Source organism: Gossypium hirsutum, chromosome D08, assembly GCF_007990345.1.
Source record: "Gossypium hirsutum isolate 1008001.06 chromosome D08, Gossypium_hirsutum_v2.1, whole genome shotgun sequence".
NCBI classification, from domain to species: domain Eukaryota; kingdom Viridiplantae; phylum Streptophyta; class Magnoliopsida; order Malvales; family Malvaceae; genus Gossypium; species Gossypium hirsutum.
In genome coordinates, this window is record NC_053444.1 from 38,748,734 (window position 1) to 38,820,822 (window position 72,089).

The following is a 72,089-nucleotide window of genomic DNA, read 5'->3' on the forward strand; positions in this document are numbered from 1 at the left end:
TAATCTCTATAAGCTTATTAATTTTTGTGGATGGTTTTGTAGATCATTGTTGCTAACACGTTGGACGGATCAAATCTTCAGCTTATACTATCCACCAACTTTGGTAGTTTTTGTATCTCCTAGGGTAGTGGCATGTATAAACTTAAATAGTTAAATTTAGGTTGAAACGTATTTAGGATATTATAAAATGGTATTTGATTAATAAGTAAATAATCACTAAATTTGTTTGTGTTTTGATTCCATATATGCATAATAGGTTATGATGCTTACTTTAGAAGGTACTTTTGGTCACTTTTGATAATGAATGAGAATGGTTTATTGGTATCAATTGATGGTTTGATTCATGGAGCTACTATAGGTTATATGTTTAGTATGTTTTTGGAATTTGTAGTTGATGAATGTATTTGGTAAAGTTTGCATGATTTGGTAGGTTTTGGTTGTTGATATTGAGGTGCCTTGTATGGCATATTGGTTGAATGATCTTGGACTATTGATTTGGTCATTTTGTATAGGTTTTGGGTCATGTTTTAATGCCTTAGTATGGTGTACTAAAAACCTTTAGGTGGTTGCATGGTTTGGTGTTGGAAATGGCTTGTTTTTGGGCAAATTCATGTCCACGCGGCCTGAGACACAAGCGTGTGACTCAGCCGTGTGTGACACATAGCCAGGCAATATGGCCATGTGTTCCTTGTAGGTTTTATGGCATGCAAGTCAGGTACACGGTCTAGCACACAGCTTGGCACACGAGCTTGTGTGGCTGTTTTGAGAGTTACACAACCTAACACACAAACATCTGGCTTGGCCATGTAACCCAACTCAAAAAGTTACACAAGTAAGGTCACAGGCGGGGACATGGCCATGTGTCCCTATTTCGATTGTTACACGGCTTGAGACACGGGTAGAGGTGTGCATAGGTCGGGCCGGGCTCAACTAAAAATTTATTCTCGTTTGCTAGGCCCAATCCCAGCCCGACCCAAAAAATAGGCCTAAAATTTTGCCCAAGCCCGAACCGGATAAAAATGTTAAAACCCGAGCCCTACCCGGCCAGACCATATTAATTTTTATATTATTTTTTATATAATTTTAAAATGTATGTTACATCAAAAATACTAAAAACATCAAAATAAATATTTCCCAACAAATTGAAAATAAATTTTAAAAAATATGTATACTTACATAACACTAAGATAGATGCAAATTAACAAGCAAATGCCTCTAAAATAATAACAAAATTAACAAATATCTTTAAAAAAATAACAAAATTAAAAATAAAATAAGTTTTATACAATATCCAAACAATAACAACAAAACAATAGCAACATAATAGTAAAATGGTGGCAAAATAGGGAGAAAACAATAAGAAAATAATATTAAAAAACAAAAAAAATAGATTTTTTTGTCCTTTAGTGAATTCAGGCCGGGCCGGGCCAAAAATGCCTTAACCGAGGCCTAACCCATTTTAAGCATGCCTCATTTTTTTGTCCAAGCCCATTTTTCAAGACTATATTTTTGCCCAAACCCTCTCACATTTCGGGTGGGCCTTCGGTCTGGGCCGGGTGGCCCGACCCATGAACAGGTCTAGACTATATTTTTCTAACTTTTTCCTGAAATTTCCAATTGCTTCCAATTTGGTCCCAAATTGATTCTAATGTATTTTTAGGACCTCGAGGGCTCGATTAAGGGATGTTATGTATGTGATTGAATGTAGTTATAATATGTTTGAAATGATGTATGAAATGAATGTTTTAATGTTCCGTTTGTATGGTAATACTCCGTAACCCTATTCTGGCAACATATACAGGTTAGGGGTGTTACAGCCTCGAAGGCTCGATTTAGGGACAAAATGTAAGAGAATGAATGATTTATAATATATTTAGGTTATTGAATGTTATGATGTTTAAATGTTTCGATTGTATGGTAATGCTTCGTAACCTTAATCCAGCGACGGAGACGGGTTAGGGGTGTTACACAGGGCCCCACATGAGCTTACGAAAGCTCTTTTGCTAACCCGAGCATGAATAAGGACCAAATTGTGAAGTTTTCAAAATTTTGGATCAACATCACGACATCATGAGGTCCATGTCCTGACACTGTTAAACAAAGAGTCACATCACTAATTTAGACATCTCGACGTCTGAATGTCACTTACTGCCGACCCATGTTGCGACATCGGAGTCTAGAGGTTGCAACATTGCCCCTATTTTGGTAACTTAACACTTTAATATCTATTCGTTTGGTTCACACCAACATAAAAATGGTTTCATTCAACCCTTCACAAGTATAATGCTACTAACCCATGCCAATTTAAACCAATTCAAGCAGGAAATCATACAATTCAACCATTCAACATTGTAAACTTCAACCATCCAACATTTGCCATATGCAATCCCATATCAACTATCCATTTCCAAAACACATCATTTACCAATTCAAACATGTTTCATTTTGCAAATTTAGGAGCAAAGCAACCCAATGAACTTGGCTTAAACTATTCATACATACACTAAGCTAGGTATCAAGTTTAACATTCAACTTTTCTTTCTAATTCATTAACCAATCTAATTATTTCAATTAGTCCAATTGCAAACCTTAACATGACAAACCATTCAAAAGCAAGATTATCATTCTCATAGTATCAACATGACCAAAATATGCATCATTAAGTTATATACCATGCTAAGCATTCAAAATCAATCATCACCACATTTACCATTTAACTATCAACTCCAGAATGAAAAATTGCACACTGAAGAGCCCTTATATACATGCCACAATGTCTAGATCCAAATTGAACTTATATTTACTGTCTCGTTGATAGTGTGTTCTTTGCATGATTTGGCTCGGCAATTTTCGCAAGGTGACAATCTATGAGGAAATGAAGCAACTAGAGTAAGAATTGAAAATGCTTAGTAAGCTCAAATGGAATTACTATACTTACCTTGATCATTTAAAGTATAATTGGAACGATAGACATGTGCAAGTGTACACAATCGCAACAAGTAATAAAGTGACAAGTAAATGTCAAGTTATAAAACCTACAGGGACCGTGAAAAGAATTATTTATGAATGCAATTTTAAAAACACTTTGGTGAAGCAAAATATTTTGATTTGAAGAGGTGATTAAAAACTAGGATTTTAACGAAGTAGAATAAATAAAAATAAAATAAAAGTTCTAATAAAGGATTTCAAAAGATGATTTTAATCAAGATGACATAATTGTGTTAGATTAATTACATTTCTTAACATAGAATTATTAAACTCATGCTCATGTTGTTACCAAAAAAATTCACGGCAACTCGGTAATTTGCTAACTTATGAACATATTTACCTACCAAAATCCATTTATCTCTTGACTATATCTCTACGTCAATTCAACCGATTAAACAAATTTTAATAAGCAAATGTGTTAATGCACATACATACTTATGAAATTAAAATAATCTCTTGTACATATCACTATGCCAATTCAAACAATTAATTCAATCTCATAAGCACATAAAAGATTACGTGAAGTAACAATGTATTTCTACCTTGAAATAGTTTAATCACAATAATCTTGCAAGTTATGCAAGACTAATGTATCGTTAGATACCGTTGCTAATTTAACTCTCAGCTACCTTAGATGATTAAACATGCACTAATTAAGTATCGTGTCAAATAATTACAATTTCAATCCGTTTAAATAATGTATTCATTAGTTACCTTACAATTGTAATGCAAGAATAACTTAGTCAAGGTTTTACTTAATCAAACATCTTACTGAGATCTATAACAACACAAAAACAATTTTAATAACTCAAGCAGATGAAATGAAATTAACCTAGCACGAATTAAATTTAAGCTATATTAATTAAATTAAACATATCAACATCAAAAATATTCATAGACATGTTCATCATAACAACAACAAAATTAAAAGGATAGGGAACAAGAATTAAATCTGGTGTTTCTCCGAGGCTTGACTAGTTTGCTTCGCTCCTCCTTCTTCGCTTGTCTTGTTGAATCGAGGCTTCTACGAACACTTGAATGCTACTCCAAATGGTGGTTGAATTACTCTTTTTCGATAGGTGAAATCAACAAAGGAATAGGGAAGGAAATGAAGAACAATAGAAAGGAATGAAGAGAGAAAAGTGAAGAAATGAATGAGTTTGAGATGTGTTTGAAGTGAGCAGCCAAGGGGGGTATTTATAGGTTGATAAGGCTGCTGAAATTAGCAAAAATCAGCCGGCCACATATGTGGCAAGTTTGAAGGTTTCAAACTTGCTATTTTAAGGTAAGGGAAAATCTAGAAAGGCATAAATAGTGGAGGGGTTTGAATGCAATTTGAAGGAGTCTTCAATGGATATTTTGCAAGCCAAATAATCAGCCAAACAAGCTGATTGGGTCAGCATGTCACTTTTCATAATTAATTAATAATAATTTATTTAACCCAAATTAAATTGGATTAAAATTAAAATTAATTATATTATGAATTAATACACATTATTTGGACCATCTTAGGCTAAAAAATTAATTTTCCTTGATGCTTCAAAATTGTTTCTCAGTTTTGCGCTTCTAGCAGTGTTTGCCGAGCCGTTTTTCGCCCTTTGTGCAAATCTGTCGAAAATAATAAAAAATAATCAAAATTTGATATAAAATTAATTAAAATTCAACATGTTCATAATTTGAGTGCAATTTAATTATTTTATGATTATTATATATTTTTGACAAGAATTTTACCGAAACTGCATGAATTTGAGTTAAAAAGGGCATGAAAAAGTGTGTATATTTCCATGTTTCCAATAATAACAACCAATCATTTTGGCATTCAAAATGTCTATTATTGACACATATTGGCACAACTAGATACATATCAACATTAACAACTAAATAGGTTAGCCATACTTATATATCATGAGTAATATCACTAACATTAAGGAAATCACATGTCACATATTGAGTTATAATCATATATCATTTATTTCCAATTCACTTTCAAGTTTTCCATTTCAATTAAATTGAATACCGCTCGATCGAACTATAGTAAAACGGGCTCAGATTCACGGGTGACTAAGTTGCTCACGCAAGCTGACATTATATCAAGGTTGCTCACACAAATGTCGAGAATCTACAACAAATGCTAGACCTTGTTATAACCTGTAAAATCTCTGATCAAGCACGCGTATAACCCTATTGGCATGCCAAACATATCTTAACCTTTTACTAAGTTCACACAAGCATAATTTCCATATATATATATATATGTCATTATCAATCCCTGTAGATGATCACATAATTCATTTACATGTCCTGTAATCAATCAACTTCCACATTTATACCCTGTACTATTACATATTAACCAATAATCACATGTCATTTCAAGTCAATTCATAATTAGCCATACATGCCGAATTCACTAGAATTTTAATTATATCTGGACATATATATATGAAATCAAACACAAAATCACACACAACATAAAATAAGCTAGTAAGTTCCATATGAACTTAGCTATTCAAAATGTGAAAAGAGGATACTTTACGGACTAATATGCAATTTTAACTTTTCCTCGATTAACTTTACTTCGATCTAATTATTGATCTATACAATTATTTTATATCACCAATCTTCATACTATACCATAATATGCATGATTTCATATAATTCTATTTTTCGATTCCCTTATATTTTATATTTTATTCAATTTAGTCCATGAACTCGAGATAAGCATTACTTTTGATTCATATATTCTCATTAAAATTTGATTCATATATTCTCATTAGGGACCTTATATTTTCTATTCTAACGTAATTTCATGAAAATTTTTACATTTATTCAATTTGGTCCTTAATATAACAAAGTTAACAATAAGTTAAATTAGTTTTACAATCTAGTCCTTTCATATTCTAAGCTTAAAATCTATCAATTACAAGCCTAATTCTTCAAGAAATCAACAATAACAATTTTCTAATACTTTGACAATTTTACAAATTGATGCATGTGCTAGCTAAATAAAGCTCCCATGACCTCAAATCTATAAAATTACAAGAAAGTGACTTGAATTTACCTTCCAATTACTGGACGAATGTTTAAAAGGTATGGAAGCTTTTCTCTTTTGTTTTTCTTTCATTTTGGATGACACACACATGAAATGGAGAACTCTCCACTTACTTATATTATATACTTGATTAAAATTTAATTAATTTGGTTTAATTAAACTTAATCAAGTTTAATTCCACTAATCCTAATGTTAATTAATACTAATGGTTTCTCACATCATCATCCACTAAGATTCAATTATAAATGGTTTAATAACCATTTTGGACCTTTGGCTAATTATTATTTAGGTCCACAAACCTTTGGAAAATTACAACTCTATAACAATTAAACTTTACAATTTAGTCCCTAAGACTTGATTAACTATTAATTCAAAAAAAAAATATTTAATATATTTTCATATTAAATTCGTAAATATTATTATTTAATATTTATGGACTTGATTTACAAAAATAAGATTTCAAAACTGCATTTTTTGGTACCAATGAAATTCGGGTTGTTATAGGTTTACCCTAATTTTGCTCAATTTGGCCTGAACAAACCCTAAACAACCTCCGATTGCAACCAAATTTTAGAGAAATCTTAAAAATGGTCTGATAAGCCTTAAATAACCATTTAAAGACCTAAAAGATGAATAGAACTTTAATGTACAATTTAGAACTAAAGTGAAGAGATTGATTTGTAAATGTATCATTCCTTGCTTGAGTTTAGGTGTGAGCTCGAGTAAGTTTCAAAGATATATGTCAAAATGGGTGTCACGTTGAAACAAAAAATGAGGAAGATGCAGAATATCTTTATATTATCTTTACAGTTTCACACTAGAAGTTCGTATTAGAGAAACTTTCAAATTTCTCATCTGGGTTATATTTTTCACAAAGATAAGAATGGTTGAATCAAATTTTATGTAGTGAAAGTACTCAGATCCTAAAAATTTTATGATTTGGCATGATTGACTTGATCATCCAGGTTTAACCATGATGCGACGTATTATTGAAAATACACGTGGACACCTATTAAAAGATAAGAAAATTCTTTGGCATAATGATTGCTTTTGTACTTCTTGTGCTTAAGGTAAATTGATTGTTAAGCCTTCTAAGTTATCTTTAGAATCTCTCACTTTTCTATGAAGAATACAATGAGATATTTGTGGCCCTATTCATCCACCATGTGGATTATTTCGATATTTTATGGTTTTAATTGATGCTTCTCCACAATGGTCACATGTTTGTTTACTTTCATCTCGTAATATTATTTTTGCTAAATTTTTTGTTCAAATTATAAATCTAAGGTCAAGTTTTTTTTTACCATCCTATCAAGTCAGTACATTTAAAGAATGCAGGGGGAGTTTACTTCTAAAGCTTTTTAAGATTATTGCTTGTTAGCTGAAATCTATGTTGAACATCCCATTTCTTATAATCATACTCAAAATGGTTTGGCAAAATCATTTGTTAAATGTTTATAACTTATTGGTAAACCTATACTTATGAAAACCATTTATAAATTATATATTGAAATTAATTAAAAATTAAAAATATTGATTTTTATTTTATTGTGGGACCTGAAAGGGATTTTCAAAAATCGCTCTTTAGGTAGAATTTAAATACAGAATTTAAGTTGCTCAAAACATTTTTTGAAATTTCTTAAAAAGTTTAAATTTCTTTATTGTGTTTACCCAAACAAGTTATTTTTAGAATTTTAAAAATCTTGTGAAAGTCTTCCTCCAAAACTTTTACCCAAACACACTTTTAATATCAACTATAATGTAAATCTAATAATATTAAAAAGAGATAAATATCGAAATTACACATAAACTTTGATTCAATATGCAATTATACATGAACTTTGTTTGATGCAATTATACACATGAAACTTTTTTTTTTTGTGAATATTAGAATATAGGAAGTTGTTAATTAGTTATGAGTCTGGTAAGGTTGTTGAGAAGTTTAGACTAGTCAACAAAGTCTATAAATACTGTAAGTTGAGAATTCAGAAGTAAGCAATTTTGAATACAAGAGAAAGAAATTCATTTTATCCTCTCGTTTATTTCTGTTTGGCTAGTTCTTTCATGGCATCAATCGCCATTTCTGTTTGGCTAGTTCTTTCATGGCATCAATCGCCATTTGATTCTGGATCTTGTCTATCATGGCTTCCGCTGATTTCGTAACTGGTGAGTCTAGCTCTGCAGTGTTCTCCGGCGATCGTGTCACAACCGGTCTTCCTCGGCATGAAGTGGTTAAGCTTGATGAAGGCACCTATATTCAATGGCGCAAACAGATCAAATTAATAGTGGATGGATATGGACTTACAGGATTCTTAGATGGCACCGTTGTTCCACCGTCGCGGTTTATGCCTTTGCCCGATGGTTCGCGTGCTCCAAATCCGGTAGCACAAGTGTTCCTACAGCAAGATAGGCTTCTGACTTCATGGCTGTTATCAACTGTAAGTACATCTCTTCAATCGTCATTTGATGATGCATCCACGGCGTGTGATATGTGGAACATGGCGATAAATTTGTTTGTGGCTGACACTGGTGCAAAGCAGTCACGCATTCGGCATGAGCTTCATTCTTTGAAGAAAGGTAACCTTTCCATTAAAGCTTATGTTGCTAAAATTAAAGATCTGTGTGCTATGTTAGATGCCTCTGGTTCTCGTCTCTCTGATGAAGAGAAGATTGAGGTGATGCTCGCGGGATTACCGTCAGAGTTTGAGGCGGTTATCTCCTCCGCTAGGCTGTCGACGGGTGTTCTGTCGTTACAACGTGTGGTCGATGCTCTAGTTGATTGTGAGAGCCGTCAAGCTCAGGTGTTGCAGGAGGTAAGTTTGAATGCAAATCTGGTTGAGGATGCGCCGTCGGTTGAAGGAGGAAATCGTGGCGGCCGTACGTCTGTTCGTGGCCGTGGCAGGACCTTCCGATCTCGCATTCAATGCCAGATCTGCAGTCGTTTTGGTCATGCAGCTCAGAAGTGCTACTATCGTTATCATAGAGAGTCGAATAATCAAGGGGATCCGTCGGGTGTTGAGAGAGCCGCATTTGGACCATGTGCGCAAGAAGAAGATGAGCAGTATGTGGCTCCTTATCTCAAAAGCCAAAGAACAATTTATGGAGAAGGGAACTATGCAAGTCAAAATAGGAATGGTGGTCAAAATTGGAGTGCTAGCATGCAGAGTGAAAATTTAGCACGTGGGCCACAGGTGTCATATCCAAATGAGTATGGCCGGCCATATGGAAATCATTTTAAGCCAAATTTGCGTCAGTTTGGACATGATAATGGGCCTGGTTTTAATGGCGATGGGACTAATGGAAATGCCTCATTGAATTTTATTGCTGGAAATGGACGGTGTGGGTTGCAAGGGCCGAATGTGGTAAATTCCACTCATGGGCCGAATATTGACCCAAATGCAAATGGGGTTCCATCGTCTAATTTTGTTCAAGTTGATCAAAGTGATCCCGGCTCACCTGAACCGTTTGGCGTTGATAGAGTTTTACGATTTACCAAACTGCGTGCTCGGGTTTGTACTGGGTTCGAACCATGTATTGGGCTTCCTCGGCTAGGGGACTTACATGCATCTGATTATTCTGATCCTTCAGAATCTGGCTCTCATGTCCATACTGTAACAGCCCAAAATTGACCCTAGTCGGGAAGTGGTTTCGGGACCACAAAACCGAGTCATAAAAATAATTAATTTCCATATTCTATGCTTATTATGTGTGTACATGAGTATGTGGAAGTTTCATTCTCCAATTTTGCCAATTGCATGAGAAATTATTAAATAGGGATCGATATGAGACATGGTGAAAATATGATAGGCTAATTTAAAATGGTCTATTAATGCATGTTGTGAAAATGATGGGTTTGCATGTCAAATTACCCAAAATTTGAGCTAGTGGTTGGCCATGCTATGGGTGGAAACATGTTGGGAACATGTTGGCCTAGTGAGGTATGTAGGAAAAAAATAAAATAAGGAGTATGGGTAATAAAGAAAGGAAAAACAAAAAAATGAGTGGTTGTTTCCCCCCCCCATTGCCGTGAGCTAAAGAAAGGAAAAGAAAAACTTGTTCATCCTTTTTCATCCTCTTTTGACCGAAAATTCTAAGGGAGGAGGAAGGAGTTCTTGCTTCATGTTTGGTTTGGAAGAGAATTAGGAGGAAGTTTGGCCATGCATGTAACTAGATTGAGGTATGTTTGATATTATTCTTTGAGATTCATGTATATTTTAAGTTGTAAGTTTGAAATCTACCTAGCCATGGTTCAAACTTTGTTAAATGATGGAGATGATATTCGGCCATGCATGTTACATTCTTGGTTGGTATTTTGATGTTTGATGTTGTGGTGATGAGGCATGAAGATGAGTTAAGATTCGGCCTAGGTGGAGTTTGTGTTAATGCCATTGCATGCTAAATATGAAGCTTGTTAATGATGCATGTGATGGTGGATTGATGATTCTTGAATCTCTTTTTTTTTTAGCATTTTTGAGTGAGCACATATGTGCATTGGTTGCTAGATGGGGAAGAATCGAATAGCAAGTTGTGTGCTAAGGCCGAATATAATTTTTGTAGGTTAATGAGTAATACATGTGCTAAATTGATGGAAAGGGAGAGGATGCTTTACTAGTGTATAAATGATATAAAGATTTTAGAAATTATTTTTGGTTAGGTGTATGTATGATTAGGTATATTCGGCCATATGAGTATATATATAGATGATGTTAAATTTGATTATGTATAATGGGCCATATAGGGTACACATTGTGATATTAACTTTGATTCTCTATAATTGATCAAGTGGGTGATTAGTAAGGGTGATTGCCGAATATACTAACATACATATGCATGTGTAATTGGATTGTAAATATTTAGCAAGGCGGTTAAACTAGTTGATTTATTGATTAAGCTCAAGGAGTTAAAGGAGGAGAATCGAGCAAAGGCAAAGAAAAGATCATCGAGTAGCCGAGTTGGAACCATCTTACCCAACACAAGTAAGTCATTAAGCATATCTTTGGTATTGATTTAAAGGATCGTAATACCTATACCATTGTGTTTAATGAGATGAAATGTATACAAATGTATATGTAAGTAGAGATGAAATTTGTCGAATGTAAAAAGGAAGTGAAGCCTATTGAGTGGCTGGTTTTCGGCACTAAGTGTGCGGGCAATAAGTGTTCACGGTCATGAGATTGGCACTAAGTGTGCGGGTTTAAATTGTACAGCACTAAGTGTGCGAGTTTAAAGTACATGGCACTAAGTGTGCGTGGTTGATTATTAAGCACTATGTGTGCGAACCCAATATATATTTTCTATAAATTATTTACATGAAGGGTGCGACTTTACCGAGTCGATTTTGGACAGCGGAAAAGGTAAGTGTGCGAACTTGAAATGCATGGCACTAAGTGTGTGAGTTTAAAGTACATGGCACTAAGTGTGCGTGGTTGATTATTAAGCACTATGTGTGCGAACCCAATATATATTTTCTATAAATTATTTACATTAAGGGTGCGACTTTACCGAGTCGATTTTGGACAGCGGAAAAGGTAAGTGTGCGAACTTGAAATGCATGGCACTAAGTGTGTGAGTTTAAAGTACATGGCACTAAGTGTGCGCGGTTGATTATTAAGCACTATGTGTGCGAACCCAATATATATTTTCTATAAATTATTTACATGAAGGGTGCGACTTTACCGAGTCAATTTTGGACAGCGGAAAAGGTAAGTACCTTGAGTTCATGGCTAATAGGCGCTATGTTTATATTTGGAGTTGAGCTTGGTAAGTTTTGAACCTATGTGACGATTATAGTTGAAGTCACGTACATAAGGTTCATTGTGGAATAGGTGAAAGTTCGTTTAATTGTATGATTATAACGAAAATAAAATGATGTATGAAAGGCCAATGTAGGACTTAGTATGAGATTGAACCATAGGGTTTAAGGAACTATGGTATAGTTTGGTATGGATGGAGTACTTAACCTCATTTCATTGTTTCCTGTTGTGATAATTTTATTAATGGATGGTTGTGGAATGCTTATGGCTTACTGAGTTATATACTCATTCGGTGTTTGCTTGTCACCTATTCTAGGTTTCTTGGACTCGTCTCTTTTTGCGTGATCGTGCCGTCGTCGAAGTCATCACACCGGCTAGCAAGTTTTGGTACTTTCTTCTTAGTCGGCTTAGGAGAACATTTCGGCATGTATAGGCTATTATGTTGTGTTTGAACTTTGGTATGTAAACTTTTAGCCATGCGAAAATGGCATAAATGTTCGGTTGGGTTTGGTTTCATAACGTTAGGTCGTAAATCTTGATAATTCGACCTTTTTATGCCATATGTCATGGTTGATTATTTTGGTGTTAAAATTCATGATATGGCAATAGTGTAGTAGGGGGATGTTTGACAATGATTAGCCTTTGGCATGGCTAGTCATGATCATAATTTGTGATATGTATGATGAATTACTAGTTAGATCAAGGAGAAATCACGATATGGGCATAGTTGCTTTCGTAACAGATGCTGGCAGCAGCAGTGACGTGAGATTGAAAAATCACTAAAAATAGTAGGAGTGGAATTAATTGATGAATAAATTATGTATTCGAAGCTCGATGAGTCTATTTTCATATAGAAGCAACGAAAAGATCATATGGACAGTATGTTAAGAGATATTCAGGTTCTCGTGAGACAGGGCTAGAACGGTTTCTGGATTCCCTGTTCCGACTTTGGAAATTCATTATAAATTAACCAGAGATAATTAGGAGTCATACCATATATGGATAGATTCCTCTCTGAGTATAGTTTCTATATAAACAAACGGCATCAGTATTGAAGCTCTGTGCAGGGAGATATCCAGGTCGTAATGCGCAAAGGTCAGTGTAGTCGATCCCTGTAACATGGGAGACTTTGACTAATAAACTGTACTAATTGGCCCGACCAAAAATTCTAGAAAAAAATGTGTAGATGGGCATATGAGTCTAGTTTCAGGGAAAATTCACGGAACTGGATTTCGAGTTCCAGAGCTCAAGATATGATTTTTAAAGCGACTAGTATGCAGATTGGCAGCTTGTCTGGAAAAAAATTTTAATAAGTGGTTTGAAGTCTGTTAACACCTCGTGTTCGACTCCGGCGACGGTCTCGGGTTCGGGGTGTTACACATACTACTCAACTTGGGTTTGGTACTAGTAAAGATGACCCATACGTTCCAGTGCAAGGTGGCACCACAACTTGGTATCCTGATTCGGGAGCTAGTCATCATGTCTGTCGTGATGTGTCAGCTTTACGTGATGTCACGCTATATTCAGGTACGTCATCTCTTTTAATGAGTGATGGTACTCCTGCGGTAATTTCGTCAATTGGTACTGCTATTTTACATATTCAACATAAGTCGTTGCGATTATCAAATGTCTTATGTGTGCCAAGTATACGGAAAAACCTCTTATCCGTCTCACAGTTTGCTCGTGATAATGGTGTGTTTTTTGAGTTTCATCCTAACCATTGTGTTATTAAGGATACGATGACTCGGGAGACATTACTGACGGGCCGCATTCATGATGGACTTTATCACTTTTCTGTGCCAGTGGGTTCTACTCCGTCTACGGTTGCTCCATTTGTTGCTCATTCGCAAGTTCCACATGTAGTTTCAAATAATAATGTGTTTGCTTTATGGCATAATCGTTTAGGCCACCCATCAACTTCTGTGGTCAAAACAGTTTTAAATAAATGTAATGTTGCTTTAAGTAAAAATAGTTTGGATGGTATATGTACTGCATGTCAAAAAGGCAGGTCACATAAGTTGCCCTTCTCCCCTTCGACTACTAGCTACCGTCCTTTTGAGTTGGTTGTTTCTGATCTTTGGGGTCCTGCACCTGTTGCATGTGGTGATAAAAGATATTATGTTTCGTTTATTGATATGTGTACTCGGTTTACTTGGGTTTAACTTTTACGTCAAAAAGCTCAAGCACTAGAATGCTTTACTCAGTTTCAACAGTTAATTAAGACATAGTTTGGCAAGTCTATTAAGCAGTTCCAGAGCAATTGGGGAGGCGAATACCGTGGTTTTACGTCTGTCTTAGAATCTCAAAGAATCATACATCGACTAACGAGTCCGTATACTTCAGAACAAAATGGAGTGGCTGAGCGTAAGCATCGCCACATTGTTGAAGTGGGTATTACATTGTTGGCTCACGCAAGTTTGCCTCTGGAATACTGGGGGTATGCGTTTTGCTGTGCAATTCATATTATAAATCGACTTCCTACTGTTGTACTTCAAGACAGTTCTCCGTTTAAGGCACTATATGGACATGATACGACCTATGATCATCTTCGAGTGTTTGGCTGCTGTTGTTATCCTTACTTACGTCCGTTTGTAAGGAATAAATTGGACTTTCGGTCTCAGCCGTCTACATTGTTGGGATACAGTCCTCGTCACAAGGGGTATCAATGTCTTTTACCAGATGGTAAGGTTATAATATCAAGGCATGTGGTATTTGATGAACAGAGATTTCTGTTTGCTGAGACTATTCCAGACAAGTCTATGTTGACGACCACTCAGACTAGTTCGACTGCTGTTCCTCTCGTGTGGCTGTCTTATTCCTCAACTCTTGAGCCTTGCATGATGACACAGTCTTTACAAGGGTTACAATCTCTGTCTGCTGATCCTGCATTAGGTGTTAATTTAGAGCAGTCTCAGTCTCGTGATTCTTCAGCTGATGTCGGGACTGGGTCGGGTAATCTCCCAGTTCATGGTTCGTCAGCTAATGATGGGACTGAATTGAGTGATCCTCCAGCAGTGCATGGCTCGGGATCATCAAGTGATAATTCTCATTCTACTATGAGAATGTCTGCAGGTGTTTCATCGGCATCTGATAGTCAGATTAGTAGGCCACCTATGGGTAATACTCACCCAATGGTCACTCGAGCTAAAGCGGGGGTTTACAAGCCTAAGGTTTTAAATGTTGAAGCTGTTGAACCGACTACGATTGAAGAAACTCTAGCTACTGTTGAGTGGCGCGATGCTGCGCAAGCTGAGTATGATGCTCTTATGCGTAATTCCACATGGGAGCTTGTTCCCACTCCGTCTAATCGTAAGATCATTGGGTGCAAATGGTTGTTCAGAATCAAGAAGAATTCTGATGGTACTATTTCTTGACATAAGGCTCGTTTAGTCGCGAAAGGATGCTCCCAAGTTCCAGGTTGTGACTTTAAGGAAACGTTTAGTCCAGTGGTCAAACCGGCTACTATCAGAGTTATTTTCTCTATTGCTGTGTCTAAGGGGTGGTTGCTTCGGCAAGTTGATGTGAATAATGCGTTTCTAAATGGCGATCTGGACACTGAAGTTTTTATGCATCAACCTCCTGGTTATGTTCAATATGACTCACATGGTAGACCTTTGGTGTGTCGTCTGAAGAAAGCGTTGTATGGTCTTCGTCAGGCTCCTCGTGCCTGGTTTGAAAAGTTAAAAGGATTTCTACTCTCTGTGGGGTTTGTGGTATCCAAGTCTGATGCTTCTTTGTTTGTTCAAGTGGTATCAGCTTCAACATTGTATGTTCTGGTATACGTTGATGATATCATTATTACTGGTGATGTGCCTTTTGTTATAGAGTGGTTTGTTAAGTTGCTGAATAATAAGTTCTCACTTAAGGACATGGGTGATCTCCATTATTTTCTTGGGATAGAGGTTACTTGTTCTTCCTCCAGTTGTCTTCATCTATGTCAGAAGAAGTATATTCGTGATATTCTCATGAGGTGCTCGATGGAAAATGCGAAGAGTGTTCACACTCCGATGATTAGTTCCTCTATCTTAACTAGAGATGGTGGGGAACGTTTGGAGGATCCAACTGAATATAGGAGTCTTGCAGGAGCATTACAGTATGTTACTCTTACGCGGCCTGATGTTGCGTATGCTGTAAATCGAATATGCCAGTTTATGCATTGTCCCACTTCCATACATATGACCGCTCTGAAGCGGATTTTGAGGTATCTAGGTGGAACGATTGATTTTGGGATTGTATTTCGTCCGTCTACCTGTTTGTCATTAGTTGGGTATGCTGATGCAAACTGGGGTTTAGATTTTGATGACCGGAGATCTACTACTGGATACTGTGTGTATTTTGGACATTCTCCTGTCTCATGGTGTACGAAAAAACAGCAGGTTGTTGCTCGGTCTACTACTGAGGCAGAGTACCGAAGTCTTGCTGCAGTTACTAGTGAGGTTACGTGGCTTTTATCGTTACTTCAAGAGTTGCATGTTCAGTCTACTAGCATTCCTGATATTTGGTGTGATAGTTCTGGGGCGGTTGCAGTTGCTGCTAATCCTGTCCTTCATTCCAAGTTTAAGCATGTTGAGTTAGATTTATTTTTCGTTCGTGAAAAAGTAGCTAATGGTATTATTGCTGTTGGCGAGGTTCCAGCTTGTGATCAAGTTGCTGATGTTCTTACTAAACCGCTTTCACTTTCGAATTTTACTCGATTTCGGAGTTTTCTACAGGTGTTAATTAGTTATGAGTCTGGTAAGGTTGTTGAGAAGTTTAGACTAGTCAACAAAGTCTATAAATACTGTAAGTTGAGAATTCAGAAGTAAGCAATTTTGAATACAAGAGAAAGAAATTCATTTTATCCTCTCGTTTATTTCTGTTTGGCTAGTTCTTTTAGTGAAAAAACACCTAGCTATAATAAATAAACATACTAATACTACTCCTAAGAATTGCTCAAACTCTACATATGAATCTTTAGACGAATCCCACGCATGGATGGCATTGTACTGTCTTACCCAACATACTGATACCTTAATGGTCTCCATTAGACTCCATGATAAACCTTGAAAGACAAATAAGTTCCTATTTTCCCATAAGCCCTTCTATCAAACCAAAAAGGGTAGCCCAGGAACCTTAGCCCATGGCAGGCATCCATAGTTTCTTAAATTTATCCCAATCCAATCTAAAATATTACTTGAAACTTTGATTGTGGTTTAAATGTATTCATATTTTTTTTTTATTTTGATTCAATTATACACATTTAAAGAAATAATATATCAAGTTATTTTTATATTAGATAAATATAATTATTTGTTTATGCAAGATATAATTTTAAAATAATACTATATTGATAATTATGTTTTTTTTTGGTACAAAGTCAAGTTAAAAATTCGGAGAAGGGAAATTACATCAATAGAATTTGAATCCTGACTGTGGGTGTCAATAAAGGGCTTTAACCACCGCTATTAATGCTTCATGTATAAAATTGGATAAAATAAATTTTATGTATAAATTTGTACATTAAACCAAAGTTTATATATATATTTAATATTTATTCAATATCTTTATAAACAGATCGGTGGTTGAACCGGTCAGATCACCAATTTCTATTCTATTGATTCGCCTAGTTTGATCTATCCATCCGAATCCATCCATCTTGCATTTATCCTGAATAAATTATAAAAGTACAAAATGATTAAGGGGATGTATAAAAGCATCATAGCAACTGAATTTAAGGGTTCAATTTTATTTAATTATTTGTTTTTCATTTTAGTAAATTTGAAGTTTGCAAAATATGGGGGAAATTACGTTAGGATGTCTATTAGTGAACATGGATGTTTCTTACAGGAAATTAGTAAGAAGAAAACAACAGAACAACCATTCTTATCTCAACAAAATATAATAAAACTAGTAAAGAAAAAGGGAAAAGGAAAGCTGCGTTGTAGTTTGGGCTTAAAGAAAAATGGGCAAAGCCCGACCCATTGAATGTTTGTCGGAGAATGGACGAAGACTCTCAGAGTTGCAGAGGAAAAAGAAAAAGATTATGATTTTCCAATTCAAACCAAGGTTTTACTAGGGTTTTACCACTCTCTCTCTTGAACGGGAAAACGGAAAATCAATCAGTCCTTGAAAAACCGAAATGAGTAAGATGTTGAGAGTGGGTTCCCTGAAAAACGCCGTAACAACTCTTAGATATCTCCAGGAATCCTCCTTCTCAACTGCCGTTATCCGCCAGCATTCTTCTTCAGCTCCGCCTTTCGCAACCACCGTTCGCCATCTTCGTACCGGCCGCGACCCTAGCTTCAGGTAGTTTGATATTTGTACATTTATTTTTTACTTTATTCTACAACCCCAAGAAATGATTTCAAATCTCATTTCTAACCTTTTTTTGGGGGGTTCAATTTGTAGGTACGAGACTTCTCCTCCTGTAAACTGGGGCATCCGCATCGTACCGGAGAAGAAAGCCTACGTGATAGAAAGATTCGGAAAATACTTGAAAACGCTGCCGTCTGGGATACATTTCCTAATCCCATTGGTGGATCGAATTGCCTATGTTCACTCCCTCAAGGAAGAAGCCATTCCTATCCCGGACCAATCCGCTATTACCAAAGACAATGTCAGCATTCTCATCGATGGCGTTCTTTATGTCAAGGTCTTTCACTTCAGTCTCTTCTTTTCCCATTTGCTCAATTTTGAAATCTTTGCTCTAAAACTTGTTTTGGAACCTTGCAGATTGTGGACCCCAAACTTGCCTCCTATGGCGTGGAGAACCCAATCTATGCTGTCATTCAGCTTGCTCAAACTACCATGCGTAGCGAGCTTGGTAAAATTACTCTCGACAAGACCTTCGAAGAGAGGGACACTCTCAACGAAAAGATTGTGGTTCGTTTTCTTTGTTTGATTCTCCCGTATGTATTTTTTTCTCATCACATGAATAAACCCATCATTCAAAAATTTGAGTTTATGGCGTATTTCTGATTCCAGATCAATTATGTGATAAGTAGAAATTGGTTGAGGCTCTCCACATATCTTTAATCTTTTTAGATGAACTATAAATATGACTGATTTTGTGCAACAGTGTGGAAGTAGGCATTGTGAATAACTAGTCTATTTTCCAATTGTTTGCTTTTATTTGGAAATCCGAGTGATGTTTACTCTTTTTGTGATATATGTATATACTATTCCTCTGATGGCCCCAAACAATGGGTTAAGGTCAATGAGTTTATATGATTAACCTCTGTGTCAAAGCTTGTTGTGCCTGTTATTGACTAGTGTACTCTTGATGTGTTGTATTTCTTTTAGCTAGTTTATTAATTATCTAATAATTTTCAGCCAACAAGTGATTCTGGTGGTGCCCAAAAAAGTTTGAAAGAGCCAATATTATTCTTGTACTAATATTGCATCATAAAAATCTCAAATGCGCCATGCACTTTTCTACCCCTCTTAAGGTAAAAAAGATGATTCTTTTGAAATTATATGAGTGTTACAGGAGGCCATCAATGTGGCCGCAAAAGACTGGGGCCTGCAATGTCTCCGTTATGAGATAAGTGAGTATGGTTTAGCAATGTTTGGATTTTGGTATTCTCTTTGTTACCAATACATCCTTTGTATATAATTCGCTTCTTTGTCATCGCAGGGGATATATCTCCACCCCGTGGAGTAAGGGCAGCTATGGAGATGCAAGCAGAAGCAGAGCGTAAAAAGAGAGCTCAAGTTCTTGAATCTGAAGGTAATATTTCTTTTCCTTTTTAAGCTAAGGTAGTGTCTATTGCCTACTGGCACAATACCATCTTATTTAATAGTACTTAGACAGTATGATTTATGCATGTATGTTAATTCTAACAGGAGAACGACAGTCCAATATAAATATTGCTGATGGTAGGAAAAGTGCTGTGATCTTAGCATCTGAAGCTGCAAGAATGGATCAGGTTAACCGAGCACAAGGTTAGTGATCATCAGCCTGTAAACATCATTAAGTAAAAAATTTATGGGGCTTTTCATGGATTGTAATATTAGTGGATGTGGGTGATGAATTTTGATTATTTATGTATTTGAATTATCATGATTTCTCCTCATGGGCAACCCAAACTGATTGGGCAACCATCTGGGTTTGTTATTGTTCCTGCACTCCTGTTTACTGGCTTTGTTGCATCTTCCCTTGATGTCTTCAAAATTTCCTTCTTGACAAACTCATTTATCAGGTGAGGCAGAAGCAATCCTTGCTAGAGCACAAGCTACTGCTAAAGGAATTGCCTTGGTGTCTCAGTCATTGAAGGAAAATGGGGGAGTGGAGGTGAGTTTCCATCTTGTCATTGGATGTCTACTTAATAAGTGCTAAATTTATACCCATTTATGCTACCTAACCTCAAACTATTAGAGGAGGAATTTAACAAGATTTACCTTACTACTTCTATGGTATGATGAATTTCCATGATATAGAAGTTTGTAGACATATTGACCCCATCGGGATACTTATCAATGTCAAAAAGGGTTAAATTCTGTTATTAGTCCCTGTATTTTACGAAAGTTGTGGATTTAATTCTTATACTGTAATTTGTCACTTTTAGTCCTTGCACTTTTCAAATTTGAAAATTTCAATCCTCACCAAACAATAACTATTAAATTCATTAAATTAAGTTGTGCTATTTCTAGAATCTGATGCGCCAAACATATTATCATGTGTAATGCCATGTCAGTTTGTTATTTTCACATTACTCACTAAAATTCCAATGAATACATTAATGACTGTCATTTGCATCAAGATTGTAATTTAAAAATTCAAAAACTATGGGGGCTTAGTATGATCCAATTGGAGGATATGGACTAAATTACCACCGTATGGATAGTAGAGGACTCGTAATTGAATTGAACTAAGATGAACTTAACTGCTACTGTTTAGGCCAAAACTAAAACTTCAAAATTTGAAAAGTACAGGAACTAAAATTTGCCAATTCGAACAGTATAGGGATTAAATCCACAACTTTTGCAAAGTATAGGGACTAATAGCAGAATTTAACCTAAACAAAGCGATGTTGCCTGTTCTTACTTTGTCATTTCCAGTTTGGTTCAATTGTTTGTACAACGATAGCTAGATCTTAGGAGATATTCAATGTATTCCCTGTATGCACTTGGGGAGAATGATTACTCTCAGAGGGAGAGAGAGAACCCTTAAATGAACCTGCAGTGCTGCTCAAAAGGATTTGTTATTTGAAGGAGAATTTTTTGCTCATATATAACGTTTCTGATTTGTTAGTGCTATATGAATCATAATTTGTTAAGCTGAAGTTATTTGTGGATGAGAGGTACCCTTTCATTCCCACCCTAAGTAAAAATGGGACTCAACATTATGGTCTCTCTCACAGGCTGCAAGTTTGAGGATTGCAGAGCAGTACATTCAAGCCTTCAGCAATATTGCCAAGGAGGTAAAAGGGAGATCTCAGACTTGTTATTGCAAGTGGTAATGTTGTCAAAGTTTATTCATTCTATCATCCTGCTTGAACTTGGCCTTTTTGTTCATTTGTTAGGGTACAACAATGTTACTTCCTAGTTCAGCTGCAAACCCTGCCAACATGATTGCCCAAGCTCTCACCATGTACAAAAACCTGGTGAGCAATTCTTCTACTGGTGATTCTCATGTAAACAATTCTCTTGAGCTATCCAGAAGCACAAAGCATGCTCCTCCTGGAGAGACTGAAGGCGAAATCCCTAACCCCAGAGCTGTGGAAGCAAGGGACACAAATCATGTTGGTGAAGTAGGATTTTCACTTCAGAGCTCCAAGAAGAAAGAATAGAAGTGATTTTACCCAAATTCCCATTGCCTGAAAACCAGATTTTGTTTCTGGGGTTCTTGTACGGGCACGTCTTTGGTAGTAGTTAAAAGGTTCTGAAAATTACCAAAAGGAAGTCAAGGATTTAAGGGATTTTTAGAATTTGATGAAAGGATGCTCATTCATTTGCCAAGTGTTTAGAACTGCCATGTCATGTAGGACGGATATAGTTATCTTTGATTGTCTCAAGAATCCAACTAAAGGTTAAAAAGTTTTCAGGAACGGAACACCTGTGTTGCCCAAGTGAAGAAACTTCATCCTACACTCTACCTATACCCTAAATAAAGTAAAACTTCTTTTTTTCTTTATTTTTCTCTTATTTTTGTTTTTCCTAATGTTACTATAACGGTTTCAAGTGCAAAGCTTCACATGCAAGATCTAGGAACGTTGTCTAATCCCTTGTCTTGGTAATCATTCATACATATATTTTTAACCATTCAAAATCTTTTATCAACCATTTAATGCGACAGTTTTTAAATTTAATATAATAATAAATTTAGTAATCAATGTTTACTCATTATACTAATTTAGTCCTTTTTAAATTTAACCCTCATTGTTTGCAATTATCAAATTGTCTTATTTTTACATGAAAATATCATTCAATATAAAATGTGTAAATTAGAAATCAAAACAAAAATATTATAGAAAATTATGTTTATAATTAAATTAGATAATTCCTAAATATATTTGTTTCCTTGTACTTCAAATGGCAAAGAACTAGGTATCTTTCAATGACGGTTAATTCATTTTTTTGTTAGTTTGAGTTGGCTGTAAAGCAAATTAAAATTTTATTTATTTTTTAAACTGTTAGACTTGAATTTAGTGTGTGTATTTTTTTCAAGTAATTGAATTGATTAGTTTTCAAAATTTGAGCGGTTAAATGATTAAAGCGTGAATTTTATGAAATGTTATCAAATTACATAATATTTAAATGTTAATGGTTAATATTTTTAGATTCAAGACTAAATTGACATGCTATATAAATATTAAGGGTTAAATTTTTTAGATTCAAAATCAAATTGACACTATACATAAATGTTGAAGTTATTATACCATTTTTAAAAACAGCTCATCTTTCCATTGACGATAGTGATTAAAATAGAATAAGTTATTGACTTTATTCCGTTTTAAATCATATACGAGAATACGAGAATTTAGTGAATATTAATTATGTAAAATTTCTCAATTCCTGAAGCATAGGTGTATAATTGCCACAACTTTCCTCCGGGTGCTCTTGTGAAATTCTAAGGTTTTTCAGTTGAATCGAATAGCATTTTGAGCACAAAGTTGTGACGTCTCAGGCATGAAATGCGGGCGAGAAAAGTAAGCGGCACCGTCTATACGCCAACTGACAATGTCAAAAATAGATGGGGCTACAATATTTCCTAAATATTCGAAGCTCCTTTTACTATATTAATGGATTGGCTTCCGTTCCTTCCTTGCCTCACCTTCGATTCCATCTCCGCATCTAAAAGCATCCCCAACCAACTACAATCCGACGACCTCCAGAAACTCGCGCACCCTTTAATCCCCAAACTCCAAACCTACCATGGGAGGCTGTGCGAGCAAACCTAAGGAGTTCGACGGCCCTGCCGACGCTCCTATAAGCTCTGACACCACTGCTCAGGTACATAAATTACACTAAGTACCTTCAAGTTGTATGATGTTAATTCATTATAAACTATTTGTCATCCATATCTCTAACTAAATGCAGAGCAACACTAACGGAGGTGAGAGTCAGATTGAGAAACCTGCGGTAGATGGTTCTGAACCGGAAAAGGAGGCTCAAACGGCTGTTTCTGCAGAAACAGACGCTGGTAAGAGCGTGAAACCAGCGGAGGATGACGCTAAAGCCGACGACAAGAATGCTGAAGATAAGGTGGAGGCTACCCCAAAACAGGAGGCTGAGCATAAATCAAATGATGCCCCAAGCAAGGAAGAAGTTAAAAGTGAGGCCCCTCTTGCCCCGCTTTGATCATGGATCAACAATTCAAGCCTAGAGGGTTTGATCACGTTTCCATAATTTGAGAGGCTTGAATTTTATGTTATAGTAATATTTATCACTTTGATCAGATCAGCTTTATATTTATTTGTGGTAATTAATAAATAGCATTACCTGGTAATTAATAAATTATTATATCCCTATTAGAACCATTTTCTTATAAACCTACTGTTTGATCATCGAATTTAAAATATAAAATTTGTTGAAAAGTCAATTGAAAATTAAGTATTGAATTTAAAATATAAAATATGTTTAATATATTTATAATTTATAGTTTAATAAATATAATTTTTAAATTATGAAATATTTAAATTATATATTTTTATCCTTATATATATATTATTACAAAGTTTTTAAGTTTTTAATATATTCACATCACAAAAATTTGTACATAGCAAGAAAAGAAAAAAGTATTCGTGGAATTAAACTTCTTCACATTTTTTATATAAAATTTAATGGTGTTTTACAAGTTATATTTTGTAATTTAGAAATTTAATTTTGCTATAATTTTTATATAACAATCATGAATTAAATATAAAAAAATTATTTTCAGTAGGAAATTAAATATTTCTCTCTATAGAAATCGGTAGAATTGTTATTCCTAAAAAATATAATTTATAATATCTCAAAGTGGGGAGAGATGGTTGAACTAGTAGAATACAAATGATACTTATCCGATAGAAAAACAAGTCCCCTATTTCTACTAGGAGAGAGGGACGGCTAATCGTATTAATTATACTAGGGTTGCCGCCCCCCATACACATTATGAGGGGTTTTGGGCCTCTCCTGTATTAGTCCAATTATACATGCTTTTAAGACTTTTAACCTAACACTTTATAATTTAATCAAACTAAATACATGTTTTTCTATTTCCCAAAATAAATATTATTTAATAATTTAAATTAATTAGTTTTCCAATTAAATAATTTTCTCAAACCAATTTTAATTTCGTTAAAGTCATGACAACTTTATTGCAAAAGAATCTATGAGAAAAATATATTTAATTTTCATTTTCAACGAATTCCCAATGACCAATTAATTTAATTCTATTTTTGAACTTCAATAATTTAATTAAATAATAATTTAAAAAAATTAAATTAATTCTCAGGTAATTTTCGTACTTAGTGAGAAACCACATTCATTTCCGAATGTAACTCATTTCTCTAACTTTATCATTTCTATCAATTCCTGTTCATTTTATTCTAAATGCAATTCAGTTATGATTTCAACGAGCTAACAGAGGGATCGGTTGGGCATATGTAATTAGGACTCAAATGATTTATAATTAAGTTCCAACTTTTCGCGTATTAATTACAAACTCATTTAGTCATGAAGTCATTCAACTATAGTATCATATCTAAACTCTCCCCAATTACATACCATTACGGAAGCTACTCAATCAGTGCTCGTTCAATGACATTGTCATAAGTGTATTACCTTCATAGGATATCCATAATCTCTTTGGGATAAATCCTCTCCCAGCATGATTCTATTTTATCTCATGATAACCATTACATCTTCTTTCATGAAAAGTCAATTACTATCGAATAGTAATTAAGTTATTCATCACAAAGACAAACGACCTGTGACCACGTTTACTTTTCATCTATCATGTAATGCGAATGAGAGAATATCATTTACCCATTTATTTGGCTTTGAATTCCACTATTGTGAATGGTGTTACATACAACAAAAGTTGTATACCCAACACACTAGCTTTTGGTTCCTTATATATTTGAACTCAAGCTTTTACTTGCATCAAAGTATACGACTCATGCATACATAGTCCATCATCTACTCAGAATTAAGTTATGCCACACTATGAATGCCATAAGTGAATAAATCCATAAATGAATTCAAAATCTATTCTACTTGAGTCTTATCCGATGTACTGCCATTCTAGTCAGTTACATCTATGTCTCTAACTTCTAAGAGTTATCCGCTCTAATGCTCAAGACAACGAATCTCCCCAATTGGACTTGATAGACAAAATATTATCCTTTCAATTTGTTTTCTCATTTTCGATTAGACTAAGATTATGTTTAGGTTCATCTACTAATACAAGTCTTTTTGTATTACGATCCGACCACGTAATATTGCTTAGTATTAGTTAAACATTAGATAACCAGTGAGTTAATATTTTCTTCCATTTCGCTTTGTGTGCAAAAACTATTGAGGACAATATACAAAGGGTATTAATGTAATTCATGAATAATTTTATTAAACCAATTTGTTCGAAAAAATACAGGTATACAAACGAATATACTACAGTTATGGAACCAATTCCAATAGCCTCTCACTAGCCCTAGTGAAGTAGATGAGTCATATTTTGCATTCTCAAGGTCTCTTTGCGTTTCTCAAAACTCCTAGCTAGTAGATGTTGGATCTAGTGTCGTGTGGTATTTTCGTCTATGTACAATTATATTTTTTTTGAACAGATTGGTTTACTAAAATGATCCATAAATTACATTAATACCCTTTTTTTATATTGTCCTCAATGGTTTTTGCAAGAAAATCAAATATTGGCTCACTAGTTATTTAATGTTTAACTAATATTAAATGGTATTACGTTGTTGGATTATAATACGAAAATGCAACTTGTATTAGTAGATGAACCTAAACATGTCCTTAATCTAATCGAAAAAAAACAGATTACAAGACTAATATTCTGTCTATCAAGTCCAATTGGGGAGATGCTTTGTCTTGAGCATTGAGCGGATGACTTTTAGAAGATAGAGACATAGATTTGATTAACTAAACTGATAGTACACCAAATAGAACCCAAGTAGAGTAGTTCCTGAATCCTTTTATGGATTTATTCACTTGTGGCATTCATAATGTGAAATACCTTAATTCTAAGTAGATGATGGACTATGTATGGGCGACTCATATAATTTGATGTAAGTAAAAGCTTGAGTTAAAATAGATAAGGAACTGAAAGCTGGTGTGTTGGGTGTACGACTTCTATAGTATGTAATGTAATTCACAATAGTGAAATTCATAGCCCAAGAAATGGGTAAATGATATCCTTTCATTGGTATTGCATGATAGATGGAAATTAAATGTGGCCACGGGTCGTTTGTCTTTGTGATAAATGACTTAATTATCATTTGAATGTAATTGAATTTTCATGAAGAAAGATGTACTAGTTACCATGAGACAAAATAGGATCATATTGGGAGAATAAATTTATCTCAAAGAGATTAATGATATCCTATGAGGGTCACACTATATGACAATATCATTGGACAAGCAATGATCGAGTAGCTTTTGTAATGTTATTTAATTAGAGAGATCTTAGTCATGATATTATAGTGAAATGACTGCGTGACTAAATTAGTTTATAATTAATAGGCGAAAAGTTGGAACTTAATTATAAATAATTTATCCATAATTACATATGTCCAATCAGTCCTTCCACTAGCTCACTAAAACCATAAATGAATTGCATGTAGAATCGAATGAACAAAAATGGATGAAAATGATAATGTTAGAGAAATGAGTTACATTAGGAAATGAATGTGGTTCCTCACTAAGTATGGAAATGATCTGAGAATTAATTTAATTCTTTCAAATTATTATTTATTAAATAATTGAAGTTCAAAAATGGAATTAAATTAATTGGTCATTGAGAATTGGTTGAATATGAAAATTAAATATATTTTCTCATAGATTCTTTTACAGTAAAATTATCATGACTTTAGCGGAACTAGAATTGGGTTGAGAAAATTATTTAATTGGAAAATTAATTTATTTGAATTAATTAATTAATTAATATTTATTTTTGGAAATAGAAAAATATGTATTGGGTTGGATTAAATTATAAAGGGCTTGGTTAAAAGTCTATGTCATACACCATCTAAATTTAGTTACCGTTAATTCTTGAATAAGTGTGAGTTGTAGCCAAGTGGTTAAGAGTAAACTAAGTTTCCCTTGTGACCCAAGTCCAATTCCCCTTGCAAGGGAGATTCTTTCCTCCCATATTTTGCTCTACTTTCCCTTCTTACTCCTTTTTCCACTCCACATGTTCCCCCTTCTTTCCTTTACTTTACTTTCCTTTGTTTCACTCCTTACCTTTTTCCTTTCCTCTTTTGACTCCCTTGCCGTGTGATACTCCCTACCCAACCCGATCATCAAATTCAAATAGAGAGTGCCACAACTTAAATCATATGATTTTATGAACAATTTTTTTAAAAAAGTATCAAATTCTTGACGTAACCCTCAGTATAACAATACGAAACAATCAAATCAATGTTACGCCAAATAAAATATTTCTAGATAAAACATTTGGCGGAAGCCTTAAATATAAGTAAACAGATTATATAAAACGTAAGATGATTTAAATCCATACAATAGTTTCAAATGCATCATTGACGGTTAAAATGACATTCAAAATCATTTGACATATATGTCAATGAGACAATCTTATAGAACAATATATATTAAATTACATACATCAAAGGTTTACAAAGTTTCTCATAAAACGTATCTTGACAAAAATGATAGTTTGTTATACAAGTTGGTTACAAAACAAGTCTACACGCCACCCCCACAAAGATTATGCATGATAAAGAATTAAACAGATGGCTCACAATCAACAATTCTCTAGCGTAGTCCCTTCAATAGAATCACGTCCTTTAATCAGCATGCTTGAGAAGGAAAGGATAACAAAATAAGTTCAATGAACTTAGTGAGCTCCAGAAAAACTCAACTATTATATAGTGATACTACTAATAAACTAGCTTTAATATCAGAAGTACACACAACATTTCAGAGAGTTTCAAACACCATAATCATAATACGTCTAATGGTGTTCATAGAAAACAGATAGACTAAATACGCCAAATTAGCCCGACACCTGGGCGGTTACACTCCACCAACTTAAACATAACTTATACACAACCCATCCTTATGCCAGCCTCGTACCCAAAATTCACAATTAGAATCACATCGCCCAATCGTAATCATATGTACACACCCTCTTAACTCTTCATATCATATATGTTCAGTCGTATATGTTTTCTCGTGATCTACCAGTTCGGTTTGCAATATAGCTATCCTAACAAAGGCTTCATAAACATATTCCCCTTCTTCATCATCATGTCTCACATATCACATATCACATATTGGTGGTACTAGCTTGTGTAGTAACGAGGGTGTTACACATCGAAACATAACAGACCATACCCACACTGATAATATTGGTTGAACACCACAAAACTAACACCCATTTACATTGCTGAGAAGGAACAGTTGCCTTGCAGAATTTATACAACAATAGAATTTACAACACATAGAATAAGAAGGAACTCACCAGAAAGTCTAACACAATAACCTACTCAGCAAGTCCTTTACCATTGTTGCTTGGACCTTCGTTAGCTTCTTGAGATAAAAGAGAGACAAACACATTTATCAAATTATAAAACTATCTAAATTTGACATGTATGCATGAATTGGCAACATGCAACCCAATCGGTAGCATGAAACCCAGAATTAAGAGGTTTCCTCCCTCAAGAACAATTCTAAATGCTATGCGTGCATTATTGTAAACACGTAAATTTCTTTAAAAATGACCTAAGGGTTTACTAGAAATTACCAGTAATCTAATGTTTACAATGGAGTCAGCTAAGTACTAGAAACTCCTTGCTAAAGATGCGAACTTAGAATTTCTAAAGCTTCAGGAGAAATGTAAAGAAGAAGAAGAAGAAGCAAAAAAAAACATGCAAACTAGCTATTCTGATATCCTTATAGAGAGACACACAGGAAAAAAACTTAGTAGGAAGTCAGAGGATTCCACGATCGCTCTAGAAATTTGAGAATAATTAATTAAGCATCAAATCATCAATAGTATTCTAGTTCAATTCTAACTAAACTCTATCTTCACTTACCACATCATCATAACATATATTAACCATAAAAGTAAACTTATCGAGCTGTGAACTAACGAGCTCGCCCAAACATTTGGGGTTGGCAGATACTTTAAAAGGAGAGTCAGCCAAACCCTAAAGTTCACCAAAACCTAGAGTTCATCAAATGGTGAATCCTATAGAATACGCTAAACTCACAACCAAAAACAAATACTCTACCAGCTTATTCATTTTCTACTCTTAGCATAAACAATTATATGCCAAACAGTAAGTTGATATATTATCCACCGAGTGAGCTGTTACAATTCTCCCCCATTTAGAAAATTTTGTCCTCAAAATTCTTACCAGTGAATAACTAAGGATATTGTCATTTCATCGAACTCGCTTTCCTAAGTGACTTCTTATGTATTATGATTTCTCCATAGTACCTTAACTGAAGGAATTTTTTTTGCTTCTCAACTCTTTTACTTCCCTTGCTAAAATGTGAATAGGTTTCTCTTCATAGGACAAGTTTGGCTCCACTTCCAGTGCTTCAACTTAAACGAAATGATTTGGATTTGATGATATCTTCTTAACATAGATACGTGAAACACATTATGTATCTTTGATAACTCTGGTGGCAACGTCAATCAGTATGCCATTGGACCAACTTAATCCAGAATCTCATATAGTCCTATGAAACACAAACTTAATTTACCTTTATGTTCGAACCTTATGATCTTTTTCCAAGGAGAAACCTTCAGAAATACTTTGTCACCCACTTCGAAAGAGATTTATTTCCTTTTTAGGTCAGCATAAGCTTTCTAACTGTCTTGAACTACTTTTAGATTATTTCGAATGATAGGAATTTTTCCCTATGTTTCTCGTACTAAATCAGGACCAAAATTTTTTCTTAATAATGCTTGTCTTAAACCATTCCTACTAGCCATAGACAACCTTCCCATAAATTGAAGTTCGCCATATTTTTTTAGGTTAAAACTCGTTGATTCTCTAGACGATAAACGTTGCTTATATACCTCGCACTGTGTATCCTTCAACTGTTCGTCCAAGATCTAAGATAAGAAAGTAGGTCGAATAGTTAATTCTACCAAAAGTAACCCATCATTAGCCAGAAAAACATTTGCTCGAAGGGATGCTAAGGTTGCCATAGTCTTTCTACATAGAGATCAACTACCACATTAGCCTTTCCAAGATGGTACTCAATAGCCAGATCATAGTATTTCAAGAGCTCCACCTAACGTCGTTGGCTCAGATTCAAATCCTTCTGCGTCATTAGATAATTTAAACTTTTATGACCAGAAAACACACGAAAATTCTCCCCATAAAGGTAGTGCCTTTAAACCTTAAGTGTCAAAACTACTACTACCAGCTGTAAACCACGAGTCAGATAATTATTCTCATGTGGCTTAAGCTGGCGAGAAGCATATGCCACAAACTTCCCTGTCTACACTAGCACATATCCTAACCCATTAAGAGATGCGTCCGTGAACACTGTATACTCCATACTAGATTCTGGTTAGGCTAAGATAGAAGCTTTAGTTAAAATAGCTTTCAACATATCAAGACTCTTTTGACACACGTCTGTTTATTTGAACTTCTCTTTCTTTCTTAATAATCACATGAGGAGTGTTACTAACATGGCGAACCCTTTTACAAACCTTTTGTAATAACCCGCCAAACCCAAGAAGTAGCATACCTCTGTAACAGTCTTTAGCAAATTCCAATCAAGCACATCTTTGAATTTATTAGGATCTACATTAATACCTTCAGCAGAGATAACTTGACCAAGGAAATGCACTTCTCTTGACCAAAATTCACATTTGTTCAATTTGGCGTATAACCTATTCTCGCGCAAAGTCCTTAGCGCAATCCTTAAGTGCTCCTCATGATCAACCATGCTTTTGGAATAGACTATAATATCATTAATGAAAACCACAAAAAACAAATCCAAGTAAGGCTGGAACACTCTAGGATAGATTTGATCCGTGAAACCGAAGAAAAAGTTAAGGTTATATGAGATTGTTTGAAAGCTGTTTTAGACCGTCAAAAATTTCATGTTGACTTAAAAAGAAAAGATATTAAATTCTAGGTTGGTGATAAAGTGCTCCTAAAGGTATCGTCCTAGAAAAAAGTTATCTGTTTTGGCCGAAAAGGGAAAATCAGTCTGCAATTTATTGGCCCATATAAAATTCTTGAGAGAATAGGACTAGTAGCTTATAGTCTGGTTTTGCCATCAAAACTCGAAAAGATTTATAATGTCTTTCACGTATCAATGTTGAGGCCGTACAGATCTAATCCCTTTCCCCTAATCTCTTCTGTTTAATTAGAGTTACAGTTGGATATGATGTACAGTGGAGAACTAGTTAAAATTTTGACTCGGGAAATTAAAGAATTGAGAAACAAATGAATAGCTTTAGTAAAGGTTTTTTGGCAAATACATGGTATCGAGGAAGCCACCTGGGAACCGAAAGAAGCTATGAAATTGTAATACCCAAAATTTTTTCTAGTAAGATTTTCAAGGATGAAAATCTCTTTAGAGGGGAGAGTTGTAATAACCTATTTTACAGTGGTGTAGAAAATGATGGTTTCAAGACCATAATTCTAACTAGTAATGTAACACCCCAAAATAAGGCATACGAGTTTTGCGGGTAATTTAGGAATTTTAGCCTTAGAGTGTTCAAAATTTTGCGACATGAGTTATCGGTAATGTTTTTTACTATGGTTTTTAGAAAATTAAGTCAATTTTTGAAAAAGAGTTTTAAATACCATTATTTTTTAAAAAAGAACTGATTTGTAAAAGATTAAAAACTTGGAGTTTTAAGAGGAAATTAAACCAAACTTTAAAAAATAACCTATTTTCCCCTCCATCTTCATAAAACCCATGATAGTTTCTCTCACCCTTTATGCTTTATTGTCCTTTGCTCCTCTACATCATAATCCCTCAATTTTGATTCCTAAACCTTAATTCCATTGATTTTCTTCATCCTCCTAGTCATAAACCTCCAAAGAAGTTAAGAAAAACACCGAAAAGCACAATAGTTTTCTCCATTGTCAAGCTTTTGGGTTTTTCGAGTTTTTAATCAAACGCTTAGTTTTTTATCGTCTAATGTAACGATTCAACTCCTAAATAGTTTTAAATGTTATTTAGTCTTTAAAACCAAGATTTTAGGCATTAAATCACATGTTTTAAATAAAAGTTGAAACTTTGATCGTTAATGGTGAAATTTGAGATTTTGCAAAAAACGATGTTTCAAAGTGTTTTTCAATTAGTTTTGATGTGATTAGAAGGTTTCTAAACTTACTTTTAAGTTTCATTAAAGATTTCTAACATTTTAATGAATTTTTGAAAAATAGCCATAAAACATGTCGAAAAAGTTGATACTATGAATTGAGTATTTTATTGTAGTTTAAAGGTTAGGAATTAGTCGTAGAGGAATGATTAGATGAATGAAACTCGTTTTAGGAAAAAAGATTAAAGGTAGATCGAGATATCTGGATTTCAAGATGGTTATGTTAATGGTTTCAGCTACATGAGAACTTAAATTAGGCTTATGTTTTTTATTGCTTATGTTGTGTACTTAGCTGATTATTGAATGCATTGTTGTGTAAATTTTTGTGTTGAAGTTCTGGATTCGATAGGACCTTCTACGAATAGAGATAAAGGCAAGGAAAGCTAGTTTGAGCTTTCAAATTTTCGATGAAAGCGTAATTGGTAAGTGTTTGGAATAATTGCTTGTAGACATGATTCAATGCGTTATTTGGGAATTTGGTATTAGCCTAAACCCCTACTCTAAATTCTGAGTGTAAGCTTTCTCATACCTATGTTATATTGTGAACTATGTGCTTATGTACTTGTGAATATGCGAATTGAGATGAGATGTTATAACATGTGATATGTGGTTATGATAATCGTTGTGAAAGTGAAAATGTATACATGATATGTATATGTTTAATGTTAGTGACAGTGTTTTGCTAAAGATGCAAATATGCAATGATAGTACATGGATAATCGGTAACTAATATGTGTTTGATTTCAGATATTTTGTCCTTGTGATCTTGAAACCGTTGGATATAGTTGGCATGCCATAGAATTATGAGTACTCACCTATATGTACAGTGATTTTGGGCATTGAGGCCTTGGGACATGTTGGAGAGATAAAGGAATGTGAGCTAAGCTCCATTCAACGGGACATGTGAGGGGAAATAAGGGGAGTGCTAGCTTTACACTTAACTTTTGGGACATGTTTGACTCTATGAGTCTATGTTTGGTGTGTTGGAGATCCGTGTATCCAATGAATAATGGTAGAGCTCACTTTTATGCTTCATAGCTCAAGTGCCAAATTATCTTAAACTATGAATATATGTGTATTTTGATATGTGTTTATATGACATGTGACAATTATGCAATTTATCTATAAACCTGTTTTTAAGTATTGCGATATATACTTAAATGTTATGCGACTATATGAGTATTGTGATATGTACTTGAACATTATGTAATTATATGTGTAATGTGATATATGCTTAAAAGTGAATATGTTTACCATGTAAAATAACTATTAATAATGCATGAGAAAGTATAATATGACACTAGAGTTTGAACTGTTGAGATTATACTATATGGGTGTTTCGTTTATGCTTGATGAATTGTTTGCATTGTGGTTATTTTGAGCATTCACTAAGCTTGTTAAGCTTACCCACTCCTTTTAAACCCTTACAGATTAATAGGGAGTTGATGTGAGCGGTGTGGTTTCCGAGAGGTGATCCAAGCAAGACTATTTGTTATTTTGTAGGTGTTCTTTATTTATTTACATTTTGGGGAAGAGGCAATGTGATAGACTTGTTCATGAACATGTTAACTTCTAAATGTTTTGCTAGTTTTTGGTTTGGTTTATAAGGATTACATGTTATTGTTATGCTTGGGTTCATGAACATTAGGATGGATTGACGTTTCTTGCTCAAACAAGATTTTGCGATATTGAACTGTTTATTAGGCTGTTGAATATTTATTTATCGAAGTAATTGATGCATGATGTTTAGGAACTAAATTGGAATGGATTAATTACTTATGTATGGTGCATTTTTTAGGTATGGAGCAGGGGTATTGATATTCGTGTTGTAAAATCAATACCTCTGTGTTTTGAAACATGTAAGAAGTCAGAATAGAGATTTGGTATCAATATCTTTGCTCGAGTATCGAGATTCAGGGTTAAAGTATTAATATTTCATGACATGTATCTATAATTTTCGAGACTTTAAGTTTTTAATTGAGAAACAAAACGCAAATTTGGTATTGTTTTTCTAGGTGCTATCGATACCCTAGTGTCAGTATCGATACCTACGTGACAATTTTGAGATTTTGTTAAATGGACCTTTTGCATGTTTAATTATTATTTTAAGACCTTTTGATGTGTGTTCAGCATGTATAGTCAATAAATAAGAATATGTTCGGTCAAAAACCTATACGAATGATAATATGAAAGATGTTTCGTTTAGAACGAGCTTTTAGTTGCTGTGTATGACATGAGACGGTGGTGTGACATCCGGATATTCGGGCTTAGCAGCTAGGCTGGGTATAGGGTGTTACAAATAAGTTAGTAAATACTAATTATTTAATATTTACAAGGCTATTAAAGTGTTGTATTAGAGTTTGGTCCAGTAATTTTAGCGATTGAATGTTTAATTATGGTATAAGGATTAAAATGTAAAAACCATTAAAGTTAGCCAATATTATTTTTTATTAGTTAATTTGCTTATCTAGGAGATGTTAAAGGTTTAATAAAGCAAATATACCATATTTAATTATATTGGGACGGTTGGACATATGTTTAATTTTATTTTATTAGTTATTAAGTAAATAAAATATGTTAAGTAAAAGGAATAAAAAATGAAACATCATCATCCATTTGGTTTCATTTCTTCTCTACCTAAAAACACAAATAACATGAGAAGCCATAGCCATTTCTTCTTCAAGTACAATCGGCCTTGCATGTGAGTAATTTTTAAATCTGGTTTTCATGATTTTTATGTTTTTGAGATCGTTGTAGCTTAATCTAGTTAACTCAGGGAATATTTCATAAAACTACTAAAGGTTTTGAAACTTGTCACTAGTGGATTTTTTATGTTTATGAGGTTAAATGATTGATTTATGGATTTGGTTGTGAAATAGGACTATTTTGTAAAGTAATTTTAGTTAGTTTTGAGTTTAGGGACTAAGATGATAAAATATTAAATTTATAAGGAATTTTTGTGAAGTATAGTCACTTAAGGGTTATTAAGGGAATAAATAAAATTTGGAACTAAGGTTGTTGGATTAATTGTGAAAAATATGTAAGTTTCAATTTTGAGGGATTAAATTGAATAACAGGTAAAAGTTTAGGGAATAATGAAAATTATTACTTAAGGGTCATGTGCATTTATTTTGTCATTATAAGGTAACTGAAGTTGACAATTGAATTAAATTATATTATAGATCAAAAAATGGATCAACCGGTAGACAAACGCGAAAAAGGAAAAATTGATGAGTAGTCATTGGTGTCGTGGTTGTTGTTGTTTCAGTTTAGGTAAGTTCGTATAATACTTAGTGGAATTATAAATGTATTGTTTATTGGTATGATTATGTAACTTGTAGTGTAAGATTATGGAACAACAATTTTGATTACTAGATGGATTAAAGTGTGATATATAGCATAATTGATGTATGTGAATGAAATATGTAAATTATATGGTTGAATTCATGTGAATATTATAATGTCTAAATAACTGAATTATATGGATATGAATTCAGGCCCATATGAACTTAGTGAATGACTAGGATACGACTGGCATGTCATAAGGGTTATTACCGATTACCGTTCGAGTGTTGGTCTTGAATGTCTTACTGATGGCTAAGATCCCGCATTTGTTGTTGATTCTTCACAGCTTGTGTGAGCATCATCATGTAACATTATCATCTTGACCCATAGATTGTGTGGGCATGTCCATTTTCACAACTTGTGTAAGCATTATATTCACAACTCGTGTGAGCATTGTTATCTTGCATATCCAACGTTATTTTACTATAGTTCATTGGGTAAAAACATTAAATATGGAACGAAAATGATAGTATGGTTGTTAAGTGAATTGTTATATATGTACCACGAATGTTCACTAGAATACAATTTATAAGCATGGGAATTTTTAATGTTCATATTGTGAAGGAACTAACATTGTTGGTTTGTGGTTTGTATAGGCAATCAAAGAATACCATGTTTCATAATTGTATAAATTGTATGTTCAGTGCTTAATTTATTTATACTCGGGTAAGTTATGTTTAAAATGTATAAACGTTTGTTTTGTTGATTCTTTGGAAATTATCGGAAGTTTTGCAATCAATTGGAAGTCAAGTCAGAGTTCACACTATTCGTTCAATGACTTGAAAGATTTTTGACCATTTTGGGATACGTTATAAATGGCTTGTAAATAGGTGTTTTGGTTTCGTATGTAAATATGGAAATTGTGGTTTGAAATGGTTACATGAATGTTGATGTAGTATTTTGGTTAAGTTTTTAATATTATAGATGTGAATGTTTATATATTTGTAATGCTTTGATCATGCTCCATAGCTTAAGTTTTAAAGTAACATGGAAAAAGTAGATATGGCTTGTTGGTGTAATTGATGTGTGTGTTTGAACATGTACGGATTACTTTAAATGAAGTAGAATTTTGAATTGGTAAAGTTAGGTCTATTTGGTTTTTAAGGTAAGGTTAATGGAATTGCTTGAAAATGCTATGTTTGGTACATGGAATGATGGTTATATGGAAATCTTTAGGTGATAGAAATTATGGATGAAAGGTGATGGATGTGTGTTGGTAAATGGTTGAATTGAGGTGCCAATTGTGGCATATAAGCACTTAGGATGAATGAACTAAGTGTTGTTTTGGGTATGTCTTGATGATTTTTGAATAGGTTTGAATAATGATATAAGGTTTACTTGTGGCTTAAATTAGCCTAGGTATTTTACTTGTCTTGTAAGGTTCTTTTAGGTAGACATGGATTGATACATGGCCTAACACATGGTCGTGTGCCATACACGGGCATATGGCACAACCACGTGGTCTATTTGATTTAGGTGATATTTGAGATACATGGCCAAAGTTAGTTACACAGCTTGGCGACACGACCATGTGACTCAAGATTACATGACATCAGTCTATTACACAATTTGGAAACATGACCATGTCACATAGCTCCAGAGGGCCTCAGCCTATGACACGGCCGTGTGAATCTTATTTGTAACGCCCCAAAAATCTAAGTATTTAATTTTTGCCTGATTTGATACAAATTGGTTGTTTGCTTTATTGGCTAAGTGATTTGGGTGTGTATGGGAGTGTTTGAGAAGCCTACGTTCAAGTCTTGGGTTTTGCAGAATTTTTAGTTTTTCCCTTAAATGAATCTGGACACTGGCACTTAGGCCTTATATATATTAGTACCTGTTTTATGACACAAGGATCCTATTGGTCCAGTGGTAGGTGGCATGTGAAGTATTCTTGAGGTCAGAGGTTTAAGTCTTGGGTTGTGCAAGGAAGTAATTATTTTGCTGCTTGAGCTGTGTAGGTAGTGGTGTTGGACTGAAACATAGTTATGGAGAGTTTGAATGAATTTTGAATGGAGTGGTTAGGGGAGTTGAGGAGGAAGTGGTGGAGAAAATCAAGGAGGGATAAGGGGAGAGTTTTTAGGAGAAAATCAAGGAATTGGATGAGGAGGGGGGAGTGTGTGCCGTTTGGGGTAATTCAACCCTTGGGATTTTGGCTAGGGGGAAAGTTTGTCATTTTTGGCATTTGGAAGAACTTCTTTTATACCCGAATTTTGCCTAGTTTTGGGAAGTACCTCTCAGGTTTTGTCACTTTTCTTTTCTTTTCTTTTCCTCTCTTTTTCCCTCTTTGCCGAATCCTCCATTTTCTCTTTTTTACTAGCCGAACCTTCTTTCTCTTATCTTTTTCTTCTTTGGCCGAATAATCTCTTTGTTTTCATCGGTTTGCCCCTGTCAGGTTTTCTCCTTTCTTATCTTCTAGCCAAATATTACCTATTCATTGTATCATTCTCTACGTTGATTTTCTCTACTGCTTTTTTCCGTTCCTGTGCTAGAGGTTTTTTACTTTCGGTAGGTAGTTATACTTCTCACTTGAGTATATTTGTTCTCTTCTTTTCTTTTTCAAAACCGAATACTCTTCTTCCTTATCCCTTGATTGCCTTTGGTTGTTTTCTTCCTCATATGGTCTTACTCGTTGCGGTCTTAGGGTTTCCTTCGAGGAGGGGTGGTTTGCAAGTTATTTGAAATAGTCAATCTTTGGCCTCAGTGTTCAATCAAGGTAAGGAGGGTGTTTTGGGTTAAGTGCTTTTAAGAGGGCGTTTTACCCTAGCAGTAATGAACTAACTTTGGCTCATGTTTGATTCTAGGTGGGCGTTCGTGGAGATTTGCGCTATTCTCGTAAACAGGTGTGTAATCACCCATTGCAACCGTAGATCGGTGAAAAGCTGAAAAGCCGTAAACACGGCGTTTGAGACCACACGGGCATGTGATCGCTCGAGTGGTAAGCCCAAGTTGCGATTCGTGGACAAATGACCGAAATACCCTCGAAGGGTAAAATGACCGAAATACCCCAAAGGGTAAAATGACCGAAATACCCTCGAAGGTAAATGATTGAAATACCCTCGAAGGGTAAAATGACCCAAAAACCCTCGAAGGGTAAAATGATCGAAATACCCTCAAAGAGTAAAATGACCCAAATACCCTCAAAAGGTAAAACGATCAAAATACCCCCAAAGGGTAAAATGACCGAAATACCCCCATAAGGTAAAATGATTGTTATACCCCTAGGAGATGAAATGATCGTTATAGCCTTATGTTATGTATGGCTGATTTGTTCTATGATATATATATGACTGTTACTGAGTATGACATTCGACATTCACATATGATTTATGACATGACATAATGCATGGGGTTGAGATACTGATATGGGGGAAGTATACTGTACTGGTGGCTTTGCCACATATACTGTTACTGGCAGCTTCGCTGCGATTCTATTATTGGTAGCTTTGTTGCGATATTGGTGTGTTGGCTGGGTGGGTAGATTTTATCCACACATGGTGTGTTGGTGGTATGGAGTGGTGTGTTGGCTGGATTGAGATCGATTGCATTACTGCACTGTACTGTTACTGTATTGGGCTAAGGCCCACACTGGTACTGTATTGGGCTAAGGCCCACACTGATACTGCTTAGGGCTCAGGCCTAGACTGTTACTGCATGTCGTATATTGATTGACTGATACGAGATTACACACTGAGTTTCATAAACTCACCCTCTCCTTTTAACTGTGCAGGTAATCCTTAGCCTTAGGCGATTTGGTGCTGCGAGGGACTCGGAGGTGGCCACACAATTGCTGTTGTTCACATTTACTTCTATTTTAATTTAAATTATAAGTTGGGTTATGTTTTTGTAATAATGCCTTTAAGTTTGTTCAAATTTTTAATTGGGCTTTTGCTTACCTATTTTAAACTGCTAGTTAGGAGAAGACGAGTTTTAAAATAATTACTGTTTTCAAAGACACGGGTTTTTTTTAAACACTAGAATTTAAAAAGCTTCCGCGATTTAGAACTAATTTATTAAAACGAAATCTGATAACAAGACAAAGGTTTTTCTTTATTTAATAATAAAGGAGTTAATTTTAAACTTGGAAACAAATTTTTACCAACGAGTCCAATCTTTCAAAGACACTTCAATGTGACACGCCAGATCCGACCGTAACGTCTAGGCTGGGTTTGGGGTGTTACATTATTTATTGAAATTTCTTTACTTTTTGTAAAGTTTACAATTAGGTCCTTAAATGTTCTCAGGTTGGTTTTAAGGCTTTCGTAAGTCTATTTGAGACTGAGATTGAGTATGAATGCTATGAAACTTGATTTTATGAGATGCTTACATAAAAACTTGTATGTTTGAGTGCATTTATGAATGTTACAGGTTATGTTTTTTGTCGTAGCATCTTGTAGCTCGGGCGATCGATCCAGGTTAGGGGTGTTACACTTATCATATATATGCATAAACATACTTTGCAGTCAATTTAAATATTATTATGCTATCACAAAAAAGCAGAAAATTAAATGACTCTGATCAGCCAAAGTCTCCATGATTCCGTCCTATAAAATAAAAAAATTATTACCCCAAAGCATACGTTGGGTCTTCTGGGTGAAAGTCAAGTATCTTGATTTTTGGGGTTATTCCACAAAATCACAAAGGACTCAAAAAACACCGAAGGGATCTACTGACAAACACCGAAGGGATCTACTAACAGACTTCTATTGGCACCACAAACTTTTTTTCCACCACGGTTGTTGTCGCCACCACCGTCATAAGGTCGTCACCATCGACCACCACTGGCAACCACCGTTGGACTTTTTCTAGTTGGTTGGGTCGGGTTTGCTTTGTCTCAATCAATCGTGGATATGTCTCGATTCTCCAGGATTCATCAAAAAAAATTTAGTTACATAATACTTGTGTATATTTCTACCTTACATGAATTATTCTAAAATAAATAAAATAATTCTTACATGGAGATGATAGTCCACAATCTAATTACATATCTTGGAAAAATATTAAAATAATAATTACAACCACTTTAATTTCTATGAATCCCAACTTCGACAAAATTACTTTATCATTTAAATAATAAAAAAACATTCATAAACCAAAACATGCTAATAATTATAGGAATGTAACATCTTATTAAAAATTTACCAAACATTAAGAAGAGAGAAATTTTTGTATCGATTTGTGTTATAAAAATAGCACAACTTGACTCTGATACCATTTGTTGGAAAGAATTCAGTTTAAAAATGGTTTTCTGTCACAACAGAAAGTTAAAATTTTTAAAAATGAGTCGGTTTGTGACATTTATAGCAATAAAATTTTCTTGAAAAGTACTTGTGCTTTGTGCAAGATGATTCTAGACGTTCCTCGCTTTCAACCGAATGACCTTCCTAATTGTTCCTGTGCCACGAACCGCTCCAAGTGTGGGCACGAATAATCATGAATCAAACACAAAACCAGTCGCTCCAAGTATGGACTCGAATAATCACGAATCAAACACAGAACCAGAAATAATTTTCTTACTTTCAGTAGGAAAGTAAATTTCTCTCTATAAAAATCGGTAGAATAGTTATTCTCGAAAAATAGAATTTATACTTAGAAAATAAATTCTCACTATTTTCGGCAGAATAATAATATCTGAAAGTTGTGTCTAAACTAGTATATTTTTAGCCCTACCAGTGCCATCTATTTATAGGGAGAGATTGAACAATCCTGATTGAATTAATATAATACAAATAATACTTACCTGATAGAAAAAAAGTCTCCTAGTTCTACTAGGAGATTATACTAGGGTTGCCACCCTTCAAACACATTTTGAGGTCTTGGGCCTCTCTTGTATTGGGTCCAATTATACGTGTTACCTAGACTTTTAACCCAGTAATTTATAATTTAATCCAAACCAATACATATTTTGTATATTCCAAAATAAATATTATTTATTAATTTAATTGAAATTAATTAATTTTTCTATTAAATAATTTTCTCAACCAAATTCTAATTCTATCCAAGTTATGGAAACTTTATCATTACAGAATATATGAGAAAATATATTTTGTAACACCCTATACCCGACCTAATTGTCGAGTCCGAGTACTCAATGTCACAATTGAACCAAATTACTCAACAACATTTTTGACTTGACTTATCTACAACTTATTCATATCAAACTTAACCCATACTTACCTTATAACAATAATTCTAACTTTATTAAAAATTGATAAACTTCAAATAAGCTTTCTGTGTTATAAGTGTTAAGGTTCTTACAATCATTTTTCTTTGTTGAGCAGTTATATATATACATATTTATTTTTACTTCGGATTTAAACTCAATATAATTACACTTATTTGAACCCCGAGGAGTAGCCTCTAGGGGTGCCCCTAAATATGCACAATATAGCTACTATGCCATTCGTGTGGACTTGGCAGTGTCTGGCTTGGTCCCTCCATATAATCATTGAGTCATTCCTTGACCCTGCAATCAAGGTGAAATACTCATAAGTTTGAATGAACTTAGTGAGAATCTATACAACAGTAATCATAAGTGACTTTTAAGGTCTTGGGTAATAAAGAACTAATGCACATAATTAAATTCCCTGAGTTTCATACGGGGTTCTGCAGTTTAACTAGCATAGACATCGCCCATTGTCAGGTGTGAATGTGTAATGCGAATGTGCAAGTATACACGTCGAATCAAGTAATAAAGTGATGAGTGAGTATCATCTCCATAGGGATCGGAATTGATTAAAATAATTGGTTATGCTATTACTATGAAGTTGACTAATTAAAACGTGCAAAAGAAACAAGTGACTAATTGACAAAGAAATGTAATGAATGGATTACTAAAATCAAGTATGAATGAAAATATGCTAGGGCAATTAAAGTTTTGTGGAAATTCTCAAAGAATAATTGGGAAAGAGTTTGTACTGTTGAATGATAAAGGTTGGAATTACTCGGGATTATTTTTATAACATAATAATTCCATGGCAAAATTTTGACCATTCTACTACTTAGGTACTAACTACTACAGTCTTCTTATTTCGAAAGCCAGACCTTGAGCTATCATTTAGAGTTTCTGTATGTCTACAGAACAGAAGAATGATATCCAAAATTTTCTCCCTGTCCCTGTACAGATTGCAACATCTACGTCTAGAGTGCTGTAAATATTCTTTTGAATACTTGCTTATATCAACCGATTATAATCCAATCTAATTAATCTTTCTAGAATTAAAATAAATCTAATAACGTACCATACAGTTATCTATGTCTAGAGCCTGTATGCATGTATTTAAAATAATCACAAATCGAATGAAACGGTATCCTATTCAAACTCAAACCATGGTCATTAAAGATAATAAAAATTCTCTCAAATAATTCCAACCTAATGAGAACTAGCTCATTTGTTGAACATTCAAATCCATAACAAAACCATTCAACATTATTATTTATGAAAAAAAATAATTATATGTAATGAAAATTTATCGCAAAGAAAAAGAGAGAGAAAAATAAAGAACACGCAAATTTTTACGTGGAAACCCTTTTGGGAAAAATCACGGGCAAAGGAGAAGAAAATTCACTATGTCGAATTTGAATTGATTACAAGAGGAGTAGACTATGTCTATTTATAGGCTTGTAAAACCATATTCTAATAGGAGTGTAGTAAGATTGAAACACCTTATTCTAATCAATATCAAATAGATAGAGTTTAATAAGGTTTAAAAAATCTTATTCTAAAATAAAATAAAAGAAGTATAATTCTATAGGGATTTTACTTTTATTTTATTTTACCACTGTATTTTATATAAATAAGGATTTGGGTCACTTAATTCTAACAATCTCCACCTTGACACAAATTCTTAATGAACAAGTTCTTCATCACAAACTCTTGATGAACAAGTTCTCTACCTCTTTCATAAAACCCCTTAAGGGTTTAACTTCAACAATGAACACCAACCAAGTCTAAGCAATGCTCAAACTTGGTTATAAGAAGTGACTTAGTCATCATATCTGCAGGATTTTCATAAGTACTAATTTTGCTCACAACAATATCTCCACGATCAATAATATCACGAACAAAATGATACCAAACATCAATATGTTTTGTTCTCTCATGAAAAATTTGATCTTTTGTAAGGAAGATGGCACTCTAACTATTAAAAAATACTGTATTGATTTGAAGGTCTTCATTGAGTTCACTAAAGAGTCCCTTCAATCAAATAGCTTCTTTACAAGCCTTAGTAATCGCTATGTACTCAGCTTCAGTGGTAGACAAAGCAACTGTAGTTTGCAAAGTGGCTTTCCAATTGATTGCACAACCTCCGATTGTAAAGACATAACCTGTGAGAGATCTTCTTCTATCAAGGTCTCTAGCAAAATCAGCATCAACATACCCAATGAATCCATCTCTAGTTATTCCAAACTATAAGCAAACATTAGTAGTACCTTGTAAGTATCTTAAAATCCATTGAACTGCTTTCCAATGTTCTTTACTAGGATTCGCCATGTATCTGCTAACTACACTGACTGCATATGATAAATCTGGACGTGAACAAGCCATAGCATACATGAGAGATCTCACTGCAATAGAGTATGGAATGCGTGACAAGTACTCAATCTCATCATCTAATTGTGGAGACAGAGCCGATGAAAGTCTGAAATGAGCTGCTAAAGGAATACTAACAAGCTTAGCATTCTGCATATGAAATCTGCAAAGAACTTTCTCAATGTACCCCTTCTGACTTAGGTACAATTTACTTGCTTTTCTATCTTTGAGAATCTCCATACCAAGTATCTCCTTTACTGGTCCCAAATCTTTCATCTCAAATTCTTCACTTAGTTGGGCTTTAACCTTTCTTATCTCTCCTTTATCTTTTGTTGCTATTAACATGTCATCAACATAAAGGAGTAGATACACAAAAGAACCATCACTGTTTTTCTTAAAGTAAACACAACTTTCAAAGCTACTTCTTTTGAAATCATGAGAAGTCATAAAGAATCAAACCTCTTGTACCACTGTCTTGGTGACTATTTGAAACCGTAAAGAGACTTTTTCAGCAAACAAACATAGTCCTATTTTTCTGAGACTGTAAAACCCTCTGGTTGTTGCATGTAAATATCCTCCTCAAGTTCTCCATGCAAAAATGCAGTTTTTACATCTAACTGCTGAAGCTCCAAATCATGCATGGACATAATACCAAGCAAAGCTCTAATCGAACTATGCTTCACAACTGGGAGAACACATCTGTGAAGTCCACTCCTGGAATTAGACTTGTAACCCTTTGCAACAAGCCTTGCCTTTATCTGGGTTCTTCAACTCCTGGAGTCCCTTCTTTATTTTTAAATACTCATTTACAATGAACAACCTTTTTACCTTTAGGAAGTTTCAAAAGATCCCATGTTTTGCTTTTATGGAGTGATTTCATCTCCTCTTGCATAGCAAACATCCACTTTTCTGAGTCTTCACAGCTAACTGCTTCAGAATAAATAGATGGCTCTTGGTTTGCATCTATATTTCCAGCCATATTTAAAGCATAAGCAACTAGATCAGCCTCGGCATACTTCTTTAGAGGTTTAATTTCTCTTCTAGTTCTATTTTTTGTGACGGAGTATTGTGGTGAAGAAACAACTCTATTCTGAATTTTTGTGCTGGCTTGAGGAGTCGACTCTGTTGTAGATTTTGGATTAATCTGATGCTCCACCTGTTTTTGATTTTCTTTATTGAAAGAGTCTTTAAGAGAAAATTTAGGTAGCATAGCAGTTTCATCAAAAATAACATCTTTGCTAATCACAATTTTTCTATTTCCAGGACACCATAACTTATACCCTTTTACACCAGCTTTATAACCAAGAAAAACACGTTTAATGGATCTCGATTCCAATCTTCCATTATCAACATGAGCATACGTAAGACACTCAAAGATCTTTAAATCAGAATAGTCAGCAGGATTACTAGACCATACCTCTTGTGGAGTCTTTTTCTCAATGGCAACAGATGGAGAGCGGTTGATTAAAAAAATACATTAGAGGTTGCTTCGGCCCAGAATGACTTTGGTAAGTTGGTAGTTGGCAAAATAAATTGAACCTTCTCCATGATCATTCTGTTCATTCGTTCTGCAAAGCCGTTTTGCTGTGGAGTATGACGAACTATCAAGTGTCTCACGATCCCTTCTAACTTGTACAGTTTATTAAACTCATCAGAACAGAACTCTAAGCCATTGTCTATGTGGAGGTATTTTATTTTTTTTCCCGTCTATTTTTCAATCATAGTTTTCCAAGACATAAATGTGGAAAACACATCGCTTTTCTGCTTCAGGAAGAACGCCCACACTTTTCTGCAAAAATCAACAAAAGTTAGCATATAATTAGCTCCACCTCTCGAAGGTACTCTGGATGGCTCCCACGGGTTAGAATGAATATACTCCAAAGTTTAGTAATATCATCATCTGACAAGGAAGAAGATGAGACAGATGCATCACCAGTAATAGTAGAACCCTACAAAACATATAACTTGGCAGTCTTTCTCCGCCTTTCATCACAATGAGGGAACCTTTGGAAATATTCAAAACCCCACTTTCAGCTGTGTATTTGTACCTTTTTAAATTAAGATTACTCAACGAAATTAAATTTCTCTTCAATTCTGGAACATGTCGTATGTCACTAAGTGTTCTGACAACTCCATCAAACATCTTAACTTTAATTGTTCCAACACTTATAATTCTATATGAAGCATTATTTCCCATCAAAACAACACCTTCAAACACTGTTTCGTAAGTTGTAAACCAATCCCAATTGGGACTCATGTGGAAGGTGCAACCCGAATCAATGATCCACTCCTCGCTCACTTTAGAATTGTTGATAGAAGCGACTAGAAGTTCATCATCGCTGTAGTCTTCTACAACATCAGCTTTACCAGAATTTCCTCGTTGTTTTCCATTTTGATTTGAGCCTCCCTTTTGATCTTGTTCTATAGCTTATAGCACTCAGATTTAATGTGCCCTTTCTTCTTGCAGAAGTTACAAGTCTTACCTCTGTTTGAAGACTTCGATCTACCCTTAGATTTACAGTAAGTATTCTGTTCTTGTGTCCTTCCACAATCATCATTAGCATTCCGATCTTGTCTCCCACGAACAATGAGACCCTCTCACTGAGAGTCGGTTTTAACCACAAGATGCTTCATCTTATCATACGAGGTTAAAGAACCATAAACCTCATCAACTGCGAGAGACTCGCGGCTATATAAAATCGTATCTCTAAAGGTTGAATAAGACGGGGGCAACAAAAAAAGTAGAATCAACCTTAGATCTTCCTTATCATACTGAACCTCCATGACCTCCAAGTTTGAGAAAATTTCTTTAAATACTGTTAAGTGTTCGTGCATAGATGCACATTCTTCCAAACGATAAGCATAAAAAAGTTGCTTCATCATATCTTAGAGTTTTCAACATACATATTTGTTCCAACCTCTTCCATAATCCAGCGGCGGTCTTCTCCTTCATCACATCCTATAAAATTTCGTTAGACAAATGCAGATGTAACTATGTTAACGCCTTTCGATCCTTGTGCTTTTTCTATTCCTCCGTTAATGTTGAAGGCATTTTATCTACCCCTAGCAGGGCTACCTCTAAGTCCATCTATGTAAGAACTGACTGCATCTTTATTTGCCACAACGCAAATCTAGTGTTGCGATCCAATAGCGAAATTTATACTTCAATGATGCCATTACCGTGATTGAGATGAACAACCCAGAAGCTCAGATACCAATTTGAAAAAAAATAATTATATGTAATGGACAATTTATCGCAAAGAAAAAGAGAGAAAAATAAAAAAACAAACAGATTTTTACGTGGAAGCCCTTTTGGAAAAAACCACGGGTAGAGGAGAAAAAAATTCACTATGTCAAATTCGAATTGATTACGAGAGGAGTAGACTATGTCTATTTATAGGCTTGTAAAACCATATTCTAATAGGAGTGTAGTAGATTGAAACACCTTATTCTAATCAATATCAAATAGATGAAGTTTAATAAGGTTTAAAAAATCTTATTCTAAAAGAAAATAAAAGAAGTATAATTCTATAGGGATTTTACTTTTATTTTATTTTACCACTATATTTTATTTAAATAAGGATTCGGGTCACTTAATTCTAACAGTTTAAATACATGAATTACAAAGTTCAAATCAGAAAATAAAGGCAGAACTATAGGAAGCTTTCGCTACTCTAGCTTTTACTCTAATAATGAGATTTGATGCAAAATCTAGGGCAGATTTCTCTTTCCATTCCTTGCATCTGTAATTCTTCTGTTTTGTAAGCTGCTACCCTTTCCACTCTTTCTCTGAGATTTCATGAGAATCAGATGTAGAGAGAAAAAACTATTTTCTCAATATTTTCTCCTTTTTCGATTCTCTCTTTTCTCTTTCCTTCTTTATAGGGTAGGTCCCTTCCTCTTACCAGACACCTTTTGCTTCCTCTTTTTCAGGTTGGTTTATTTAGTACAAGTACAGTTGGCTGAGAGTGACGTGGGCTGAATGTTGCGTCATCTTCTTAAAATTTCCATGGCATTTGTGTTGGCACTCTAACCAACATTTTGTCATGGCAATATCTCACTTCATTTTCCTACTCTTTTTCTCTTCTCTTCTTCATCCTACACCTGCTGCGAACCACAAACAACACCTTTCTTCCCTAATAATAGAAGTAACAAATAATAACATTTATAGCACAATCCAAGCTTTGTTATGTAATTTTCTAAAAATATCTGAAAATGCAAACATATTCACTTAATTACAAACAATTAATTGAATCTAGAGGCTTAAAGTATAAATCTTTTCAAGAGTTATCACACCCCCAAACCTGAGTTATTGTTTGTCCTCAAGCAAAATGCATATGAGTATGCATGAATGCATGAATATTTTCCAAAACACACAGGTTACCATTTGCACCATTGAACCATATGAAGTATATTTAATACCTCTTTTCTTAGCAGTCTTTTAAAATAATTGGTTCGAGTTTTATAGGCTTGTTTAGCAAATGAAGTGCAGAAAATGTTTCCTAAAAGTAAAAGTTCCTAAATAATTATGCAATTCTGACTATAGCAGACCTCTCGTAAAGTATTTAGGATATCTTTCCTCTAAACTCAGTTTCACTATTCAGTTATTTCAAAATTTTAATCACAAATATTATTTTCTCTAGGGAATTCATCTTGTCACATGGTTTCTTTACTTGACAATCTCAATGGAGCATACACTAGATTACCAGGTAGTATATCATGCCACGATTTAAATGTATTTCACTCATAAAGCTAAGGCTTTTAACTAAAGAGATGGATGAAGCAAACAACTACCTCTTTAGCTAATCAGCATATTACTACAGTGGAATGTTCCTAAATTATTATTAATAAAACTTTTTTTTACTTGCTTTTATTTGAACTCATTTTTCTGATCAATAATACGATGGAGCAAATAAAGTATTACTAACCTACTCAATAGTTTCAAACATTAGAGTGTAAAACTATTGCTAGGGTATTCCTTATCATTTATGACCAACTTATTGAATTTAGGTTCAAAAAGTTCTAAATGCATTAAAAGGAACCTACTAAAGATTTAATATCATTAATACTTAAGTTATTCTACTTTTAGGAATCAATTTTCAAACAACTATCTTAAGCTAAACATACTTAATTAACTTTCACAATTTTCTACATTAATTAAAAAGTTATTATCCTCATTAAACATCACCGATATCAATATACTCAGTATAGTCTGGCAGTTATTTGGCATTTGTATGTAATGGAAAAATGAATGACAAAATGCATGAATATTAAAGCATCTAGCTGTGGCATACTATATTTACAGCCTAACACACCCCCAAATCTAAGGGATGTATTGTCCTCAATGCATGAACAATGAAACATGGCAAAATGCAAAAACAACAAACGACAATTATAAAAAAGCAATGACAACTAAATATGAATGCATCACACATATGGTATAAAATGAAAGAAGAAAACAAAAGCTTGGAAAGAATTGGGGTTACTTTAATTGGTTTGGCTCTTAGCAGCACGTTTGTAGTGATGCTTCCTTTCTACTTCACCAGCATCATCTTGAACGGATTTTCCAGTAGCTCACTTATAGCGTTTTCGTTTTAGCTTGTTAATAGGCACATTTTCTTCATCATCAGTGTCTGACTTCGTGAGATCATCAATCAGTTGATGAACCGTACGTTCTTGGTCGATCATAGGTACAGTGGTTGGTGTAGTGGTGGTGTTAGTAGGTGTAGTAGCTTGATTCACATCATCATCATCCTTATCAAATTCAACATGGACAGATTCAGTTTTCTCCACTTCTCCTTCTTTTCCTGTGGTCTTCTTCTCTGTAGTGGTTTCTTTACCATCGTCATCATCATCATCATCTAACTCTAATAACAATTATTTAGTAAAAACAGGGAATGTAAGCATAGGTCGGGTAAAGTTCTTATGAATAGATTTCTTCATGGCATTGTCTCTTCATCGGATATACCCCCAAAATAGAGCCATTTCCTCTTGAGCTCGACCAAAATTAGTGGCCAGCCTTTGTCGATATTTCTCTAGTATTCATAATTATTACTACAACATATCAAACGCATCAATCACTTTCTGCTCAAAGTTACTATGAGATGTTGATGGAGCAGTATCAATATTCAGAAGTGGTGATGATGTAGATGTGGAACCCGGATGCCTTGGCATTTACTCCCTAGAAAATCTTAGGGCAAGTTTATTTGTTATGGCTTCTTTGTTGGGGATTGTGTCTTTATTCGTTTGAATATGAACCTTTGCTCGTTAAAAAAGTGTCGTAATGAGTGATGGAAAATTTAAGGTACCGACATTCTTTTGAGAGTAGTGGTGGACTTCTCTAAAAATATTGCTTCTAAAATTGATCTTTCTACTCGTCATAATCGAGTACAATAATAGCAAACGTTCTTTTGAAATAGCTCAATTGTAGGTAGAAGGGATGAGGTGAGTTTTAAGGAAATGATACCAGATTCTCTAGTGAAGCTTCAATAACACACGATCAATGGTATAGCAATCATTTCAAGACACTGTCCACTTCGTCCCCTCAACACATAAATCTATCAGAACTTGGTGGAGTCCTTCAATGGTCATAGTCTTGACAAATTGGGCGTGTTCATTAGGATCGTTAAATAACCCAAATTGTGTATTAATGGAGTCTTCATCAAACATCACCAAGACACCATGCACATAAATAAAATCATTATCATGAGAGGTGAGATAAGCATAAAATTCTTTCATTGCCATGGTGAGAACATCATCGGGTGGAGATAGAAGATTTGCCATCCATGTTTCTCCACTACGGAAGAGATTTCTTTAAAGTAGCCCATAAAGGGGCCATTTTGAAAAAGGAAACCTTTTTCTAGACAAAATGGCCTTTTTTATATGTTCTAGGTATACTTTTCTTCGACGATTTTACCGAAAAAGGCTCGTGGAGGCACAAAATTGGAAGAAGATGGTGCTTGGTGAGTCATTGTAAAGACAATAGTGATTGGAAAATAAAAAAAGGTGAGACCTTTACAGTTTGAATGGAGTAAAAGTAGAGAAATTTGAAGAAGATGAAAAGAAAAAGTAGTTAGACAAGAAGTGAAACGACTAAGGTAAAACGTGAGAGAAAATCTTTATCACGAAATATAGGGGCTCTAAAGTAGTGCTTTAATAGTTTGCCATTGACTTTGAAAATTGAACCAATCCTGCTGTCTTTAACTTCTACAACTCCATGAGGATGGACATGCACTACCTCGAATGGGCTAGACCAACGAGATTTCAATTAGCTAGGAAATAATTTAAGCCTAGAATTGAATAAGAAGACTTGTTATCCAAGTGTAAATTGTCGTGGAAAAATTTTGTTGTCATTCCATCATTTAATCTTTTATTTATATAGCCTAGCATTCTCATAGGCTTGTGCTCAAAATTCTTCCATCTCATTCAACTTCAAGAGGCGGTTGGTACCAGTAGCACTCTAATCCATATTAAATTTCTTGATTGCCCAATATGTATTATGTTTAAGTTCAACAGGCAAATGATAGGGTTTCCCATAAATAAGATTGAAGGGCGACATACCCAATGGTGTCTTGAATACAGTGTGATATGCCCATAAAGCTTCATCCAATCTGGATGACCAATCTTTTCGGTTGGGATTGACTACCTTCTTTGGAATTTGTTTAATCTCTCTATTAGAGACTTTCGCCTGCCTATTTGTCTGGGGATAGTATGGCGTGGCAATTTTATGTTTAAATCCATACCTACCTAGAGCATTAATAACTAATTTGCAACCAAAATGTGAACCTTCATCACTAATTAGAGCATGAGGAGTACCGAACCTGGTAAAAATATTCTTGTGGAGAAATTCCAGTACCGATTTGGCACCATTTGTTGGTAAAGAAACAGCCTCAACCTATTTGGATACATAATTAACAACGAAAAGTATGTATGCATTGCCCTAATAAGGTAAGAATGGTCCCATAAAATAAACTCCCCAAACGTCAAATAATTCCACTTCTAATATAGTTTGCAAGGGCATCTCATACCTTATCGATAGATTTCCTGTTCTTTGGCAGTGATCACAAGCTTGGAAAAATTCATGAACATCCTTAATCATGGTTGGCCAATTAAAACTAGATTGGAGATCTTTTCAGCTGTTCTCATGCCCCCAAAGTGTCCTCCGAAAAATGCTGAATGACAATGAAATAAAATACTTTGAATCTCGTCATCTGGAACACACCTTTGAATTATCTTGTCTGCATAATGTTTGAATAAAATGGCTCATCCCAAGAATACTGCTTGGCATCATGGAGAAATTTTATTCGTCTTTGATTTGTGATGTCAGGTGGCAGTAGTCGACTAACCAAAAAAATTACAATATCAGCATACCACGTTAATGCTATGGCAACTGACAGTTGCTCATCTGGGAAATCATCCTAAATACGCTGAATATTACCGTCTCCATTTCCTACTTCAATTCAAGAAAAGTGATCAGCCACTTGATTTTCTGTGCCTTTCTTATCTCTAATTTCCAGATTAAATTTCTACAATAACAATATCCATCTGATCAATTTGGGCTTGGCATCTTTCTTGGTCACTAAGTATTTAATAGTAAAGTGGTCCACATAGACCAAAAATTTAGTGCCTATTAAATAAGCTCTGAATTTGCCGAAGGCAAATACCATAGCTAACAGCTCATTCTCAGTGGTGGTATAATTTAGCTGTAAATCAATCAATGTACGACTTGCATAGTAGATAGCATGAAATACCTTGTCCTTTCTTTGCCCAAGTACTACCCCTACGGCAAAATCACTGGCATCACACATAAGTTCAAACTGTAAAGTCCAATATGGTGCTATGACTATTGGTGCTGTATGAGCCACTTTTTCAACTCCTCAAATGCTTGTAAGCATTGATCATCAAAATTGAAAGATCTATTGTGTTCTAAAAATGTACATAGGGGTTTTGATATTTTTGAAAAATCTATGATGAATCGTCGGTAGAATCTTATATGGCCTAAAAAACTACGAATACCTTTAACTGTAGAGGGTGGTGGCAATTTCTTTAACTTTAATTTTTTCTTTTTCGACGACAATCACTTGCTTTGAAATTTTATGCCCTAGAACAATGCATTCATAGACCATAAAGTGGCACTTCTCCCAATTGAGAACAAGGTTGGTTTCTTTACACCGAAAAAAATTAACTTCAGATTTTTTAAACAATCTTCAGAAGTATCGCCAAACACCGAGAAGTCATCAATAAAATATTCTAAAAATTTCTCCACCATGTCTGAAAATATTGCCATCATGCAACACTGAAATGTTGTAGGGGCATTGCATAATCCAAATGACATTCATTGGAATGCAAAAGTTCCATAAGGACATGTGAATGTGGTCTTCTCTTGATCAGTAGGAGCTATGGTAATCAGGTTATACCCCGAATAACCATCTAGAAAGCAATAGAAGGCTTTTCCCGCTAATTTATCTAACATCTAGTCAATAAATGGTATAGGAAAATGGTCTTTCCTTGTTACTTTTTTGAGCTTCCAATAATCCATCCAAAGCCTCCATCCCTTGACAGTACGAGTAGGAATGAGTTCATTATTACCATTGCTTACCACAGTGACACCCCCTTTTTTAGGTACACATTGAACAGTGCTCACCCAAGAACTATCTGAAATTGGGTATATGATTATCTCTTCTCTACTGCTCAATAAATTTTCCATGGTAATCCTCAATGATATTTTGTGCATACAAATTTGTTGGACTGATTCCTTTGATATCTGCAATCTTCCACCTCAATGCTTTCTTAAATTTCTTCAAAACTTCCAATAATTAAGTCTATTGATCTAATGTCAATGCCATAGAAATAATTACTGGCAATGTAATATTATCTCTCAAGTAAGCATACTTCAGATGTACAGCCAAAGGCTTCAATTCTAACATAAGAGGATCTTCTGTAGATGGCTGGGGAAGTTTAAAATAGTCCAATAAATTCAAAGGTTTGAAACTTCTCGTTGATCCATTCTAAATTTTCTTAACGTCTATCAGGTCAACAAGCTCTCTAATCATTTCTGCTTCAATTAACTCAATTGAATCCACATTATCATTACAATTATTGTGATAAAACTCTACAATTTCTTCCTGAACTATTGTGTCAACAATCTCCATAACGTGGCATTCTTCATCTATATCTGTACACTTCATAGCATCGAAAACATTAAAAGTTATCTATTGATTATTAACTCTCATAGTTAATTAATCTTTTTAGACATCAATTACTGTTCTGGCAGTTTCTAGAAAAGGTCTACAAAGTATGACTGGTACCTCTTTATCAGCCTCACATTCTAGAATAATAAAATCTGTTGGAAAAATAAATTTCTCAACTCTTACCAACACATCTTCTATTTTACCTTCCGGATGTGCATATGAATGATCACCTAATTGCAAAGTGATAGTTGTAGGTCTTCCCTTCCCTATCCCCAGCTTCTTGAAAACAAACATAGGCATTAGATTTATACTCGCAACTAAATCGCATAATGCTTTGCCTCCAAAATGATTTCCAATAGAGTAAGGTACAGTAAAACTCCTTGGATCCTTCAGTTTTGGTGGCAATTTGTTTCTCAGCATTACTACGCATCCTTTAGTGAGAGCAGCAGTTTCGAACTCCCCTAACCTTATTTTTTTTGAAAAGATATCTTTCATGAATTTCACATAATTGGGAATTTGTTCCAATGCTTCCACCAACAGTACGTTGATATACAATTGTTTCAGGACATCTAAACATTTCTTGAATTGACAATCTTGCTCAGATTTTTGGAAATGCTGAGGAAAATGTGGCGATGGCCTTCCTTCCATTTGTCGAGGTTGTTTTGCCATGGCATTTTTATTGGCAATGCAAAGTGAATCTGTTTCAATAATTTTCTACTTGTTCTTTTCCTTTGTAGCATGCTCCACTACTGGTTCTGAATTCTTCTTATTTGTGAAATTTGAACTACTTTTTCAATAGTGGTGTCATTAATAACTCCTAGTAACTACGTACCACTTCTGAGCTTAATAGCTTTACACTGTTCCTTTCCTTGAGATCATGAATTTTTAGTATCACTCGACAGTGCTCCTTGTGGTCTTGAGCTTAATAGTTTGGCAATTTGTCCCACTTGATTCTCTAAGGCTCTTAAAAAAGAAGGTTGCCTTTGAACGATAGCATCATTCTTGGCCATGTATTCCTTCAATAGATTTTCCATCGATGAATAACTCAAAACTAAATTTTGCTGAACATTTTGCTAAACATTTTGCTATGGCAGGAGTTGATTGTATCTAGGTGGTGCACCCACAACATTCTATCGAATAGAATTACTAGAATTTCCCACCCCTGGATTACTCCAACTGAAGTTGCGATGTTTCTTCCACCCCGGTATTCATGTTCAAAGAATTATATCTCAGCAGAAATCTCTGACAGAGTTCATTCCAAGATGCCACTGTACCTGACGACAATGCATTTAACCATGCTCTGGCACGATCTCGCAATGAGTAAGGGAATAACTTTAGTTTTAGGGCATCTTTAGGAACACCTTGTTGCCTGAATAAATCACATACTTCCAAAAAGAGTCTTAAGTGAAATCGGGGATCCTTAGTAGGCAATCCACTAAACTTCCCTATAGTTTGTAACATTTGAAACATCACCGGCTTTCACTCGAAATGTTGAGCCTAAATATGCAGCCTAACAATTCCTGGATTCAAGTCATCTAAAAGCAGCACTAAATGTTCTTTGATAGGTTTGTCTCTGCCACCTATTATTCGAGTAATATCAGCATCCCTTCTATAACAGCCCGTTTTTCAGTGGTGTCAAAAATAGTGGTTTTGAGGCCACCAAATTTGACGAGCAAGCTCAAAAATATTATTATTTAATATTAATGATTCGAACATGGTTTTAAAAAGGTTTATGATATAGTAAGTTATGCTATTTGAATGATTAATTAAGTTCAAGTGGTAAAATCCTAAGGTCAAGTGGTTTTAAAAAATGAGGTATCGAAACCTCGATTCTCTAAACCGAGCCATAAATATTTTTATAAATATTTAAAAAATGTCGTTAAGTTGGTATTAAATTTTCGTTGAAAATTTTTAATGTTTCGATAGTTAATTAATTAAAAAGGACTAAATCGTAAAAGATGTAAAATTTGATCACTTTTTATTTGAGTGATTAAATGGTTTTTTGAATAAAGGAAAAGGGACTTGAATGGTAATTAAACCATTTATGGAATTAGTGGACAATTATGGGCTTGGTTTTGGTGTTTTATTTAATTATTAACTAAGGTGAATATGGTAATTTGACAATTAAATTAAAAGAAATAAATAAAAAGTTTTTATCATCTTTTCAAAGCCTTCATCACCGACTGTAAATGGGGAAGAAGCCATTTTTAAGCTTGAAGGTTTTAGCAACTTCACAAGCTAAATTGGTATTTGATTTCAGTCCCATTTCTTGTAATTTTTATATTTTTGATATCGTTGCAACTAAGTCTAGCTAGCCCGTACCTTCGATTTTGAAACTTTTAAAGATTTTGAATGTTTCCATTAATGGATCTAGTGATTTTTTATGTTAAATGATGAATTTGAAATATTAGTTGTTATTTAAAAGTATTTTGTTAAGTGATTTTTGATGAATTTATCGATTAGGGACTAAATTGTTAAAATAATAAAATTACAAGGATTTTATGTGAAATTATTGCAAAAATGGGCTGAAATGGAGCCATGAATATGCGACTAGTGTAAGATTTCAATAAAAATGGTTAATTTGCATGTTTTAGGCTTAGGGACTAAATTGAATAAAAGTAAAATATTAGGGGAAATTTTTTAAAAATTTCAAAATATCTAAATTGCATTAAATACATTGTTTTACTATCTAAATTAATAGATTGAATGAAATTATTAATTTAGATCAAGATCGGGTGGAAAATCGAGGGGAATGGAAAATTACCAAAATGCCCATATACTTTGACATTTCTACAATTTAGCCAGGTAAGTTCGTACATTTAAATAGAATTTTAAATTTTTTTAAATGCTATCATTTTATAATATCAAATTATGTCTTAGTGGAAAAATACAATGGCATATCGGCTATGATTATGAAAAAGGATGATGACGACCATCAACTATGAAAAGGGATAGTGACAACCATCGAATATGAAAGGGATAGCTTCGGCTATGGATTATGAAAAGGGATGGTGATGACCATTGAATATGAAAAGGGACGGTTACGACCATCATTTAGAAAACTTTGTGTGAGCTCCGGTAAGGGTTTCATTGACTTCACTACGACAAATATAGAAATGTATGATGTGCCAATGATCAAAGTATGAATATTCTTGTTTATGAAAGGTATGATATAAGTGATGCTATGTTATGTATTCATATATTACCATGTGATGATATTGCTAGGTTATGTGTTAAATCACTAGCTTGTGGATATGATTAATGTTATGTTTATGTCTTATGTGTATGCAAATGAAATGGTAAGTGTTCAATAAGAGCTAAGACATGTTTATATGAAACTCAATGGAGTGATGATACATGGAAAAACATGATATGTGTGATGAAAGATACTCAAGTATAATGGTTATCTATGTCAAATTCATATGAATCATGTTTAAATGAATTAACATGTGTTGTTGATGTGCTAAGGCTTATGCCAAGTTTGTGGATATGATTGATGTTTATGATTATGCTTGTACTATGCATACGAAACGGGTAAGAAAAGGAAATGAAACGGTAAGTACATAGTTGAGATGTATTATGATGTATTATATATGAGCAAATTGCTTATGCTATGGATAAATACACTGAATCGAGAGTTAATAATGTTTTTTAGGTTTATGATAAGCATTGGGGATGGAATGGAAAGTAAATAAATAGAAAGATATATAATCTTATAAAAGGGATTGATGATATATATTATGTATCATGAAATCCTATCATGTTATGAATGGTCAATAAATATGCTACATTAATAAACTTACTCATTTGTGAGTTGATGATCATATCGATTTATGAATCTTATAGCATTGGCATATATTTATGTTTATTCTATAAAGTTTAATAATGAAATGAAATATTATGCTTAAATTTTATATGAGTTTAATAATCATTCATTGCTTACATAGTTTTTCTTTTACCTTACAGATTATCGGAAGCTCGATCGAGTTGAAAGCTAGTCGAAGATGCTTCACACTATCCATCGATTTTATTGGTAGATTTTTATGTTTTAGTTGTGGTTATAATGACATGTATATGTGTTTTGTGCTTGATAATATGGCCACTATGTTTGGCTTGTAAATATGGTTTTATGATTGATGACATTTTGTCATTTTTGGGCTTGATGGCTAATGTTGAAATGGTTTAGTAATGATACATTTTGAATGGCCAAATTGGTATGCTTGTGTGATATTAGCATGAAATGTTGCTTTGAATTTGTGAAACTTATGTTATTTGGATGTCTTGATGATTGGTGTGCTTTTGGCACTTTGATGTTTAAAGGTTGGTGTTTATAACATCAAATTGATGCATGGTTTTATGGCCAAAGTGGTAAGAGTCAGCATGTTTGCAAAATGATCATTTATGGCATGTATTGATATAGAATTTAAATCAAATATGTTGGATGTTGGAACCTTTTGGTAATGGCTAGTTTTATGTCATTTATATGGCTTTGATACATGTGAAAACTAGAACAAATGGTAAAGTTAATTTGCTATGACATGAACCTAATATGATATGGTTGATGTGTGTCAAATTTGATATGTTTTGGTACTCAAACAAAATAGTTGATAAATGGTAAATGTGCACATGTTTATGTTGATTTGATGATTATGTTTAAGGTGCCTTTTGGCATATTGGTTTTATGGATAAATGACCTATTGAATTGGTGTTGTTATGCATATTTTAAGTATGTTTGAAATCTTGATTGTATGTGCAAATATCTTGTAGGTGTGAGCTTGAAATGGGTGAAAGGAATGGCTTGAAGTTGGCCTATTTCTTGTCCATACAATATAAGACACAAGCATGCATCTCAGCTGTGTGTGACACACGACCATGCGACACGGTCTTGTGCTCCCTATAGGTTTTATTGATTTCATTTCAAAAGTTACATGGCCTGACACATGGGCGTGTGGCTTAGCCGTGTGACAAAAGTCAGTGAGTTAAACAGGCACAGACACGGGCTAGGACACGACCGTGTGTCCCTACTTCGAATGCCCGCACAGCCTAAGACACGGGCGTGTGTCTCAGCCGTGTGAGTCACACTACCTAGCCAAACGGCTGTGTGACTCCTGTAGTATGGTTTTTTCTATCTTTTGCTATAAAGTTCTAAATGTTTTCGATTTAGTCCCAAATTATTTCTAAAGTGTTTCTAAAGCCTCAAGGGCTCTACAAAGCGACGTTATGCATGTGTTTGATTGGATTTTTCAATGATTATGAAATGTTTTGAAATGAATGTTTTGATGTTATAGTTTTTCAGTAATGCTCCGTAACCCTATTCCGGTGATGGATAGATACTGGTTAGGGGTGTTACACCTTCCTTCTTGATGTAATGGCTAATCTCTAACCTAATCATTTCTATTTCTTCCATTTCTCGCAATGCTTTTCTCCTTTTTCTCAAAGTTCTTTCAATTTCTAGATCAAAAGAATACTCTTTAATTGCTGAAATATCTCTATTCATGCACCAACCAAAAATCCCAAAAAACAAAAAAAAAATCAAAACAACTAATTAAGCTAAAATAATAAAATTAAAGAGGTAATAACACACCAAATTTTTCACCAAAATTGTCGATCCCCGACAATGGCGCCAAAAACTTGTCACGTGTGAATGTGAAAGTATACACGTCAAATCAAGTAATAAAGTGATGAGTGAGTATCGTCTCCAAAGGGATCGAAATTGATTAAAATAATTAGTTATGTTAGTACTATAAAATTGACTAATTAAACCGTGCAAAAAAAAAAGGTGACTAATTGATAAAGAAATGTAATGAATGGATTACTAAAATCAAGTATGGATGAAAATATGCTAGGACAATTAAAATGTTGTGGAAATTCTCAAAGAATAAGTGGGAAAGAGTTTGTACTATTGAATGATAAATTTTGGAATTACTCGGGCTTATTTTTATAACATAATAATGCCATGGAAAAATCTTAACCATTCTACTGCTCAGGTACTAACTACTGTAGTCTGCTTATTTTGAAAGCCAGACCTTGAGCTAGTATTCAGAGTTTCTGTACGTCTATAAAACTCAAGAATGATATCTAGATTTTTCTCCCTGTCCCTATACAGATTGCAACTTCTACGTCTAAAATACTACAAATATTCTTTCGAATACTTACCTGTATCAATCGATTATAATCTAATATAATTAATCTTTCCAGAATTAAATCAGATCTAATAACATACCATACATTCATCTATATCTAGAGCTTGCATGCATCTATTTAAAATCCTCACAAATCAAATGAAATAGTATCCTACTCAAAATCAAACCATGGTCATTAAAGATAATAAAAATTCACCCAAATAATTCCAACCCAATGAGAACTAGCTCATTGGTTGAACATTCAAATCCATAACAAAACCATTCAACATCATTATTTAAATTCACGAATCACAAAGTTCAAATGAAAATATAAAGGCAGAACTGCAGGAAGCTTTCGCTGCTCCAGCTTTTACTTTAATAATGAGATTTAATGCAAAACACAGGGTAGATTTCTCTTCCCTTTCCTTGCGGCTATAATTCTTTTGTTCTGTAAGCTGCTAACCTCTCTACTTTTTCTCTGAGATTTCACGAGAATTGGATGTAGAGAGAAAAAAATATTTTCTCAATCCTTCTCTCCTTTTTCGATTCTCTCTTTTCTCTTTCCTTCTTTATAAGGTAGGTCACTTCCTCTCAACTTACACATTTTGCTTCCTCTTTTTTAGGTTGGTTTATTTGGTACAAGTACAGCTGGCTGAGAGTGACATGGACTAAATGTTGCGTCATCTTCTTAGAATTTTCATGGCATTTGTGTTGGCAATCTAACCAACATTTTATCATGGCAATATTTCACTTCATTTTCCTACTCTTTTTTCTCTTCTCTTCTTCATCCTACACCTGCTGCCAACCACAAACAACACCTTTCTACCCCAATAATGGAAGTAACAAATAATAACATTTATAGCACGATCCAAGCTTTGTTATGTAATTTTCTAAAAATATCTAAAAATGCAAACCTATTCACTTAATTACAAACAATTAATTGAATCTAGAGGCTTAAAGTATAACTCTTTTCAAGATTTATCACCCATTCGTTTTTCTTGAACGAATCATTGATGGACATATCGAGAGGATTTAGATGTAATTGTACACTTTCTTGATGCCTCTTTTTAATACTTGAGCTTGCCTAGCTTCATCTCAGAATTTCATTTTACCTTGCTGGTTTGACTCATCAAAATATAAACACACAAGTAGATATATAGATTGGCGACTACCCTTGGCGGACTTGAAGGTATCCCGCAACAATGATGGGTTCTTACCTTAGTCCCTTTATCCAATATCTAAATCGATACCTTCTTACTGTATTATCACGATGTTTACCTTCTTATAGATTTGTTTGTGCATATATCCTTCTAAAGGAAAACCCATTCACCTATATCCTAGTATGAGGCCTTCAAATATAAGATTTGGTGGATATTTAAACACTACGCTTTTCTTACGAAGTTGTACTTGTAATACAGTACCACTGTACTTTCCCCTTCAAGATAGTCTAAACTGATATTTTCTTAATCAGATAATCCTAATGGACTTCCCAACCATTGATAGTTTACAGCGGACTACCTCATTGCTAAATCATGTCAGGTGGACTTTCCATTTATAAGATAGTCCTTAGTGGACTTTAGCACATTAAACAATCCCAACGGATGTCCTTTTTCATTCGTTGGTCTTGGAAAATTTTTTCGTCTTCAAGATAATGTTGGGAAATGTGCACATATTGTAGTAAACATGTAATTATTTTCTATGCATTTGAACAATGAATAAATAAGTTTCTCATTTCACTGTTATGTCTTTTTCATTTTTGTCTTTCATATTTTGCATGCATAGCAAAATTTTGACAAGCAAATATTAGTTCATTGATTATCTAAGTTCAAACTATTGATAAGTGGCATTGTAAAACGTTTAGATTGTGAGAAAGACAACTTACTTCAATAGATAATCTAAACAAGTTCATAATCCCATAAAAGAATCAAAGTGAGAATTTGATTCAAACACTGAGAAGGATTATTATGTCGTCTATAATTCCAATTGAGGAGATGGTCAGTTTTGGCTGTCAGAGCAGTTGACTCCACGGGTAGAGCCATAGATGTACTCATTGGAAAAATGATACATTGTACTGGACCCAAGATGAAATAATTCTGAATTCATTTGTGAATTAATTCACTTATGACATTCATTGTGTGATTTACCTAAATCTCGAGTTAGTCATTAACCATGCATATGTAACTCATGTGCTTTGATATAAGTGGAGGCTTATGCTCTAAAGATGATCGAGCCGATATCCGGTATGTTAGGTACATGACTTGTGTATGACATGACTTTACTAGCAACAGTGGAATTCATAGCTTAATTAAAGAGTTAACAATATCCTCTCATTAGCATTGTGTGGATTGATAAATATGGAACATGGCCACGGGTTGTTTGTTCTCAAATGAGTAATTTAATTCTAGTCATTTGTTGACAGTGGTCATATTAATCATTAAGAAGACACAATGGTGGCAATGATATAAAATATGATTGTATTGAGTGAACAGATTTAACTCAAAGGAATCAAGAATATCATATGAGGGTAATACACACATGGCGAGGTCATTAGACAAAGCAGTTGGATATATTGCTTCCGTAAAGAGTATACAATAAAGAGTTTTCAATAATGGTACTTCTTATAGACTGACTCCATGGTTAAGTAATTGCGAATTATCGAAACGATGCTTCTGGACCTAATTGCAATTACTAGAGCCTAATTGTATATGTCCAATTGATCCCTACGCTAGCTCAACAAAAGCTTGATCGGACTGAATTTGAATCAAAAGAAAATTCTACGACTTTGGAAATAATTTAACTGAGTCAATTTATTCGATGTGGAATTAAATTGGGCATTCGTAAGAATTGTTCAACTAGAGAATTTGATTAAAATTTTTTCTTGAAAATTTAATTTGGAAAATCTAAGTGATTTTTAGGAAAATTAATTTTGATCAAGTAAAATTAAATTAATCAAATTAATTAAAATTAATATGATATTTTTGGGAATTAACTTTAAAGTCAGACAATTGGCCCAATGGGTAATTAAACTTGAAAATTAGACCTGAGATCATAAATTGAGCCAGAGAGCCTAAAACTAAGATCAAGACCCAAAAGTTGGTCAAATCGGGCCTAGTATGTGAAACCAGGCCAACAGTCCAACCAGTGTGTAACACCCCAAACCTAGCCCAGATGTTATGGTCGAAACTGGTGTGTCACCTTGAAGCATTTGTTAACTGCTAATGTTATTTTAAGTTGATTTAAAACGCGGAAGCATTTGTTAAGTCCAACGATTAAAGTTCGTGTCTTTGAAAATAATAAGTATTTTGAAAATTCGTTTTCATCTAACTAGCAGTTTAAAATATAAAGCAATAGCCCAATTAAAAATTTAAACCAAATTAAAGGCCTTATTACAAAAACAAAACCCCACTTATTATTAAATTAAAAATAAAGGCTAATGTGAACCGTAGTGATTATGTGGCCATCTCCGAGTCCCTCGCAGCACCGAATCGCCTAAGGCTGAGGATTACCTGCACAGTTAAAGGAGAGGGTGAGTTTACGAAACTTAGTGTGTAATCCCCTTCTAAACAATTATTATGCAACATGCAGAATCAGTGTGGGCCTGAGCCCTATATAGTATCAGTACAGTGTGGGCCTTAGCCTATTACAGTTACAGCGTGGGCCTTAGCCCAATACAGTAATCAGTACAATGCAATTATGCAACCCATCCCAATCCAGCAAACACACCACTCCGTACCACCAACACACCATGTGGGGATAAAATTGACCGACCCAGCCAACACACCAATATCGTAGCAAAGCTGGTAGTAATAATAACACAGCAAAGCTGCCAGTAACAATAACGCAGCAAAGCTGCCAATAACAGTATATGTGGCAAAGCCACCAATACAGTATACTTCCCCTATATCAGAATCCTAACCCCATGCAGTATGTCATGTCATAAATCATACGTATATGCAGTATATCATATTCAATAGCAGTTATGTATATATATATCATAGAGCAATTCGGTCATACACTCATTTTAACTTCTAGGGGTATTTCGGTAATTTTACCCTTTAGGGTTATTTCGATAATTTTGCCCTTCAGGGGTATTTCTATAATTTTACCTTTTAGGGGTATTTTGGTAATTTTACCTTTTGGGGGTATTTCAGTAATTTTACCTTTTGGAGGTATTTCAATAATTTTACCCTTCAGGGGTATTTTAGTAATTTTATCCTTCAAGGGTATTTCGATAATTTTACCCTTCGAGGGTATTTCAGTACTTTTACCCTTCGAGGGTATTTCGGTAATTTTACCCCCAATTCACAAGTTGGCTTACCACTCGAGCGTTCGCACGCCCGTGTGGTCTCAAACGCAATGTTTACGGCTTTTTGACTTTTCGCCGATCTACGGTTACAGTAGAGTGGTTACACACTTGTTTGCTAAGGCGCACCTAAATCCACGAACACCCAAAATCTGCATTCAAACACGTTTTCTATTAATCACTAATAATAGGTTTAATCTCCTTCTTTACATTCAAGATCAAAACTAAACTAATACTTGCCTCCACTAACAAGAATGGCTTAGCCCACTTTTACAACCGATGAGGATTAACTTCAAACTTGTTGTCAGATATTTGCAACACAACAATCTCATTAAACAGTATTGATTAATCATGTGGTTGAAATTGACTCATGATCATATGCAGAACCATAGAACATTCGGCCTTCACATAAAAGAAGACCAGTCTACCTACCTTGATCGAAGAATGAGAGAGTGATTTTGACAACCTCACAATGCTTACACTGCACCACTCTTTGAGGAAAACCTTAATACCGCAACAAGTAGCACATCGAGAGAAAGCATCAGTAGCTGGTGATCAAAGTTTACGAAAGAAAATATTTGGTTTTATGAAAAGCGAAAGAAAAGAACAGAGTGAAGAGCATAGCACTTACCGGTAGTCGATAATACTTGTAACACAAAAAATAAAGAGGAGAAGAAGAGAAGAAGAGAGAAGAAAAAGAAGAAGAACGAGAAGATGGATTCAGTAGAGAGGATACCAAAGAAATATTCGACCACCCCAAGTAAAAAGAATAAAGGGAAAGTAGGAAATGGCAGATGAGCAAACCCGAGAGTTTCCCAAGGCCCTTTGCGAAAATCGGCACAAAGAAAACAAAAGGGGAGAAAGAAAGGCTAAACAATACCGAAGCAAATAGAGTAAAGAGAAACAAAACACCCCAAACCGATTATCTTACTGACTAATGAACAAATTCGACACAAAAACCCTCCCCTAGCCGAATTTTCCAAGTCGGAATACCTCCAAACGACACACTTCCCCCTCACTCTCAAACTCTTAGATTTTCTCCTAAAAATCCTCCCCTTATCCTTCCTTGATTTTCTCCACCAATTCCTCCTCAACTCCCTCTCTATGACCAGTTCAAACTCTCCACAACAGTGTTTGCACATCACAAGACTTGAATCTCAGACCTCACAGTTACACAACACGCCACCTTACCACTAGACCACAAGCTCTTTTGTGTCATAAAACAAGTATTAATATATAAAAGGTTTAAGTGCTAGTGCTCAAATTCATTTAAGAGAAAAACTAAAAATTTTGCCAAGGCCAAGACTTGAACCCAGGCCTCTCAAACACTCCCATACACACCCAAATCACTTAGCCTCTAAAGCAAACAAGCAATTTATGACAAAACATACAAAAATCAGACTTAAATTTTGGGGCATTACACAGTGGCTGGATTGGACCAGTCGAGTCGTCATTGGCACAAGCAAAACCGGTAGAAATCAAACCAACTCGGGGTGTCAGCGGCTGTAACAGTGGTTGCGACAGCGACATTCTGGTGGTTGGCAAATGGTCAATGGCGGCGAGCCTTCAATGGTTGAGCAATGGAAGAATTACACTCCTACTGGGACTCTAACAAAGAATTTGATTTCAGATTAACTATTCTAAAAATAATATTATTTAATAGATTTAATATTAAATTTCATTTAATATTTATCGTAATAAAATTTTATTAATTTAATATATAAGTGATTATCTTAATATTAAATTTAATTTAATTTCTATCTTGTAGATAAATATTTTATTAATTTAATATTAAAGTGATTAAGTTTAATCATAGTTGACCTCTTTAAACTCCCTTATATAAAGAGAGCTTTGGGTCAATATTTTTCACACACTTGAATTCAAGAGAAAGTTGTAAAGAGAAAATTCTCTGAAGAAATTATTTTAGAAAATTTCTAGAGATATTTTTCTTATTTACAACTTGACCTAAAAGTTTAGTAAAAGTACAAAATTACCTCACTGGCAATTTTTATGAAAAATTTTCTGATTCGAAGTAAGCTCACAGTTGACAGATGTGAGCTTGAGGATAGGGGAAAAGACTACTCAGTCGAAGCGTTCATACTAGACGAATCGAAAAGGTACAATTTTGATTAAGTTTTTATTACTTTAGATATTACAACCAATTTTTTGTTTTGGAAAAAAAAATTTAAACTTTGGTTTTTCCCAAAATCTATTTTCTACTATGTTTTCCAAACCTGATTTTCTAGCAAATAATCCTTGGCGAGCACTCTACATAAGATAGTTTGTGGCGGACTTTCCGCATAAGACGATCATTGGTAAACTTCCCTCTTTTTGGAAATCTTGTTGCGATAAACACTCTGGAATAGGTTTTGGAGATCCGTCTTGCTTTCTTATAACCCATGTTGGCTTATCCGTCACCTTTGACAAACACTTAATGGCGAATACTTATTCACAATACTCTGAAGGAGATACCCTTGTTTTCACGCATATCCACGCACAATGCGCTTTCACATATTCCTTCTGCCTTCGCAACTTGGATGGATCTCTTATTAGCACTCTTCCCTGCGTCCTCATACACACTATGACCATTATGACAGACAATGTCATCATACAAGTCACATGTTAGCATGTCCTAATAGGCTTCTCTATCTACTACCCTAGCAGACTTCATTTTGCCATAAGGCGTACCTATCCTCCACTAGATCATGCCATGGCTTACCATGGATTTTCGACTCCGAAGAGTCAATAAACCTCTTTCAAAGTGTTGCTCCATAGAGCCAATAGACCATTTCCATGGTGTCGCTCCATAGAGCCTGTAGACCATTTTCATGTTGTCACTCTGTAGAGTTTCTAGACTGTTTCCACAATGTCACTCCATAAAGCCTATAGATCATTTATCTCACCAAACCTCCTCAAGTCCCCTTTAAACTCATCCATTCCTTCATTATGCCAATTTTTCTATCTTCAACTAAGTTGCCAAAGTAACTCCCTTGGTACTCCGCATTTTATATACGTACATTTAACGCATAACATTACACTTACTATTATAACATGTAGTACACCACATGTCAATACATAAATACACAACCATATCTTGCATCCAGAGAACATACTTGCAAGCATTCATATATTTACTCAGCTTTATGCATGCATAACTTTTTCATTCACCATAATCTTATACAACCATCGAATTTAAACTAAAATCAGAGTAAACATACAAGCAAAACATGCAAGCAGCACAACAACCAATAAACATCAAAAAGTAGAGTAAAGAAACTCACCTGCTATCTTTCATCCTCGCCAGCTTAGCTTTTGCAAATCAGAGCCTTCTTCATCCTGGCAGCTAAGCATAACAACCCACACACCAATTAAATCGAAGGTTTTAAAACTTTAAAAATCCAGAATCCAACATCATGCAAAAACTTTTCAAAGATTTCATAAATCCTTACTTCTCTTTTTTTCTCAAATTTACAAATACAGATAAACTAAGAAGCTTACTAGTTCACCGGATTCTCTACTTTCCCGACTCAAACCTCATAATCATTGCCTCATGCAAGGCTTTCCACAACTTTCTCTTCTTTGGAGCAACTAAAGAAGATGATGTAGAAGAGAAGAAAATAAAACAGAAATGAAGAGAATTTTTTCTACAGAATAACCATCCTCAAACATAAATATATAACCCCTTTCACGCACGATCACCAAAGCCCTAAATAACCCTCCATCGATAATCATTTTGCCTTCCATTGAGGAACCAGTCAGTTCCAACTTAACTAAACTAGAACTGAGACCCAACTATTTACCATTCAACCATTAAAATTTTTAGATTTTTTAGTAGAGTCCGTTGAACTTACTTTCTCTCTTAATTAACTCCTAATTCTTCATTAATTTCAGACTTTAATAGAAACTCGGTGTGACATTTAATTTTCATATTCAACAGATTCACAATGACCAATTAATTTAATTCCATTTTTGAACTTCAATTATTAAATAATAATTTGAAAAAGTTAAATTAAATCCCTGGTCATTTCCATACTTAGTGAAAAAACCACATTCATTTCCGAATGTAATCTTTCTCTAACTTTATCATTTCTATCCATTTATGTTAATTTGATTCTAAATGCTATTTGTTTTTGGTTTCAACGAGCTAGCGAAGGGACCGATTCAACATATGTAATCAGCGATCCAATTATTTACAATTAATTTTTAAGTTTTCGCCTAATAATTATAAACCCATTTAGTCACAAAATCATTCCACTATAGTATCGTGACTGAGCTCTCCCCAATTACATACCATTATGAAAGCTACTCAATCAGTACTCATCCAATGACCTTGTCATAAGTGTGTTACCCTCATAGGATATCCTTAATCTCTTCGGGATAACTTTGTTCTCCCAATATGATCCTATTTTATCTCATGGTAACCATTACATCTTCTTTTATGAAAATCAATTACTATCAAATAGTAATCAAGTCATTCATTATAAAGACAAACGACCTATGGTCACGTTTACTTTTCATTTATCATGTAATTCCTATGAGAGGATATCATTTACCCATTTCTTGAGCCATGAATTTCACAATTGTGGATGGTGCTACATACTGCAAAAGTCATATACCCAACACACAAGCTTTCAGTTCATTATCCATTTGAACTCAGGCTTTTACTTATATCAAAGTATACGAGTCATGCATACATAGTCCACCATCCACTTAGGATTAAAGTATGTCACACTATGAACATCACAAGTGAATAAATCCATAAACGGATTCAGGATCTATTCTACTTGGTCATATTCGATGTATTGTCAATCCAGTTAGTCACATCTATGTCTCTATCTTCTAGAAGTCATCCGTTCTAATGCTCAAGAAAAAAACATCTCCCCAATTGGAGTCGATAAACGACATATTAGTCTTTCAATCAGGTTGTTCATTTCTGATTAGACTAAGGACATGTTTAGGTTCATTTACTAATCAAAGTTTGCTATGATTATTGTTGAAACTCTTGAAGAGATCAAAATATATTTTCCCAAAATTTTTCCTCACTCATAACTTTCAAAAGAATGGCGATATAAATGCTTAGCAAATGCGTTTAAGTGATCATTTGAAAATTGCATTACCAATTTGTTGATCTAACATCACAAAAAATTAGATTAAATTTTTGTATATAATAGTGTATTAGTTATATTTATATAACGTATAAGCCATGTGTATTAGTTTTAAGAAAATAAATTTAAAGTTAAAACTAAATCTCTATATCAAATTATTAAACAAGAAAATGACGGGAATACAATATTAATACATGTGTTAATATCTATATAAATGAATTATTAATATGTAGAATATATAAAAATTTATAATACTATCAAATAAAAAATAATATTATGAATTGACATTATGAATAAAATTGTAATGAATTTCAACACATCACTTTAAACAAAATTTTATTCAAAATAAACCATAATAACAAATTATGCAAACTATAAATATAACTATGCAAATATTTTCTAAAAAGAAGAAACTAAACCATAAAAGAAAAATATTTGTTACATTATCAATAAAATTTTTAAACTCTATAATTAAAAAAATTATAAAATATAGTGTAGTCTTTAATCTTATGTTGTTAATTAAAAGAGGAAGCAATCCGACATTGTCTAGGAACAAGCTGCAAACCTATTTGTGAGTCGATATATACACATATCTCATATCCCATATTATTTAAAAAAATAAGAGAAATGAGACTTTAAGTCTATATAAATACTTGTTTTGTAAGTTTTATTTCCATATTAATAAGCTGCACCAAAAAATAAAAAAATTAGTGTTGCCACTTTTAGTGTTGATGTAGTAAAAAGTGTTTCTAGTTGGAAGCATTTTTTTATCAATATGCTAAAAATGCGTCCAACTGGAAATATTTTTTTGAGTTTTTCTTGAAAACATTTCCAGTTAAAAGCGGTTTATCAAAATTGGTTTACTCGTGGGGCAATTTACCAATAAAAGCCCTTTTTTCAAAAATTACCGAAATGGGCCCATTATTTTATTATTTACCGAAATGGTCCTTTTTCGGGAAATCGCGTCTACGTCAGCGCGATGTCAGTGCACGCGCCAGGACATCGCGTCTACGTCAACAACTCGAGCTGACATGGACGTGATGTCCTCCGTGCGTGAACAGTACGCAACGGTCAAAAATTTGACCGTTGCCCTCCCAACAGTCAAAAAAAAACTATAAATACCCCCACCCCTTTTTATTTTTTCACAAACAAATCCTCTCTCATATTTCCTCTCAATTTCCTTCCAAAATTCTCTCAAATCTATATTTAATTTCAATTTCCTCTCAATTTCCTTCAAAAATTCTCTTAAATCCATATTTAATTTCAATTTCCTTTTTAAAAATAATTTTAAATTTTTTTATATTTTTATAAATCGTAAAAAATTGTCCGATTTCATCAATGGTAAGTGTTAAATTTAATTTTTAAATATTATTTAAGAATTTTTTATTTATGTATTTTTAGATAATTATTAATTTATTATTTGTTATAAAAGTCTATAGATCGGGTATTGGAATGCAATATCTGGAATATGCATGCTCCTCCATCACCGTTGGTAAAGAACTACCTGCGGGAAATGGGTTTTTAGCACGTGGTGACGGTGGGCCGGGGATGCAAGTTGGACCCGAAATTGATCAGTGCATTGATCGAGAGGTGGAGACCCGAAACGCACACATTCCATCTTCCATGTGGAGAGTGCACTATCACTCTAGAAGATGTTGGTCTACAGTTGGGATTGCCGGTGGACGGGCACCCAGTCACCGGGTCTGCCCAATCTAGCAATTGGGAGGCGGTGTGCT

At 34.2% G+C, this 72,089-nt stretch overlaps 2 protein-coding genes across 2 annotated transcripts; both read left to right on the forward strand.

The window, feature by feature from the left end:
* Positions 1 to 17,704: 17,704 nt before the first annotated feature.
* Positions 17,705 to 21,904, forward strand: LOC107912256 (stomatin-like protein 2, mitochondrial). Its single transcript, XM_016840343.2, has 9 exons — positions 17,705 to 18,075; positions 18,178 to 18,421; positions 18,502 to 18,651; positions 19,259 to 19,316; positions 19,406 to 19,498; positions 19,615 to 19,713; positions 19,971 to 20,062; positions 21,132 to 21,191; positions 21,294 to 21,904. Exons 1-9 carry the CDS (start codon positions 17,909 to 17,911, stop codon positions 21,558 to 21,560), a joined length of 1,230 nt encoding a protein of 409 aa, XP_016695832.1. The 5' UTR covers positions 17,705 to 17,908; the 3' UTR covers positions 21,561 to 21,904.
* Positions 21,905 to 22,661: 757 nt separating this feature from the next.
* On the forward strand, positions 22,662 to 23,727 carry LOC107912246 (cytochrome c1). Its single transcript, XM_016840332.2, has 2 exons — positions 22,662 to 23,223; positions 23,311 to 23,727. The coding sequence occupies exons 1-2, from the start codon at positions 23,146 to 23,148 to the stop codon at positions 23,569 to 23,571; spliced, it is 339 nt and encodes a 112-aa protein (XP_016695821.2). The 5' UTR covers positions 22,662 to 23,145; the 3' UTR covers positions 23,572 to 23,727.
* The last annotated feature ends 48,362 nt before the right edge of the window (positions 23,728 to 72,089 follow it).

Bases quoted from the DNA above. Each gene is read 5' to 3' on its own strand.
- LOC107912256 (XM_016840343.2), top strand. From the start codon at position 17,909: ATGAGTAAGATGTTGAGAGTGGGTTCCCTGAAAAACGCCGTAACAACT. The intron at 18,076-18,177 runs GTAGTTTGATAT...TTCAATTTGTAG, and splicing joins GGCCGCGACCCTAGCTTCAG to GTACGAGACTTCTCCTCCTG. The intron at 21,192-21,293 runs GTAAAAGGGAGA...TTCATTTGTTAG, and splicing joins TCAGCAATATTGCCAAGGAG to GGTACAACAATGTTACTTCC.
- LOC107912246 (XM_016840332.2), top strand. From the start codon at position 23,146: ATGGGAGGCTGTGCGAGCAAACCTAAGGAGTTCGACGGCCCTGCCGAC. The intron at 23,224-23,310 runs GTACATAAATTA...AACTAAATGCAG, and splicing joins GCTCTGACACCACTGCTCAG to AGCAACACTAACGGAGGTGA.